The sequence below is a fragment of the Melospiza georgiana genome, chromosome 4 (genome assembly GCF_028018845.1).
Source record: "Melospiza georgiana isolate bMelGeo1 chromosome 4, bMelGeo1.pri, whole genome shotgun sequence".
NCBI classification, from domain to species: Eukaryota; Metazoa; Chordata; class Aves; order Passeriformes; family Passerellidae; genus Melospiza; species Melospiza georgiana.
Genome location: NC_080433.1, coordinates 19,802,402 through 19,874,490, shown reverse-complemented (window position 1 = coordinate 19,874,490; position 72,089 = coordinate 19,802,402). Strand labels below are relative to the sequence as shown.

Sequence of the window (72,089 nt, the reverse complement as noted above, 5' to 3'; positions counted from 1 at the left end):
TTTAGCTGTGAGTTCTGCCATTGCTCATGGATGAAAAAAAAGACTACACAAAGCCAGCCTGTCTTCATCTATCTTCTCAACAAAGCAAAAAGAAACATGGCTCCATTTTTAACAGAGCACTTCCACTGATGTGTTTCCTTTGTCTGTTCTTTGTGTTAATAAAATAGACACCTTTTTCTTATGATAGCTGAAGTAATTTTCTAATTACTCTATTATCAGATGATATTAAAAAATACTCTGTAGGTCTAAGAGGGGCACACAATAATTACAATACAACAAATGTCAAATAATTGTAAGCCCTCCGTTTGCAGACAACAACATGATACTAATGTCAGAGACAAAAAATGCACTTCCACTTCTAATCCTACCTCAAGATGAAAAATTGCCAGCAATAGCATTGGCAGGGTTCCACTTTTGTGTTTTTCAAAGGTTTGGTAGCAAATTCACACACAGATTTTGTTCCTCTTTATTTTATTACTTTTCAGCAGGGATCTGAGGATCAAGCTGGGTTTTCCATCTCCAACATCACCATTAGTAATAAAGGCTATGTTGGCCAAATTATGATCACAATAATCTGTGTGTAGTCCCTCTGTTATCAAGAGATTTGCCCAGACATTACTGGTGAAGAAGCCCCTGATTGGTAAGTGGCACACATGGATACCTTGGTGCATGAGGAGGATGAGCTCAACCAGCTCCCAGGGGTTTAAATGAAATAGAAAGCAGCAAATGTTTCATTTCTGTCATTCAGGCAGGCAGACATGACTCTGAATACTCAACAGCTTGGTCCGTGCAGCCACGAACGGCAGCAGCACACCCTGAGAAATGGGCGACAGTCAGTCAGGTATTCCATACCTTGGAGCAAAGTCCATGGCACTGTCTGGGCAGGTAAAGCCCTGCATCTGCTCTCAGGGCAGTTTAGGGCATCCCTCCCCACTGCTCACACAGCCATGGTGTGTGCAGAGGGCACAGGGTGCTGCAGGAGCTGCCCATGGCAGCGCAGAGCAGCCTTCACAAGGGCACAGGCATGCAGAGCGGCACAGATGCCCACGCAGAGGTGCCAGCCATGGGAGGTAGGGACATATGGAAACACAGCTTCCACTGTGCAGAAAACATGGCCACCTGCCTAGGGCACAGGGAGGAATTAACTCTTAAGGAACTGCTATGAGGTAGGCACTTTCCTGTTGTTGGAGGCCACTCTTCAAACCCAGCTGTCAAACTGGTGTGGAGAGGCACAGGCACCACTGGCAAGGCAGGACCAGCACAGCTGGCTGGAGGGACAAACACGAGCCATGCGTCTGGGCAGTGTGAGTTCCACATGGCTCTGCGTGTGCTGAGTGACACAGGGGCTGGGAAGTGTGAGAAGAGGTTTTAGAGGGGCCAGGTGTAAGCAGGTTTGGGCTGGGAGGTTTCCCTGTGACCCCTTTAGACACTCCTGCCCTTCACTCTGCATGACTGCACCAGTCCACCTCCTCAGCAGCTGCTTCCTTTTCCACCAGCCTTTCCCCCCTCTGCAGGGGCACACTGAGCCTTTGGCTGTATGGCTGCACCAGTGAGGTGGAAGGGCTGAGTTCTTCACAGAAGTGACCTCTTTTACCTTCCTTTTGCAACATCAGCATGCCTAAAATGGCAGAGTCTGTGGGGGTTCCAGGACAAGGGAAGAGATGAGAATCTCGACTCCATGTTTCAGAAGGCTGATTTATCATTTTATGATATATATTATATTAAAAGTAAATGATATATTAAAACTATACTAAAAGAATAGAAGAAAGGATTTCATCAGAAGGCTAGCAAGCAATAGAAGGAATGATGATAAAATCTTGTGACTGACCAGACAGTGTGAGACAGCTGACTGTGATTGGCCATTAATTAGAAACAACCACATGAGACCAATTACAGATGCACCTGTTGCATTACACAGCAGCAGATAATCATTGTTTACATTTTGTTCCTGAGGCCTCTCAGATTCTCAGGAGAAAAAATCCTGCCAAAGTAAATTTTCAGAAAATATCATGGCTACAAGAGTCACTCAGAAGACAGGAAGGAAATCCCACAGGTCTCTTCCCCCCAACCAGCTCATCTGGTGCAGACTGCCAGGCCTCCACCTTGCACCAGGGACAAGCCTGTGTCAGCAGGGAGGGGTTAGCTGAAACCACAGTGTTAGGTCACCAAACCAGCACTTTCTAGCATGACTTCTCCAGGAAATATTGAACTGTCATGTAAATACCTCCTCAAAACAAAATCTTCCCTATCTTCCAATAAAAATGAAAGTTGCTAAGGAAGTAACTTTCTTCTTGCTATTCATGACAGGCTGATACAAGACTTATTTTTTAAATACAGACTGAACTTTTCTCCATATTTAACACTTAAAGAGCAGGCTTCTTTATAACACTACACCGCACATGCTTGAAGTGCAGACATGGGGACGAGCTGCCTGCCTCACTCGGGTGACAAGGGACATCTAGCGGCATCTTGGCTCCCAGCACCACTGTCCCTGCTCGGCCTGTAGGGACAGCAGACACCTCACCTGTCCCCCACGATATCCCACCCCAGTGCAGGGAAAACCCATGGCTGGTACAGGGAGTGACAGCCCTCTGCCTTCCCCAGCCTCACATCCCACCTCTGTGTGTAGGGCTACACTCCGGTGCATCCTCCTCTCTCCATCAGCTCTGCCCAGCTTTTGCAGCCCTGCTCCCATTAATTTTCCCTAATAACATAATCATAATCATATATTATACATTTAACAATTTATTTTCAGTAAGAGGCTGGTTATCTCAGTGGCAAAGGCCTGCTGTGGATAAGAAAGCGTGGAGCCTGCTCCCTTTATTCTGCTTCAGAAGAATATCTCTCTGTGACTCTTGAAAATTGCAACCACATCTCCTGGAAAAAATTATTTTGTTGAATTAAAGAAAATAGTAAATAATGGCATTACATCCAGCTTAAGTATTTACATCAGTAATAAAAAGTCAAGACATTGTCGTTGGAACAGATCAGTACATACTGATAGATGTGGGTTTAGATTAGGTAAGAAGAAGAAATTGTTTACTGAAGTTTCAGTTGCACAGGAGGAGTTTTGATGGTCCTGTCTATCAAGGCTGCATCAAAATGCTGCTTTTATTTATTTATTTATTCTTTTTGCTTGGTTTAGATTTCTCTATCCAAATCCCAAAACACTACATGATTGAAAGAGTAAGAGAGGGCTGGAAGCAGCGCTAAACCTGCTGGCAATCCAAAGTTCTGTGACTTTGATTTAAGAGACCTCCTGCGGTTGTGGTCCACCTGTGCCTCAGCCTGGACTTGTCACATATGTTTAAGAATAGCTGATTTATTAGTTTTCCTTTCGTGTTCTGTTCCAAAAATAATGAAGAACATTTGTGGCTGAGAGGAAGTAAAAAACTGGCCTTTTGGGAGATGCAAGAAACCCACAGAAACCCTGACTCATCAAACTCACTTTCAGTTTGTTTGGCTGCCTCCTATCCCTCCTTTTTTTTTTCCCTCTGCAAAATTCCCCTGATTATCTCTGCCAGGTTTATTGCTTTACCCATTCACTGTCTTTTTCCTTCTTCTGAAAAGGTCTTTTAATTGTTTCTTTTAATTGTTTCCTTTTATACTTTTTTTCTTCCCCAGTTTCCTGCTCCCCATATAGGTGTCCCGTCTACCATCACCTCCTGCAAACATTGAAACCCCCTTCTCACAGGAACATTTAAAGAAACGAATTTGTCTTTTCCATTTCCTATTCCTCTTGGGAAAAGAAAAACAAAAACACAAATTATTTTTTCTATTAAAATATTTCACTGAAATTCAAATAAAACAATGCTTATATGTACAGCAGTAGATTATCTCCTTTTTATTACCCCCCTCCTTTTTTTTTTTTTACTGAGTAAAAGTGCTGTGTGTACTCTGTGCAGAAATATGTAAATCACCATCTTGTTTTGCCCAGAGCCCATTGTGGCTATAACAATAAGAGTGTCCCAAATACATAGCTGGCAAATTGCTGCCACAAGTGAATGAATAAAGAACTTTCAGGCAGCACTTCATGGCACTCCACTGCTCAGAGCAGAAACCTCCTCCCCTCTTCAAGCAGCCAGCCCAGGAGAGACACACAGCTTTAAACCAACATGAAACAATTAGAAATGTCGGAGCAAAGGTAACCTGAGGCTTACCTGAGCTCAACAGAATATTATTTCGGTATGGAAAAAAGGACTAACAAACGGAGATATTATTGCTAAGTAGCCAGACGGTCAGCAGAGGGGACGCTGGTGTGTTTTAGGCAGGGCTCAGAATGAAGCTTAGGGGATGGCAGCCAGCAGTTGGCACTGTTGCTCCACTGCAGAAGGGATGGGCAGCAGCCCAGGAGCGCAGCCCGGGGACAGATGTCCCGAAGAGCATCACCTGCAGACACAGCCATGGCACACGCTGCCTGCACACGAGCACACCCACATGAAACACACGCTCTGTGCGGACATGTCACAAGAAAGGAGGAAAGATTTCCATCGTGCATACAAACACCACCCTCGCTCGCTCAGACACTGCAAGTGCAAATCTCAATCTAATCTGTTGGTCAGGGCAGCTGGGAAAGCAGCACTGCTATTCAAAAGAGTTGGGAAATCCAGACTGATGTGTCACAAAACAGCCAATGACAAAGTCCTTTACAAAAGCAACAACATACTTCCAAACTCACTGCAAGACCAGAAAATAGAAGCCTTCTTCTATTCCCTCTCCTCCGGGGATTTGCAGTTTGCAGCACTGCCCACAGTGGTGACAGGTGGTGTGGATGAGTGAGGCAAGGCCAGAAGAGGGGATGTCACAATGGAAAGACAGCCCTTGCAGAACATGCTGATATGAATATAAAGGCTTTTGGTAGTTGTCCCCATCACACAGCCCTTCAGTACCTCACAAGCCTTGGAAAAGTCACAGAGCAGCAAAATGTAAAATTAAATCTTGTGGCTTTACAACTACCTTACCGGCTCCCCCTGCCTCTTTCCAAAAACATAAAAAACAAGCAAAAAATCTCCAAATGAGCAACTAAACAAAAAAGGCAATTAAACTACTTACACCTGTATGGCAGAGATGGGAGAACCTTACTGGGGAAAAATACTACCTCCATCCACAGAACTGCTCCTCTTGGATTTCAGTACATGTAGTACATGTCTTAGCAAAAACGTTAAATAACAAAGAATATATGAACAATTAAATAGGAACAAGTCAAATTTAAAAATATGAGAAGATAATCAGTTGGAAACATCTGGGAGGTGAGAAGAAAGGGACTTAAAAAACCAAACTAAAACAAACCCAACCACATTTCATTGTGAATCTACGGAAAAGGAAACCACTTCAGTACTTCACACTGGGCATTTTATCCATCTCCAAGTGCAGGAGCATGAAAGCTTGTCTGAAGAAAGCTCCCTGCTCAGCACCAGAACTATTTCATCACTGAGGGTTGCTCTGAAATCAAGGTTATGATTGGCCTTGAACACACAAGATAGGCAGGCAGACAAAAGTCTGGTCTAAATGGATTAGATGGTTAAGGGCAAGAGGTTCTTAGTCTTTCTACTGGTCACTGGTTTGAGGAGGGAAAAAAGACTTCATGATAGGAAAGAGAGAAAGATACAAAGAAGACAAAGAATTGTTGAGAAATAGCAAAGAAACATTCAAATAAATTAATCTGGATTTCCAAAAAGAAAATTGGCAAAGGTGCCAGAGCAGAAGTTTCCCAGTGCATTAAAGAAACCATCCAAGAAGAAGAAACAGCTTTGTCTAATACTGCGCCACAAGAAAAACTTGACAACAGGAGCAGCAAAATCCCTCCCTGCTGTGATTGCAGCAGCAGCAATTCCAGAGCACATTCCAGGGGGACATGTATACACTGCATTTGGTTAAAAAGTCTGAAAAATAAGTATTTAGTTCCCTTATATTGAGAAAACTATACATTTCCTAGAGAGGAAAATAAAAGGAGGCAGTTTAGCAATACATTACCATGTGTGCCTGTTGCAGTGATCCTCATCAGGGAGGAGCAGCCCTTTGGGAGCTGCACCTGAGTTTCTCTACCTGCTGTTGGCACAGCCTCCAAGATAATTTTGCCAGAGAGTTGGCTTTGTGTGACTACATTCCCTCACAGAGCAAGCTTACCACCAACCATATAATTTTTGCTATTTTGTAAATTCTAAAAGAAAATAGGATTATATTAATGATCCTCCTTTAATCTCCCTTCAGTACTTATTTACTGAGTTGTCTCACACTGCTACCTATAGTTATATACATTCTCCTTAGTCACAGCAGCACATGAGCATCTAGATAAAGGTGGTAGTTTTGTCTCTTTTAGTTTTACCTGACACCAAGGCCCCAGTTATTGTCTGAGGGGAGGTGATATATTATTGAAAAAATAAATGCCCTGCATTGAGAAACCAGCAGCTGACTTCTGCATGTCTGTGTCACCCTGCATTGTCTAAGCTATGAATGCTTCACATATTCTTGGCATTCACATAAAAAAATTCAAACAACAAGGCCTAAATTCCTTGTGGTTATTTTCTGGGGTCTCCACTTGCAGAGAGAGAGGCAGAATGAAACCCATCAGGCCTGTCAGGAAGACTGCATCAATTTCATGCCAGCTTTGTCCATTGAAGCCCCACTACCATCACAGGGTTTGATGTACAAACTGAGATGACTTTGCCTGTATCCAGTAATAAAATTTGGCAGCTTGTTTCACAAGGGAAAAATTACACAAGATGCATTTATCCTCATTTCTGACTCTGCCCATCACTTTCAAGGAAGCTGCATCAGTTTTCTTAGTGGAAAAACTCTAGTTACAGGGAAACCCGGACCCTAAAATACCACCACTGGACGTCCCCTTAGCTTGAGCCAACCAAGCAGAGGTGCTCCTGTAGCCCTGATGGCTTCTTCCAGCCACCCTATGCAACACCAGCAGCCAGGGAAGGAGCAAGGACTCTCCAGGAAATCTACAATTTTATAGTTTCTGGACCACATTAGCTGCACCCATTATTTATGTGCTACAATCATAGCCCATGCTTAGGTGAGACATATCTCAAGTGTTCACAGCTGGCTGAGGAGAATGGGTCCATTCAGGCCTGGCTGCAGACTGTCTTTGCCTTTTTGAGTGCCTGGGGAAAGCCACCAAGATGGATCTGTCCCAATCCTGATTCCATCAGGTCTAGAAATTTCCTCTGATTCCCTAATAAAGGAATAGAGGTTCAATGGGTGTAAGGCAAAGCAGCTGTAAAGGGAGCAATGCCTGTGTATGCTCTCTGTGAATGGCCCTCACCTTTCAGAAGAGAAAATCTTACATTCCCCACATCCTGCCTGTGACATGAGGTTAGATAAAATATGTTTAGGAGGCATGGCCTGGCCTGTAGCCCAGCTGTCTGACCACAGTAACCACACTCTTTCCTTATAAACAGGACACTGTTTCTTCTGGGTATCTGGGATTTGCCAGTTCAGCTTTATTCAGCTCACTAGAATTATTTTTTTTATTGTTGTTGTCATTGTTCTTCTTAATCAATTTTCAAAAATCAAAGCAATGGCTGTGGAACACTGTTCAAAACCACTGATTTTTCTGCAGCTTTGGTGAAACATGGAAAAATCAGCTTGAAGTGGGTTGATTAGCTACCAGCAAAGGTTCTCAAGGAAACTTCCCTGAGAAATGCAGTCATCTTCTGAGACTGACACCCACTTGCAGCTTATGTCATAGCTCACAGAACGAAATCATCACCATCACTTCAGGCATTTCAAGCTGAGATAGAAGGACAGCTGAGAGCTGAGGTAAGTTCTGCTCTAGCAGAGTGTCAGGAGAATACAGTTAATGACCCCAGGGAGGATTTTCTTTCTGGCCCCCAGTTAAAGCAACAACCACTAACCTCCTGCCTGATAGTTTTCACTCTTCTTTCAAAAACCTCTATGTTTACATTACCCATCATGTAAATTGCCTGGACATAGTTACAAATATTTCATTAATAACCTCTACAAGATCTCCTGCTGTCTTGCTCTGCTCAGGTGTTCCATGGTTGACTCTGGCCCACACCCATAATTGCTCACCCTGACCTGAGTGAGGCTGCAGAATCACTGCTGCTCCTGCTCTGGATGGATGGCAGATCACAAGCACCCACTAAGAAAACAAAATTTGTTTGTAATAAACCTTCTAAAATTCCTTCCATTCTCACACAGTGTCCAAGCCTTGCCACCTATTAAATACCATCAGTCAGGACACTCTTAGGTGCTTCTAATCTGTCCTGGTATGGTAAGAGCAGAGTTTTTTGTCTTTGGCCAGAAAGACCTCTGAGTCACCTTCTGGGGCACTGAGAAAGTTGGCTTTCTTCTGTGCTCTCTCAGGAATGCAAACATTCTACATTAGAGCATATATAAAGTATACACAATGGAGTTTTGGGGGGGTTAGAGCAAAAAGTAATAATCTTTAAACCACAGGAAGGGAGGTTCAGGAGGGGTGTAAGGGCCTGCTTTCCAGCAGGTGGGATGATGAAGCAGAGAACCTGGGGTGGTGTGGGACCTTGAACCCTGGATATCCTCGAGGACAGCTCATGAAAACAGTCATGAGAGACATCTGCCTGCAGTTGATTCTCCTTCTGAACACATCCCCCAGCCCCATCACCTGTCTGTGATACCTAAATGTCACAGAGGGAACAGTCATGCTCCTCAAATTTAAAATGAGATATATTCCTCTGGGTACTGTGACAGTAGCACTTCAGGGAGATGCAGAAACTCTTGCTCTTTCAGACCCCAGCTGGGGTTATTTTACAAGGACAGCTTTCCAATCAAAAAGGGTGCAGAGCTAAACTATTTCTCTACCAACTCCACCCTCCATGAGCATATGCCAATCTCTCTTTGGACTTTGTCCCTGAATTGGAAAGGTAACCAGAAAGCATCAGATAAGAAACTGAACACATCAAAATAGGCAAACAAAGCCTGAAGGACTTTGACAATAAACACACATGGAGTGAAGACACTTTCACACAGATTCCTTACTTTGGTGTGTAGGAGGATCTACAGCAGGAATTTCATTTAGGAGAATGAAATACAACATTGAGATTTTTATAGCAATCTCTAGCCACTCTCTCTGGTACTTTTTGTACCACACACAGACTGCAAGCTCACAGAAGTGTCAGCTTTTGGGCACCATACCAACATGGGACGAGTGCAGGAACACACTGAGTTGTAATACAAACAGAGATAAGGGAAGAGGAGCAACAGTGAACAAATGCAAATGCACTCCTGTTGACCAGAAAAATCCTGACTTGCTTCCTAGAGAAGCTGTGGAGGCACCTGAACCAAAGAGGCTGCCTGGAGCAGAGTTCAACATAGTGTGAGCCAAAATGTGCTGGCTAAATAAATTGAGTAAGAACATCATCAACATGACAAAGCAAAAGATATCCAGAGAAGGACAACTAAAATGTTCAGTGTACTCACGCCACTGCACAAGGCCACTTAAACAAATAAACGTAAAACAGTTCAGCTCTTCTATCTTGTCAGAGGATTCATAGAGCAGTGTTGTGCCAGCAGAGCAAGGCCTGCCATGCCTGGGAATCATCCCCTCAACAAAATACCTCTCCTGGCAGAAGCTGGGACAGGGATGCAGTGGTGCTGGTGGAAATGGGCTCAGCTGTCTCAGCCTGTGTCTCTTGGAGGTGATGCAGCTTTGCTGGTTTATTGTGCCCACAGCATAGCATAGCTGGGCCACTGCCACCATTTTGTGAAAAATATCAACCCACAGCCACTTACACCAGGTTCCTTCAATGGACTCAATGAACTCCTAAATCAGTCTGTAACCACGGTCTTCTCTGCATTGCCTCCTAAACTGAATATGGTTTGTGTCAGGTCCATCCTTCCTCTTCCTTCCCCTCTCTCAATCACATCCACGCAAACAGACACACTAGGAATATATGCAATTCATTGTTTGTTCAGTGTGATTGCTTGAGTTCCACTTCCTACTGGCATTCCTCAAGGCTGCTAGCCCTTCTTAAGGTTAAAATACAGACTTCCATGCTGGTCAGCCCAGAAAGGGTGGAGTTACTGCTTTCCCTCCAGCTAAGGAAATTAACTGAATTTGCACACTACAAACCCCAGGTAGGTTTGCAAGTATAGCACTAACACATGGAAAACAGTGGCTCAGCTGGGAAGCCTTCCAGCTTGTTGTGTCAGAGAGTAACTCTTGGATCCATGAAAGGAATTATTTTTTTCTTTCACCACATCTCTCTCCTACCACTTGGATACCAGGCTGCTGTCTCTACTCAAGTATGCAAATCTGAGCAAGCCACCAAAACAAGCATTAAAAATCTCCCTGGGAATAAAAGTACTGTTTGTACAAACTCTCACATTCTTCTCCCACCTTCCAAGCAAAGGCTGCTCTCGCAGCTGGTAAGATGAGGCTCTCCTGGTGAGGTGGGAGCGGAAACACGAGGGTTTATCGTTCCACACTCTCTTCGGTGCTTTGCTGAGTTAGGAAAGGACAGGACACCAAGCACATTCCATGGCACTCTGCCAAGCAGGGCCCCAAAGGGTAAACAGAAAGTAATGTGCAGGATGCAAGAGAGTCTTAAAAAAAATCAGAGGGGCACCAGATGGTCACTGAAACGATCCACAACAGGGGAATGTGAACGAACATTTCAGGTTCTGTTCTAACACCTTATTAAACATATACGGATGTGTGTCTTAGGAACAGGCTGCATTCTGGGAGAGCCATGTCAGGCTGAGATTTTGCAAATAATCCATCTCCTCCACAGTCCCCGGTGAAGTCACCACCTCAGCGTCCGGCTGTCCTGCTCCTTCAGTTGAGCATAATCCCCTCAATCACTTTTTTTTGCTGATTAAACTGACTTCCAGTGCCATTACAGTAAATTACCACAAGCAGGTTTTGTTCGTTTGCTTTTTAACTGCGGACTCATATAACACAGCGTGCAAACCCTAACGAAGGGCATTTGTACGCCAGTGAGGGCTGATACTGCAGTTTAACAGAGAGCAGCTTTGTAAAGGGAGAACAAGGCTACTGCAGTGTGCTCTAGGGCTTTTACTTCCTATGGCCAGCACCGGATCTCTGTTCCCTGTTAATGAACAGCTGCTGTTCATTCAGCCATCGAGGTGGTCCGGTGGGACGGGCGGCTGTGGGACAATTCAGAGGGGACGCACCGCATGCAAAGTCTCCCCTGTTATCTGAACACTCAGCATGAGCAATGCTCAACCATCCATGCATAACACAAAACTCAGGAAGTCATACAGCATCCCTTAGGCTTCATGCTTCTTAGTTCAAAGTGGGCAAGAAAAAGGCTCTGCCTTTCACATAAATGAACTCTCTAAGAGCCAAGATGTGGCCATCACAAAAGCTGTGTCCCTTCATTCGGGGATTCCAGAAGAGCTTTTGGGCTATTATGAAGTCTCCTCATCTGGTAGGACACACAAGAAGTCACTCTGCCATACAACAACCTAATTGATTTTCATTTAGTGTCAACAAACTCTTAATTATTAATAGAAATATATTTCTAAAATTTGAACACTGAAATGAAATTTTAAATGCCGGAAATTTTCATGGTCACATCCTTGAGTTTCTCTCATAGAGAAACTCAAGGAGAAGCATTCATTTGTTCCTTAAGGGGTCACAGGCTAAAGTCTTGGGAACTGCTATAAGGCACCACACACTGATATAATAGGAGGGAGTCTGGGTTCAGTGAGGCACAGCAGAGACTGCCTGGGGCTCACTTTGGAAAACCAGGTCGGGGAAAAATCTTTTCATCTTCACCTTTCTGGAAAGGAGCCAAAGTTTATCAAGCCTTGTCTACCATGATTTTCTACAAATTTAAACACTGTATCACACATTTTTTTTGGAGGAGGCATGAAAATGGTATATTAATTGCAGTCTTCTCTTAATTGCTTTTCTTAAGCTAAGATAACACAGAAGTCAAACAAAAAAAGCAAAACCAAACCAAAACAAATTTTAAAAACGCGCTTCATGCTGAAATAAGAGTCCAGGCACATGCTCTAGTTTACTGGAAACCTGCTTAAACACCGAGCTTCAATTAAAAGGGTGTAGCTCTTTTTTTACACAAGCCTCAAGAGACAGCCTTGTCTAGGAATGGTGATGGGGACAGTGGTTGAAGGCCAGCCCAAGGAAAACCTAGCCATGTGACCACATGACCTTTGGAGCTGTCATTTTCCTCCCAGCTAGTTGTCCATCCTCTCTGGGAACCTGGCTGCCTCCCTAAGCACACGTGAAGAGTGAGCCATGCTCCCAGCTGGTGTGCTGCAGCTTCACTGACCTCACAACAGCCTCAGTCAAACCCTCCTTATCTTTTTTCTCTCTCCCTTGAAAAAGCAAATAAAACCTCCCAAGCCTCTCCAAAGCCATTTGCCAAGCAGAAATGAGGCAGAAACCCCAAACAGAAACATTGCCACCAACTAGATTATTTACAGGCTCAGGAGAGAGAAATGCAAATACATGCATGGCAATTGCTCTATCCTTTTAGTTTCTATTTTCTCACCTTTTTGTTTTGGCACAAGAAACATCCAGCATGTGACAGTAAGGTCAGGGTATCTCTGGTTACAGCAGCGCCTCAGGAGCGTTGTTCTAGTAAAATGACACCATGCACAAGCCACATTATATAAAAAGTGAAGGAGGCACAGGCATGGGATACAAAGCACTTCACACACTACACTGAAATGATGTGACCACTGCCCAAAAAGCAGAATCTTAGCCCATGCTGAACTTGGAACCGCCACAGCAAAATAATTAGGGATAGCTGGAGAGGCAACCCCACTTCTGCTGCTGCTGATTTCATGCAGCCTGGGTCCCTATGCAGAGCTGATCTCCCCAGCTGTATTGCAGGGTGCTCACATGCCTCACAGACCTCTAGTTTGGGCAGATAATGATAACAGAATGAGGCAGCACTGTCAACATCAGCCACAGGGTAGGGGGAGAGTGAGTAGGATGTCCTTACCCAAAAATTTGTGAGGCAACCACTCCTCCTGCTCTGCACAGCACTCCTACCAGTGCAACACAGCAAACAGCTGTTCTGGTTTTTGCAGGTGTCTGTACAAGATTTCACATCCTCAGTGTCCTTGTCTTTTCTGTTTGGTCTGAATGCTCAAACTACTGATTTTCACCTGGTTCCAAAGAATCAGTGAAAAAAAAAAATCAGTGTAGGCTGAACAAATGTAGCAGAGGCTCCCCAGAAGGTCCATAAACTTTTAACTAAGCTGGCCAGAGCTTCAACTCTCTACCACAGTGCCTGAAAACAACTTGTCTGCTTTCCCATTTCATCAGGAGGCTCTTGCACAGTTCTTACACTGATATTGCAGCAAGGACCTTTTGAAGCTACTGATTGGCATGTCTTTTCTGTTTATTTTCTAATAAAAAAGAATCATATGCACTAAGCTTTCTAAAAAGCAACTGTGCCAGCACTCAGCCACAGAGGAAAGCACTGCAAAAGCCCCTGATGCTTTTACTTAACAATAAATTCAGACAGCTTTGTTTACAAATGGGACTGACCTTTCAGTTAACTAACTTCTTAAAGAAAATTTGGGAAAATATATTAGTCCAGAGTCAAATATATTCTCTGCGCTACAAACAGGCCTCTGATCCCTTTTACTTACATCCAGACATTTCAAAAGCAGTTCAGCAGACATGTTCCAGTTTTCATTTAGTGAAGGCTTATCATGGTTTATACACTGATCCTGTTCCCACTAAAATTAACCACATCCCCACCCCACCAATATCACTTGGGGGAAAAGTCAAAAAAGCGCTCAGAACTATGTGTTCCTACCAAAAATCTCAGCTTTTTCCTTCACAACTTAGATTCTCCCTGGACTCACAAATCTAGTTTCTATGGTATCACCACAGTAACAAAGTGCAAGACTTTACCAAAATCCCTCCAAAAATCCCAATTTGCCTTCCCCCCCCCCTCCATTTTTAATAGAAACTTTGAACTATACTTGTGCAAAAGACCAGAAGATGTTGGTTAGAGGCATAATCAAATGAGAACCATCTTCTTCAAATACTATTTGCATTCTTGCAAGTGTTGGGAAGTACTTTACGGGACCTTTTTCCCAGAAGAAGGACTCAAGTGGCTGCAAGGTCCCAGCCCCAAGGAAAGTTGGCTGGTGAGAAACAGGATGAGCTTTGGCAGTCACAGGGATTACAGCACTGGAGGAGAACGTGAAAGAGACAGCTTAATTACTTTTTGTCACAGATTTCAGCAAAGGCTTGAACTTCTGTCTCCTACATCACACTCAGGTGCTCTCCTCCCATGATTAAGTTAATCACCATTTGTTTTCTCATTTTTCTTCTCACTTTATACATCTTTAAACACTGGTCAGGAGGGGAGCAGCCCCAGCCAGCAATCTCACAGAGGCAGGGGCTTCAGGTATACATCCAGGTCCAGCTGAGCTGAGGCTTGAAGTCAGTTGCCCCCTCACCTCCCTCCCCAGCAGACAGGCTTTCATCTCCTGAAATCTCCCCTCCTCGGGTTTCTTCCCACCATCATTTACAAAACTCTGCTTTTGCTTTGATGAAAAATGAAAACCAGACGTGCCAATCCTCACTTTTTCATGAGGAAATCTTCCATCACCATGTCCTGCCAATTCCAATTGTTGCTTTATTAACAAGCAAGCGCTCCAAGGGTACAGTCTGTCTCACCAGCACTGGAAATATATGTAGGAATTGTGGTGCAAGGACACAACATGCAACACAATGAGGATCTAGGTGAGGAGAAAATTTGGGCTTTGAAGATTTATACAAATGGGTTTCTATAGTACAGATGATGATTCCTACAGAAGATTCCTGCAGAGAATATTTCAAAAAATGAAATTGTCCTGAAAAGAACAATAAATGGAAAAGTACAAATAGGAGAAGGAGACAAAATGAAGAGATTGGTAAAGGAAAGGGACCTTTAAAATGCAATGATGGGGCAGGCTACAGTGAATTTAAATACCAGCCTGCAATAAACTCCGTGTAACATGATCCCTGCACACAGCCCAGCTCTTAGGGAGGTTTCAGCTGCACTTTCCAGGCATATCTCTTCGACCTTGTCTCTGTCACATAAACGAACTGAAATGAACATATGTTTTTAAGTTTGTTTCTAAAATAACCAGACCGAAGCAGAAATACTGCACTGCCCACACTAATTCTCCCCCCACCTTCCTCAGGGGAGAGAGCAGAGAAAAACCATGCGTGTTAGTCACATCAGATGAAGTGCTACAGTGACGAAGATTTATACAAAACAGAGACAAAAAAAGCCTGTCAGGTCCCAGCTGCGGGTGAGCAATGAGCTGTGAGACCAGGAAGGTGACATTGTGCCAAGCCCCGCTCACCTCCAGCCCCGATGGGCTCCCCAAGGCTCACACATCAGCCCTGCGAGTGTGCAGGAAATCAGCAGGCACGCTGCAGGGACGTGCCAGCCTTCTGCAACACACAGAGCTCAGCATGTGCACCAAGAGCACCCTGCAAATGGAGCGGGCAGGAGGGGAAGGTGTTGCTGCCCCAGCCTCTGCTGCCCTCTCACAGACAGAGGCAGACCACATCCAAGGCACAAGGGTAACAAAGAGATGCTTTTGTCGCTCAGAGGATGCTACAACAGGGCCAAGAGGTGCCCTGACAGGCTCATCTAAAGATCAAGGATTCTGAAGTTTTAATCATAGTAACAACTGAAAAGGAATTGCCCCTGGTATGAACAAAGGCTGGTGGATGAAGGGATAGGGAGCAGCCCGGAGGAGGACTTTGGCATACTGAAGGATGAAAGGATGGACATGACCCAGCAGTGTGAGCTTGCAGCCCAGAAACCCAAGTGCATCCTGAGCTCCATCAAAAGATTCATATTTCTCACATGAATGCAAGTACAATGCTACCTAGGGAAGCAAACTGTGATTGCATCTACATTCACCCATCTCCTTTCTACCCTGGACACTGTGCCCTGCAGATCCTTTTCCTGTCATGGGCTGCTTGCTCCTTGAAATGTAGGCTGAATGCTCTTCATTGGGAAAAAAAAGGACATTTTACATCTTATCATAAGGGGAACTATATACCTGAAATGGAAGCTTGGTTTTTAATGAAATTCAAGAATTCAGACATATGGATTTTCTAATAATCAGTATAACACTCAGAAAAGGTCTCGCTTCTCTGTTTGGAGACTTGAAGGTTTTAAGAAATGCTTATCTGAAAGACACATCATCAAATTGGTAGGAGAAACCAAACTTTCCTGTCCAAAATGTCACTTAATGAGGCTTCAATTAAGATTTAAAATACTTCTGTAACTGAAGGAAGATAGGAAAAATTAATTTCTGCTTTAGGAGCATTTGATTCCTTGTCTGCCCACAACAGTACTGTGCATAACTAGTTGAATAGGCTCAGCATCTGCAGAGAGTATGTAGCAATTTACTTCTTAAATGGTTAAAAATTTCAGGATCTAGCACTTCAAAGGCACTTTTACTACAACAATGGAAAAATTTACTTTGTAAAATCTTAGAAAGCTCAAATTGGCAGTGTCTCTTTAATTGGCTTTAAAACATTTAATAAAAGTTTTATGATACAATCCTACCCTACAGCCACCATTAATCCCATATGGCAGTGAGAGATACCACGCAGCCTACAAAAGCTGGAAGAGAACATTCTGTTTTGTTTCCCATCTTTTAGTGTTTACTAAACCAATTACAGGAGATTTAACAAATCTTCTCAGAAAAAGAAGCTGCTGCAAGTTCCCTTTCTTGTTATGACAGGCAGTCCCATGACTTATTCTGGGTTCTAGCCCCAGCTCTGCCCCAACAGTTCTTGCAGTTTTATGCAAACAAGGAATAGTTCACCTCTTTCTATTTCCTAATCCCAAACTGGATCACCACCATTTGATTTGCAGAGATGCTACACAATGCCTTGGAGAGAGGAGGTTAACATCATGTAGCCTCATTGCACAAGATGACAAAAGGCATGGAAAAGTGGTAGGGCAGAAGGATGAGGTTCTCATAAAATGTAGATATTTGGGCACAGGCTTGAGTAGACCTTACAATAAAGTTGCAAAAGAAGGTGGCAGGGAAGGTGATATGGAAGTGATAGGCTGGTAGAGCTTGGCAGAATATGATAAGGACATCTCACAACACATGAGGAGATTTCTCAATCTGCCAAAGTACATACAAACATCAAAAATTCAGTGGCAATTTGGGAAAAGAAAAGAAGAAGATGAAAAAAAATATATCTGTCTGCAAAGCAGACAAAAGAAATGGCCACTGCAAAACTGAGAACCTACTGAGAGGAAAAACGTGCCCTGTGGTCTGCATGCAGCACCTTGGTAGGAAATGTGGAATGAAGAGCTGCACACAGCTGTAAATCCCACCAGCCCTGATACAACCTCTGCTCATAAAGCAAGGGTGCTCAAGTGGGGCTTCACATCCTTGGCAGCATGACTCTGCTCCCACCATCACTGCCCTCCTCCTGGGCTGCCAGCTTCAGGACAAGGACTAACCCACACAAAGATGAGCTTATCTGGCCTTTAAAAACACACTGGCACAATTTTAAAAGCATGCAGGCAGGCTAAAACAAATCGGTGTGATGTTTTAAAGTCTACTCTTCTAAATTCCCTGTTCCTTTTGACACAGAGCATTGCCCACTAGCAGGTGGCACCAGCAAACCCCGCAATCCCATCTGTTTTTAAAGCATCCACAGGAAATACCTGCAAGCAAAGAAACCAGCAGGAGGTCAGACTTCACCTGTGGGGTTCTCTTTACAAGCTAATAGCTTCCTCCTCCTGGCATTGGCTCCTGCCCAAGTGAGATGTACTTCAAAGGGAGAGATTCCCCAGTAGGGACTTGAAGCTGGAAGTGCTGTGACCAAAGGGGACTGGCCACTTTGGGACGCTCATCTCCAAGCCTGTGTTGCTTTTGTTCTTTTGACTAGTAAAAGATACAGAAAACAGACTTGCAAGTGCCTGCTCCCTGTTATTTCATCTTGCAGCCAATTGACATGTGGTGTGCTGCATGAAAATGATGTGTGTTTTTCATGCTGTCCTGACTGCAAGAAGGTGTTGGTGCAGCCCTGCTGCAATTAGTCACTTGTGTCTGCTTGTGGCTGGAGGCAAGGAAAGAAACAACGTGCCAGTGAGGCTCCTAAAGCAGGTAACATGGAAAACAGCTGTTTACCCAGTGCAAGGAGGTAAAACGATCATTTATCAGAGCTGAACTAAGAACGCCTGTACAGCCCCGAGATGGACCCAAGGGAGCTGTGTGAGGTTACATGTCAAGTAATCATGGGAGCTGGCAGGAATAGTGCACTGAGGTGAACCCCTGACTAAGTTCTGCGTTAAAAAGAGGCAAGAGAAAGCTCAAATTTTTGGAACATGCTAAGATCTGGTGGTGAGTGTGACTCTGGCCCAAGAGCCTGATTCAAAGTAAGGCACTCTCGGTGACTCCCTTCTCGAGAATCGGGAGTTAAAAAAACCCCAAACCTCAAACTCTCAAAATACCTGAGTTGCATGATACAGGCAGTATCCTCCCACAGTAGCTATCCCTACTCTGGATGAGAAAGGGAGGTTGAACAGAGGTAGCCACCACCACTGCTCCTTTGGGATGCAGGAGGGGCTGTTGAACAGACAATCAGCTCTTCCTGAGCTGCCCCTTATGCCACTGATTACTCAGCCCTGGGTGCAACACACAGGGTATCTCCCACCAGCATCAGGTGAATGGAAATCACCAAGACAGAGCTTAGATCTGCAGGATGCCAAAGAAAATGGGTTTATACTGGGCAGGATCAAATAGCAGGCCAGACTAATTGAGGTGAGATATGAGGACACTTACTCAGGGCCAAAGGTTAATGCCTCCCCACATGACAAGGGTCAGTATCCAAGGATTCCAGAGGCCACCATGCAGCTACTGACCTTTGGCTGGGGGTCTGAGAGGCAGGGCTCACCAGCTCCCAGGTTGGTCACGTGCCAGAGCAGAGAGTCAGCAGCAAAAACTAAGACACTGGTGCTAGAAGAAAGTGATAAATCAGTAAAGAGAGTGTCAGGGAGAGGAAATAAAGCTGGCTTCTGGCTCAGTTTGCCACAAACCCTGCTAACACCAAACTTCTGGGCAGGACAGCACCCAAAAAAGAGGGCAAGCTTGTGAGACAGTGCCTGTATAAATAACACTGGCAAAGAGCATTACCTTTCCAAAGGGTTAAGAGGATTACCTTTTCAAACTGAGCATCTCTTTCCCTTTCCCAGCAGTTTCTGATCCTCCACAGGGATTTTCAGCCCAAAAGTAACACTCCCTGCATGCTAATGGAGCAACTCAAGCTCCTGAAGTGGACACCAAAAGGGGAAAAGGTGCATTTTAGGGGTTGTACTGCTAGTGGTGGCCCCTCTCCTGCTGTGCCATGGGAAACATGATGGTGCTGTATAAACAGCCTAGCCAATTTGGCTCCTCTGTTGTGAGATTTTACATCCTCTACTGTCCATGTGGCTGCTGCTTCTGGTACAGCATCCACCACAGCTTCACCCGGGGACCAAAACCCAAAACAGAGGGAGGTTCAGCTGCTGAGCAGGCTCTGGGTATTTGCACAGCCACCCCCCTTGGAGGAGCACCCCACAGCACCCAGCACAAGGGCTGTGACGGTGGCATTCTGGGTGAGGCCACAGCCCGGTGCCCTGCACCTGTCCCAAGGTGGCACAGGGACAGGGACAGACCTGGATGGCCACGGCAGGCTGGTCCCTGGGGAAGCCCCTGTGCCTTGGTGCAGTGTGAGCACATCCCCACAGCCACAGGAGTGGGGAGAGCATAATCTGGAGCAGCTGCTGGCATTCTTCTTGTACCCCAGGAGCGATCAAAGGCTTGCAGAGGCTTCACTTTTCCAGTGTTACAAGATGCAATGGAACAGCATCAAGGATACATCAGAATTTCCCTTTAATCGCAGCTGTAGCCACAGAGCATTTATAGGAAGCAGAAGGGATAAGTGACCCAGCCATCAAGTATTTTCCTAAATCTCTCCACAGGCACAAGTGGTAGGCACATTTTCTCCCTGTCCTCATGATCTCCTTAGGGATCCAGCAGAAGTGCTGTACCAGTGCTGGAAAAGTCAGGTCAGGTGAGGTCTTTGGAGGACAAATACTGCTTTGCAGAACTTGCAATGAAGAGTTTCACTAAAAGTGTACATATATCATATTCACTGCCAAGCTGTAAGTCTTGAAAATTTGAAAGCAATCTTTGGTCTTTCAAGGAGGAATTTATCAAGAATGTAATTAGTTATTGAAATAAAAAAAGAACACATCACTTAAATGTTTCATTGTTTCCACGAAATTTATATGGACCAGTGGGAGTTAGGGAAAAAAAGGTGTTTGCATAAAAACTGCTAGGAATGCCCATTACATCACACTTCTCAACAAAGCCCAGGCTGTTATCCTGGCAGTGATCAGCCTCATTGTGCAACAAACATCACCAAAGGGAAAAGATCACAAATGCTTCCATATGAGGAATCCCTTCATCACTAAATGAAGGAATCACGAAGGCAGTGTAAAGTACCACTCATCAGCTGCCCTCGAGAAGTATATTGGGATATATGTGATGATTATTGTGATAATTTGTGAAAATAGAATAAAAAGACTCTACAAGAATTTTTTTTTTTAAACCAAAGAAGTGTTCTCCAGGTCAGCTTATATCACTTGTGGCAGAAGTAGCAAGAACTAAAAAAGCAATCTCACTTCATGTATAGGCCCTCTACTAAGCATACACAGACCTTATTTCTTAGAGTTTGAAATAGAAATTTTCCTTTATATGTGTTAGTTTATTTCAGGTAATGGCAAAATAGAAAATAAATATTAGTCTTGACACATGCAATCAAAATCTCTAAGCTAAATAGTTGAAAATACATCAGTAGATATTCCACATGCAGGATGGACACATGCTATTTTATGTGAGTTATTAAAGGACTAGGCTGAAAATATGCAGACTTTAGACCGTGTTTTAAGAAATTTTAACTAAAAACACATGCAGGGTATGCATTCTAGCAGATAATTACACAGAGTGGAGCACGACTCATAGAGAAAATAGAAACTGTAGCAATATGCATTTTTTATCGAACAAATACAAGTGTTATAAAGGTACTTTCAATTTTCCTTTTTAAAAAAAGTTCATTTTTAGGCAGTACAGGTCACCCACCTCTAGAATCTCACTGATCTAATCTCCAATGTGTAACACACCTAGATCAAGAAGATTCAGGAGAATTTTTTTTAACATGTTCTCTTGTGGAAAACAATTTAAAAAAAAAAGGTGGGGGGGAGAGGGGCAACCCATGAATGTCCAAGGAAACATGAAATCTGAATGATGACAAGGCCAGTCCTTCTCAATCAATGACTCTTTCTCCTTCCTTCCAAGAACTGGGGATTCTATATTTAAAGGCTTCACACATTTTCTCCTGTTCCCAGGATACTTAGCAATTTGAGATAAAATGAGTAAAAAGGTGACCTCTTTACTTCTTTAAAAGATCCTTTACCAGTTTTGCCCAGGTAAGGAGGCCGTTAAGTACTTTCTTTACCTGAGATTTCAGCAAGTTTTTAACAGCAAAAATAGCAAGAATCCTCAAATGTCTGACCTACTTTTCCTGCAAAAACTTAGATCTAATTTTTCTTTTTATTTTTTTAATCTACCTTATTTGTGTGGAGATTCAGGGGGTGGGGAACAGAACACATATAAGATGTTGCTTTTGAAATCCCTGCTCTTTACTTAGGTCTGAGATGACTAATGCAATTCTAAAATCCTGCACCACCAAGACATGAATCACAAACCTACCTTAGTTGGTTTCTGAAGGTGTTTATGTGTGATTTAAGAGCTTCACTAGAGAAGGCAAACTTGGGTTGATAGGATGGCAGCACTCATTTCTTGCTAGTCAGGCCAGGCTGAAACTTATTGTTTTTGTTTCCTAGAGAAAGAACTGAGATCACATCTGCATTTTATAAAAGCTCCTGAATTGTTACTGATCAACAACAACCAGCAGACAATGCTTTGCCTCTAGAAACTTACATTGTTTTGCAGTCAGAGTTGCTAGATACCGTGTCCTCGTAAAAGGCCTGGTTAAGTCATTTATGGTCTGAAATCGAGAACTGTGCTTCCCTGAGCAGCTAACAGAAATTATTACTAACAAGAATTACATGTGACAGGCTCCAGGCTCTATTATTCAGCTTCCTTTGTTCTTTAAAGGATATTCATTATCAACTGAAAACCTGCTAATATTTCTAGCTTCTATGTAATAAGCGTTTTTTTGAGTTAGTAGCTTGGATGTAAAGGGGGGAAAATGTATTGTCTTATCTGTTTTCTGAGGTTTCATATAAAATCTGCAAAGGCCCTAGAACAATAGGGTAGGGAGCTAGAGCAGCTATGGGGCTTTAAAAGTCTCATGTGTAAGATTTGTTCACACTATTTGCTGTCAGCTATGGTGTAGGAGTGGAGGGAAGGACTTGTAAAACCATCTGACTCTCTCCAATTTCTGGGGCAAGCACATTGGCTAGTCTTGTAAGGACCAGTCTAGCAGTGAAGCTGGAAGTGAGGTGACTTTTGCCTGTTACCCTGATGAGTGCTGGGGGCTCATGCATGTGGCAGGGCAGGAGTGCCTGGTGTGGCTGGCTTGCCTCGCCAGTGATGGACCACTTTGCCTGCCTGCTCCTAGAAGCTCCTTCTCCTGCCCAAGCTCCCCCATTCTGTGAATTATGGCAAACCCATCAATCTTTCTTTCACAGTTGCTGTTGAAGGCTATCACATATCAGGCTCCTGTACTCCTGCCAGAGAGGCTCCTTGCACTTGCTCCTCTCCCCAGGACAGGCTCCGCAGACACAGCCGTGCTTTGCTTAGCTCGGGATCACGCGCAGCTCCAGGCACACGTTGCTCTCTTGCCAGAGCACAGGAGTAAACTGATGGGGTCTGAGCCCAAAGCAAACGAACCAAAACTGTGCCTTAAAACTCCCCAAAAGATACTGGAATAAGAGCAATGACGGAAAAGCAGATTGTGGAGTGGATTTGGAGCATAGAAGTTAAGGCATAGGAATCGGACACTGGGCAGCAGAGCCTCTTCATGGAATGCTAGTATGGGACTGGAAATAAGTAGGTCTCAATGTCCTCTGCCACATCAGACTCTTCTATACTCACCCCACTTCCATCTCTCCATGTGTTTCCTCCTCTGTTGGAAATACAGCAGAATGATGGCTATAGCTTAGACATGCAGCTGGCATCGACTTCTCCTCCTACAGAGTGTGCTTGGCACAGAGAGAGGAGATGGGAGCTGCTCCTGTAGCAAGGAAGGGGTAATCAGTTACATGGGAACAACAGGGGAGCATGGAGGTGGTCTCTGGTTTTCCTTCCTCCTACAGGTACCCACAGCTCCCTGCAGCACACAGACAGGGTCTAGCAGGATGAGCCTCCCACAGTAACTACAGCCAGGCTGCAGTCTGCCTCAGCTTCCCCCCTTGAGATGGAACTCAGCCACCTTAGAGGCAGCTCTTTGCACTGCGCTGTCCATGTAAAGCACAGGCTCTCAGAAAACCACAGTCACACTCTGTCCACTTCCCAAGGAGTGTTTTACACACACCACCCTTGTCCTGCAGGACATCCTAACTAGAAATTTTTGGGTTGGGATCTAGTTAGCTTGCACTTAGTTCTGAAGTTCTTGGAACATTCCTAAATGTGGAAGTGGCACTTTTCCCATCTTCTCAGGAGACCCTTGGAGGTATCTAACCAGTAACACTGAAAGGGTCTCATGGTAGGAAATTGCCCAGGTAGTTGCCCAGCCCTAGCAGCAACTAACCCTTTCCCTGAATGCAAACTAGTACACACCTGTTGATTTCAAAAACTGCAGAGATAACTTATCATGATGGATCCATTAACCCCTCTTGGAATTGCATAACCTGATGAACTATTACCATGCACAGAAAGCCAAGTAGGGTATTAGAGGAGATAAAATAAACTGCCAGGCAAAGACCATTGTTACGGCTCAGGAATAATGTTCCCTGAAGGCTTAATTACAGGTTGATCTAGGAAGGCATAAAAGACCATGCACTTCCAGATCAAATGGGGAGAACTTAGCTCAGATGTCACAAAGCAGGTGGCTCAGAGTGGTGTAAAAGCATGGCCCCAAGTGTTTTACGAGGACCAGAAAAGACAAGTAAGAGCTATGTGATGAATTTTATAAAGGATATTGTCTCCTTCTGGGCTATCAGCGTTAGGAAATACATACAAGACCGTGAGGAACTTGAGTCCATTCACTGTAATCCGGGACTCACACTGAGGCAGAGAAACTGCTCACCAGTCAGGGATTTCCCTCCTTCCCTGCTTGCCTCTACAGTAGTGGGTTTCAACCACTGGAGTGGAGAGGTGGAAACTGTTCTACACCTCGGTGGGGAAACTTCCAAGACCTACCACCCCAAACCACGGGAAGCCGGTGCCCTGCTGCCGGCAGCTCCGGGTAGGGCAGCCAGCGAGGGCTCTCTGGCCCCTGGGCAGCAACGCCCCACGCCGCTCAAGGCGCTGGTGGCCCCGGGCCCGCCCTGAGGCGCGCTCGGAGCAGCCCCGGCCGGAGCCCCCCGGGGGTCGCGGCGGGGCCGGCGCGGCGCGGGGCGGTGCGCGGGGAGCCGGTGGCCGCGGGGCCGGGGCGGGGCCGGGGCGGTGCGGCGGGGCGCGGTGCAGGGCAGCCGCGGGCACACGTGGCTCAGCCCCCCAAAAAGGCGCTCTCCGGCGGCGGGAGAGGGCAGTTCGTCCCTCGGTCCCCCCAGAGCCACCGCCGGTCCGCTCCGTCCAGCCGTCGGTGGGCGCCGGTGCCAGGGACCGCTGTGTTGGCTGCGAAGCGGCGGCTCCCGCCCCCTGCGGAATCAGCCCCAGGTCCGGGGCGGCCCTACCTGCCGGCACGATGAACCTCACCGCCGAGAGCCACCGCATTCCGCTGAGCGACGGCAACAGCATCCCGCTCTTGGGGCTGGGCACCTACGCCGACCCGCAGAAAGTAAGTCCGGGGGCGCCGGGACGCCCCGCGCCGCGGGCGGGGGCAGGCGCCGGCTACCCTCGCTGCAGCCCCCCGAGCCGGGCCACCCTCCTCCTCTCCCCCCGTCCCGGCTACTTCTCTCTTTGCCCCCTTCCCCGTGCGACGTTAGACCCAGCTCTACCACGAGCAGCGCGGGCAGTGCGCGGCCCGCAGATGAGGAAAAGGTGGGAAGAAATAAGAAAAAAATCGCGCCCAGCTTGCGGTGCGCGGCGGCTGCCACTGTCGCCCACCGCCCCGCGCCGCTGGGCGCACGGGCAGGGGCGCGGGGGACCAGGAGTCGGGACGGTGCCGTGCAACGCCCGGGTCGGGAAGGGATGGGACCCCCGGAGTCAGGAGTGACGGTGCCGTCATCTCCCCTGCCTAGCCCCCTGCGACAAGCGTAGATAAGATGAGGGATTTCGGACCGCCTTGCGGCTGCCCCCAATACTTTCCAAGTAATGTTCCTGAAACAAAGACCCAAATTCCTGCATCCTGATTCCTGCGGTTCCCACAGCTGACTGCCAGTGGCCAAACCACTCTCAGATATACTGCATCCTTCGGTTTTGCGCCGGGCAGGCATCCCGTCTGACCGTGCCGATCGGCTGCACCCGTGGAGGATGGGGAAGCACACCTGATGCTTCTTCCCTCTGCGGACCTGGGAGCGCAAAGGGCATTCAGTAGCCACTGCCTTTTAAAGCTTTCCTAAACTGCCTGATCTTTCATCAGTTCTCTTTTTTTGTTTGTTTGAAGAGTTGGAAAAGAGATATCGTGGCCAGAACCCCTCTTGTGTAATAGCTGCCATGCAATGTGTGTGTATGACTCCACATATAACAAGGTATTTAAAGGTACCTTTGTAAAGAAAACTCTTGATTAAAGCCGTTTACCAAGCACTAAATGTACACGGTGCATCAATAACGGTGTCGAATTTTCAACAAACACTTCTGCAGGCAATGCATGAGTGATGCAGAAAGGGTGTAAGACTTCCCCAGGAGTGCAGTTCTCACTGATTAACAATGCTGGTTTACATGGGGAGAATCAATAGGAATTCATGACTTCAGAGCCCGGGCATCGTCCCCCACATCTCTAAACTTTCAGGAGACATTTTCAGCTAGTGCATTCTTTGAATAATGGCTAGTGAAACAAAATTAAGGTCTCTAACAGGAGTTTTGATATAGCAAAGCAGAATGTTGCATAATTCAGTGACAAAAGAGCTCAGAGTGAACTTGAAGCATCTTTTTCCAGACGTCTACATCATGCCCCCAACCCTCAAGTTGCAATTTTTGCCCTAGTTTTGAGAAAAATGCAGCTGCCAGCACAAGAGCTCTTACCTTGCTGCACTTCCTGCCTGCAGCTTGGACAATCAGTGGCCCATTACGGTGGAATCAGGCAGGGACTCCAGAGTAGCAAGTAACCTGACAGAGCTGAGAGGGGAGCTGGATGGGATTCCCCTTGCCAGAGGCAGCTTCTCGGCACTGCTGTTACCCTGCTAAGAATTCATTCCGCAGGAATTCAGCTGTCCCAAAATCAACAGAGCAACAGATCTGCTTTTTCTCCCCCCGTCCTGCAAAATCCTGACTGTTCCTTCCTTTGCCCTCCCGTGGTTTGAGGTGTACAGCGAGCCTTTGCATGGAGCTCAATGAGCCAAAATGAATCATTTTTAGGGAGGGCTGGTTTTCAGCAGAATCAGCCCCAGGCAGTGGCTTTTTGCTCTTTGCATATACGTCCCTTGTTTTCTGCTAACAGAAGGTAGGGAGGACAGGATAATGCAGGCAGGGCAGGCATTGCTACGGCAACTCCAATTTAGAGCGATCGAAGCCGCTGTGTAACTGTACCCTCAGTGGGGATGGGTGCATATATCCAACCACCCTTTCTCCTTCCCCCTGCGTTTGTAGGAGTTTGATTTTCTGAGCTTTCTCCTTCTGCACGATAAACACGTTAGAAAGTTACGGGTGGGAGGAGGAGCTGAGGAGAGGTAGAGAAAATAGTAGTGACAAGGCACTTGCCACAGTCTCATTTTCACAGAAGACCAGGTGAAACAATGTGTGTTTATCTGGCGGAGCTGGGCTGGGGCTTTACGCTAGGATTAGGAGCGCTATTGGAGTCGAAGAACTTGTCACAGAGAGCAGCTGGGGAAGCGCAGCGGCAGCAGCGTGCTCTGGGATTTGTTGCAGAATTGTGCTGCCGGTCGGTGATGGGGCAGGATGTTTAAATAGGTCACGGCTTAAAATTTGCCCGTTTCAAAAAGGCTGCTTTGCTGATAAGGGGGGGTGAGGAGTGGGGGCTCCTGTCAACTCCTTGCTGTGGCAGCAGAGTGCTGCTTGGCTGGGACAAGCTGCTTTGCCGAGCGCTGAGCCGTGCCTGTTGCAACTTCCAACGGGATGCCTGGCGAGGTGTCTGTCCTGCTCCTCCTGCCTCAACAGCTGAAAGGCTTTGTGGCAACCCAGGACCGTTTCAAGGTTTATCTTGAGGAGTGAGGCTATAAACTAGCGCTGACACGTTTCCCTTAAAATGCTTAGCTGTAGCCTTTTGTGGCTGAATTGCTTAAGAAGCAGCATCTGAGCCACCCATTCTCCAGCGGTGGGGGCAGGCAGCTGGTGGTAGCGACAGCTCAAGCCAGCCCCAGCACTCTATTTCTGCTCATGAGTCAGATCCCTGCAACTTCTAGCTATTTTGTGCTTTGATATAAAATACAGAGCCATTCATTTGTCAGATTATTCATCTTGCTCTTGGAGGCAGGTTTTTGATTTAAGCTGGTTTGTTTTGATTTTTTTTTTCCCCAAAGGTTATTCACCCTGGCACCTCCATGTCAGAGCAACTTGTCCAAAACAAATCTGTTTTCTTAGTGTCAGGCTGTAGCCCAGTAGCTCGTAATGAGCCCGGAGTGTTCTTCCTGAAGTGCAGGAATGTGCTCGCTGGTTAAGCCAACCAGGCAGATCTAGCTAGCCATGGAACAGGGAAATCTGCTTCTCCAGCAGTCGGTTAGAAGAAAACAAAGGCAGGAGGCAGCTTTCACATTTCAGGCTTTGTCTGCATAAACTGATCAGCAGTGCCTTCAAAACTGAAATGTGTCAGCAGATTGCCTTGCTCATCTTAAATAACTTAATTGTTCTCCCAAAGACAACTTTGGGAGATAAGTCATGCTTCTCTGGTTGTGAAATACTCAACAAAAAAATACATCTATTGACAGAAAGCCCCCCTATACAAGTTTACTGACTCAAAGTAGTACATCACTCAACAGGAGCAGAGCTGGACCACTGTGGAAAAGGTCTGTTTGATAATCAGAATAATTTTAATTGAATGCTCTTTCCCTCTAGATGTAAGAGAGCCTTTTTTCTGACTGGGTAGAGGTTGGGATGACAATTCAGCTAATTCTTTGAGACTGAAAAGTGCAACATTGGGGGTTTCTTTTCACCTTACTCTCCTACCACAGCAAGAAAGTACAAGGAATCCATTGGCTATCAGTTCATCTGCTAACAGGAAGGAATCTTCACTAGGTCACAGAATAGAATTAGTCATAAACTTGGGTTATTTATCAAGAGAAGCACATAAAATATTTACAGGTTTAATTCATGTTTCCTGTGCTTCTTTGAAAATAAAGGAATGCAATAATTGCATAACTATTAAGCTTAATTTTCTTTGGCAGGCAGATTTCAGTGTGTTGAAGTTGGTTTTGCATTCTCCTTCATGCAGGGAAGGAAATGTATGATTTGTATTAGATTCTTGCCTACATAAAAAAATTAGGCTGTTTATCCTACCAAAGGATGGACACAAGTGAAAAAGTGGAAATCTCAGTCACTGACTCCTTCCACTGCTCTTTCTTCCCTTCCCCAAATATTCCTTCTCCTCATGAGTTTGGGTGGGAACCACAGTGGGAACTGTGAATCAGGACTACCAGTGCATTCCAGACAGCTTTAAAATTTGAGGCCAATTCTACCTCTGTTTGGCTGTGTGGATCCTTCTGGCACAGCCCTGCGAGTGCAGGAGTGGCTCTGCCAAGGCTCCAGCGATGCACCGTGTCCAGCTCCCCCTCCCTGAGGGCCCCCAAGCCGTTGACCCAATTCTCCAGGGTATTAAATAGATAGGTGGGAGGAGGGAGAGGGCAGTCCCACACGGGAGGGTGGTAGACAGGACAGGCCCCTGGATGAGCCCCTGTCATTGCCCTGTGCTACAGCAGAACCAGACCAGTCCATGGCAGGCTCCCACCGCCTCCCACTGATTCTTAGCTTCCAGCACAGCCCATTGAGTGGTACTGGTACCCATCTGGAAGCAGATGAGGTGTGGGGACGAGCAGTCTTAGAGGGGAAAGGTGCTAAAAACACTCCTAAATCCTGGAAATCCTATGCCTCGTTAAAACTGCACTTATGCCTGCTTCACTTTATAACTCATCCCTGTCAACACAGCTAAGATCATCAGTCCAGTGTCTCCACATAAATACTTGCTGTTTCCCTGGAAGGTCAAGGGGCCTTGGCCACAGCTCCTCTCCTGCCTTCCTGTTTTGACTGAGGGAGGACAGGGCTTGGAGAGAAGGTTGTAGCAACCGCACTGTACACAGGCGCTGCTTCTGAAACATAAGATTGGGCAAAGTGCTCAAGAATAGCACTGGGTGAGGGCTGTTGGCAAGTTGCAACTTAGCTAAAAATGAGGTTCTGAGGTAGCCAAATCCATTCATAAATTGGAAGCAGTTTTGTGGAATAGTTTCAGGCAAAACAAATGGCAAAGCATTTCATTTTGGGCACTGGCAGTACAAGCTGAGGAATCAAAGAATTATTAAAGCACTTGGAGGTAGCAGTTGCCTTTTCCTGAATAGCCCGCTGGTAAGGCAATCCACATGGGCGGTGGGAAACCAGATTCAATCCTCCTCTCAGCCTCTGGGGATTAAACTCATATCAGACAGCTCAGGGAAATAACGTGATTGTGGGGTAGGTGATAGCTAGAGAGAGGCAAGAAGAAACAAGCACAGGCTGGAGCAGGAGGAGCACCCTGCCCATGGGAAAACGCACTGCCCACCAGCCCCATAGCGCTGGATGCTGAAGAACTTGGTATGGCATCCAGCCAGGAGGAAGAGAAACCCATTTCCCCAAATCTTTAACTACCACAAAGTAACCCTTGTGAGTGCCCAGACAGTCTGGGTTTTGTTTAAGAAGAAATTGCTGGTTTGAATCAGGGAGAGGAAAAGTTCATCCAGGGCTCCCAGATCCAGTCTGAGTGACCAAGTTTAAAAAAATCTGGTTTGGATAAGTAAAAACACTGTTTTGGCACTCTGAATTACTTTTTACACCCAAGCTAGAAGCTGAACAGAGTAATTTTTCATTGTACAGGTCTAACAGCTTCTAATGCTCTCATAGGATCATTTATGCCAAGTTCCTTGCGTGAGGATGTGCAGGCACAAACTTTTTCAATCACTCTGAACAGTGCTGGCTGCACCCCTGCTGCAGGCTGCCTGTCTTTGGAGCTGTCATAGGCTGCTATTAAGTCAAAAGAGGTAATAAGTGATTTGTCCCCATGATGGGATCTGGATCTCTGAGCTGCAGTAAGGGAGGAATTACACACAACTTAATCCCCCTGTTTTCCTCCTAGAAAGCCAACACTGGCTCCTGAAACAGGATTGTCTGGAGACAGTAATGATTTCAGGTGACTCGTAAAGAAAGTCACCTGGCCTGACCCAAAGCAACAAAATGAATCATGTATTGAACGTTCCTGGGTGAAGTAACGCTGCAGACACTGTTGAGCTTAAAGGCTTCAGCTTCTTGACTTCTTACCTGTAAATTTACTCTGACTCAGACAACTGTCTTCCTCTTGAGGTAAACTTGGCTTCTGGATTTTTTTTCTTGAAAGAGATGAGAGAGGCAGCGACAAGAGCAGGAACTGTTCTAACATCCAAGTGTTCTTACAGCCTTATCTTATTTCCCATGACATGCTATTAAATACGTAAAGAAAATACCTCAGTCCTTTTAAAGTATATTACACATGATTATGTTTTTGAACTCAGCAAGTATTGAGTATGAAGTTAGCCCTCTAATGAAGTGCTCTTTATGAACCTACATGAAATTACTAGGGAATTATTTTTTTCAGATGTAAAATATTGGGAACCCGACTTGAACAGAGCAGGGGGAATCAGCTGGGATATTTGGTTATAAAACCTCTTATTTATGCCTTGAATTTAAGAAGTAAATAAAATTCCTGAAACAAAATAAATTTTTTAAAGGTTATTGGGTTATATCTCCTAACCAGCATTTCCAAAAGACATTGTGTCCCTTCATATTCCCTTTTGGTACCACCAAGAGCTTTCTCAAGCTCTTTGCTTTTTAAGCAGCAGCATTACTTCATGCAGTACTAGTTCTTCTTCTCTTCAGGGAGTTGTTTGGAGTGGCACAGCCACAGCTGGTTGACACATAGCAACATGAGGTCTCTCAGGGTTGGGATTTCTGAGGTGTTTCAGAGGGCAGCCCCATGCTCCCTCAGTCTCTGAGGATATCCTAAAATCATAGTCCAAGTGGAGATTTGGATGCTTGAGTAGGGGTTAAAGGAAGGAGACACACATGACTGCAGCCCAGAAAGACAACTGTGCCTGATCTGCTACATGTGCTGGAGGGCTCCTTGCCTGCCTGTTAGTAAACTCTTAGCCTAGCCTTCCCACTGAACAATATTTATCCTGAAACCCAATATCTGCAGCCGGATCGCTCACGGAGTCGTGACTCAGTCTCGTGCTTGAAGGACTAAGCTATACTGAGGCAATTCTGCTTGCACAGACTGCAGATGGCATGCCTTTCCTTCAGTGGCTGGTATCCTGGTGTTGAGTGATGCCCCCATTGATTAATTGCTCAGATTTTATTCCTTAACTAAGCCAGTTACTGGCAAGACCCAGTTGCCAAGAGCAGATAAAGGCAGGATTTCTTGATATTTGCTGCCCAGATGCCTTAAGGAGGTGCAGCAACGGGCATCAGCTTTTAGCAGGCAACAGAACAACTTGACTCTTGGGCAAGAGCTTGTGTGAGGAGTTAAGAAGCTGCAGTGATTGGGCTCTAGTATTGCCTTAATTCAACCTTGCTGTTTGCTACAGAGGTGGTAAATATTCCAGGTAATAAGTGGTTTCACACATGAAAGAGTGCTTTCACAGATCAAGCTCCTTACAACAAAGAGGTGAGGGTACACACCAGAAGGTTAAACTAAATCAAAAGGGTCTCAGAACAAGTTCTGATTTCATTGGTGACTTTTGCTAAAAGCTTACTGTTGTGTGACACATTTTAAAATTCCCTTTTTATATGCTCAAGTGGCAGGTTTACTACCTGTGATTTATCTTGCGTTCTCCTTTTTTCCTCAACTGTACAACATTTCTGTTCTGCCACTGGAGCAGTCTTCCTCCATTTCTTTGTCTTTAACACTTCCTTCTTCATGTTTAGCCTTGATCTCTCCTCCTCTGCCTGCTTCTGCCTCTAGATGCCTCAGTTCCTGCTAGCTCCCTGTAATCTTGTGTTATACAATGGAACATTTTTGGCTTTCATAAATGCAAGATTGCCTCTTTACCTCATTAAGAAATGAAACCTAAGTCATTTAATTAGAAAAATCACGTAATTAGAAGAGGTAGATGCTTTTTTTCCTGAAATGTGGCAGACTCAGAAAGTCCTAGCTTTTGTGTAAGAACTGTATTTAAACCAGATTTAAATTTTGGATTTGATAAAATGACTTACCACACTCTGTCAATCTGGAGGAAAGATTCTTACATGCAACTTTTTTGGAGACACGAGCTTTGCTCCTAATACTTTGATTTGCACCAAACCCATGGTTCTAAGACATTGTTGAATTTGCAAAATGCTCTTTTACCTCCATGTATCTTTGCTGATGAAATCTCTCTGGCTCTTCATTTCCATGAAACCTGAAGTTCAATAGAAAACAAATCGATAGAATTACTAATCTCTACTTTGTGCTAATGGCTTCTGTTTCCAGTTGTGAACACAATTAGTGTCTAATCATGTGTAGCAGATTAAAAGCTGTGTTTACTGAAGTGGTCAACATGTAAAATTCCTAATGAGAAAGAGCCCAGCCTTGTAGATGAGTGTGAATGAAAGACTAACTTTCTAGCTACAAAGCTCATTAACCAAGGGAGGACTTCTGAGTAAAATGGACACAAAAATGCTGGTCCTAGAAAACGCTGAATTTTTTAGTTTGCTATAAGGAGCAGATTGTCGTCAGAAAAACTTCTTCCCCTCTCCCTGGCCACTTCAGCAAGCCTAAAACAAAAACCCTTCCTCTTAAAATGAGAGGCGAGGACTTGCACTAATGAATCCATCGATAGCCAGATAATTGCCTGGCATTGTGCAGTGATGCCTGCCTCATCCAAGCAGCGGGGCTGGCTCTTGCAGCTGCCCTGGCACCGTGTCACTTGGCTCTCAAACACAGTACCAACACGTGCAGACTTGGACACGGCAGGAGCGCTCCACAGGAAAATGCTCCTGGAACAAGGACGCCTTTAGAGGGTGACAACTTTGTCTGGGAGTCAGGACAACTTTTGAATGGCGGGTATCAGGTACCAGCATGACCCACCAAACTACATGTCTGTCTATAACACAGGGTAGAATCATGTTTAATCAGTCCAGATCCAAAACTAATAGAGGGTTAATCCAGATAAGCTTTTAGGACAGTAGCACTACTCAGAACCAGTCACCAGGGATTCTTCTTTGAAAAGTAACCAAACAGAAAACAGACCTTTTCCATAGCTGCGTGCTGCAGTGACAAGCACTAGCTGTTTCAATATACCCCTCTTCCAAAAACTACAAAATTAGCTGTTACCAGTGCAATAATACTAAGCCAAATACTGACACCCAAAAAATAGTACTTTTATTCTTCTCTTTTCCTATGGCTTTCTAAATATGCTGGGGTTTTTTAAAGCCTGCTCAAAAGCCACAGGGAAAGCCTATCTATCTAAATAAAAGTTAAGAAGATTGTTTTACAGAAGATGAGACAGGAAATCACTGGCATTGTTGAAGAGGGGAAAAACTGAACCCCTATGAGTGAGTAATAGGGATTACCACAACTGAAAGATACGCTTTTTGGCAAGAACATTTAGAGCCCAATTTTCCAGGCAAAGCTCCATTTTTAAAATGTCCCTGACCGACTCCATACGTTAGACATGGCTGTGCACTCCTATGTGCCCCTGATTCCTCACAGTTCTCCAAAAAACAGTGTAAGCATGTTCTTGCAGCTCATGTGGGAGGCTAACATCTGGATTGTCTCTTTGGTTGACCTAGGAGGCCAGATTTGTCAAAACTTGAAAGCACTGTGAAGAAAATGCCTCTCTAGGCTTGGAAGCCAACTCATGTTGGTTCAGCTAACTAGGTGGTGGAATTCCCCAAGTTTTACATTTGCTTTTGCAAACACTTCTTCGAACTGGCGCCAGAAACCTCTCCCCTTTAACTCTAGGGAATGAAGCAGAAGAGCTACTGGCAACCTTTTCTTCTCCTTTATTGCACAAGCTGCTGCTTTATCTTCCACTTGTACCTCACGCATCCCTTTGATTGCATTGCTTGTCTGAAGGGTATTTTGATAGCACCCACCCTCCCAGATAGATCCATGCTTTCCAGGGCAGCCAGCTGGCTGCTGTGTTCTCCAGGTCTTCAGGAAACTTTCCCAGTCCACCCCCCTAGCACTGTGAGCACAGGGACCCAGGTGTGCACATCATGTTCTTGGTTTGCTTTAATCCTCTAGCTGGCAGCAGAAAGGTATGGCAGCTCTTCAGCTTCACCTTGCATTAACTGACTTTGTGTCGAGTGAAAAGTTGCAGAGTTCCTAAAACTGAGGATTCTGCCATCAAGTGTTAAAAATAACTCCAGCATCCTCTGCCAGCTACAATAATAAGGTTTTCCTGAAGACAGCTTTGGCTAAATCCTAGAATAACAATGTCACAGTAATTCTAGAAATGCTAAATCTGCAGTTATGCAATCTAATGTCTGTTGTATGGACAAACCCCACACTTCAGGCCACTGATAGCGCATCAAGTTAGAGGAGAAAGGCGCCCCTTTTCCACCTTCATTCATGGTGTGACACAAGGACACCATTCTCCTCATCTTCTCTGAGCTTATTTGCTGTCCTCCACCTCTCGAGGCAACAAACTAAATGACATAAAGCAAAGTTCTGGGCTGGCACAGCAGCCTGTGGTTCTTATCTGTGTTCTCTGCCTCCATTCCCAGCTCTACCTGTTTTTGCAGAGAACCCTTTGCTGGGTTTTGCTTCCTGGATGGTGGCTGCCAGTGCTTCCGGGGGATGAAAGCCAGATTTTCCTGTGTACAAGAGAGAGGGATGTGCTGGCGGTTGCATTTTCCAAGAAAGAGGTGTACAGTACAGCTTCTCTTTTACAAGATTAAACAATTCTAAGAATGTACCCTTGTGTGGCTCATATCCTCTGGCTTTGTAAACTCAACCTGTGCTTTCCTGCAGGGCCTTCAGTACACATGCTTTCTATGCTCTGTTCCTAACATCTTAAGCCAATCCTTTTTGCCAGTTTGTCCAGAAAACAGGCAAATGGAAATAAGCAACTGGGCTTCTAGAAACTTGCATAAGAATCTGTGTGTGAGTGCCGAGCTCTGATGAAGGAGGCTCTGAGCCCAGGAATGTACCTACTTTCTCCTTCCTGTATTTAGCTGACTAAGATTCCTAAACAGCGGCTCCACATCCTAAATTACAGGTTTGGACTGGAGCACTTGGCCCATGGCTTGGATATCTTGTGTAATTCTGCTGCAGCTAAACTCAGATTTTTCCAGAAGATGGCCCTGTGTCTCCTAACACTTCAGGCTTTTTCCCCCAGGATCATTATTCCCAGCTAAGAGACTGCAAAGCAATGCACTAAACAGGTGAGATGCTCAGAACTAAGGTAAGGGGCTTCTTCCCTCAAGTGCTGCTCCCTCTGCTCTCATGTGCTGCTGATACTGGTGCAACTCTGTAGAGCTGCTCCTGTAAAACAGGGCAGAGCAGAATCTGAGAGCCTGAGTCAGAATGTTTTCCTTTACCGTACGCACTAATAAAGAATAAATGGCGATACTGGTGTTAAGACATAAAAGCAACGACTAGAGTAGCAGTTCACATGGCTTTGCAAGATTACAATCTACTGGCAGTGTGTCCTGTTAGCTTTGTCTTTGGAGATAACCCTCTTAATCAGCTGGAAAACCAATGGAAATTGCTGACTAGAGAAAGATGCTATAGAAAAAGCAAAGGAATTGGAGGGCAGCTGAACTGTGACACTAAATAACAGTAATAAGTCAGACAACCACTAACACTGCTGAGCAAATACTGTACTTGAGTGGGAAGAGAAAAACTCATGGGTATGCCTGCAAAAAAATATTCTCCTGTGGCTTGGTCATGTGCACTCACAAAAGAAATTGAAGCTGAACCATTTGCTATGGTAGGGAGAATAGTTTTTGACAAAATGGGATGTGACAGAAGATGTCTGGAATAAACATTAAAAATTAGGGAAGTTTATGGCCTCAGAGGAAAAAGAGAGCAGACCCTTTCAGACAGACGGAATTGACGAAGCACATTGCTTTTTCAGACTCACAGAAAGTGGTAACTGGCCAGTTGGCTACTTCATCTGTGGAGAAGGGGCCAAATTGCTGCTTCCTTTCTTTCAGTGAAGGTGCATATCTGAGTCTGCTCTCCCAGCCCTTCTGCTGGATTTATTTATCATGGAGCCTGAAGGAAACAGATACCAGTTAAATCTGTCAGGCATGATGGTAAATCAGCTGGTTTACAAGCTACAGATTGATAGAGGGAATAATTGTGTCTCTTGTTTCTTTAAAGTTTATGATCTTAACAATAACACAGATGCGATTGAAGAAATTTATTAGTGATTGAGCAAGTCCTCCTAGTCAAGCAGTTATTCTTTTATCATAAAATGTGCAATAAATTTAATATGGTTCTTTGGCACAAATTAGTGACTGTCTGCAAAAGCACTGAAGATAAATGTCTGACTTATAGTGCACAAGTGGTTATAAAACTTCCATTCTAAAACAAGTCTTTGATCAAAGTAGCATAGTTGCAAGGCACACTGATTAGAAACTGAAACATTAATTATGGTGAAGGATCAAGAAACCTCTCATCTATGCTTAAATAAGAAGTAATAAAGAAGCAGAGATTTGTCCTAAGGCCAAAGCTAGAGAGTCCTGAATTATTACTAACAAAGCACAAAGGTTTATGACATTTCAGTACCTCATTTAATAGTTGTACTACTCTAAAAGTGAACCCTGCTCATTCAGGAATGGTGCAAGAATAAAGCCCTGTCTTGAGTGAGCAGGCAGCACAGGCAGTAAGTAATGTACTAAAGTGAGTACAACCTGCAGGAAGGAGGGGCAAGAGGTCTGAGGGTCTGAGTAGAATAAGGCCCATGGCCAAACATCCTGGGAAGTGCTGTTCCATCAGCTGCTGTGATTAGTGGTGCCAACCCTTATACAACATAGACGTATCACAAATTTCTATCTGCACTTGAATAAAAGCCGGTTTTCAGTTGGTAGCCTTTGATCTGGTCACTACTGAAAACCTATGAAAGACAGAAGAGATTAAAACACCTCAAGCTGAGCAGCGAAGTAGAGGGGAAAGATCCAGGTTTGTGCCTTCTCTGATGGAAAGATGGATGAGCAGTGGTGGTTTGAGTCACCCAACTTTGGTATGGTCTGTCAGGAAACAATGGAATAAGATACGATACCTAAAGCAACACTTCTAAAAAGTGGCAAGACCACAACATGACTAGCCTGTGCAACTCATCAGCACAGTTTACCACAGCCCATTACTGCAGCATTTGGAAGGATTAAATATGTGCAATGCCAGAAATGATAGTTTCTCCATTAGAATGAAAATAAACATATGGTATAAAGTTTCCAGACTCACAGATGTCTCAGACCTTCAGCTGGGATGGTTCAATAGAGGCAATATTTTCCAAAAACTATTCCCTAGATTGCTTTGCATTTTTATATGAAGCACCTTAGACCAGAATCTGTCAGAACTAATATACCACATCAGATGAAATGGACTAGTGCAATAAAAACATACATATATAATGTAAACCCATCTCCGGCCATTGGTAATCAAGACCTGATCAAAAAAAAAGCCACCCCGAGCCCCTAAAGAATAAGGTTATTCCTTGAGATGGAGGAGTCTTTCAAAAGATTATTTGTACAGATGTAAGTCCCATATAAAAAAAATTAAGAAATACACAGAAGTTCAGCTCTAACAGAAGTCAACTGATTCAGCCAAAAGCAGATGCAGTGACTGCAAGCATTTTCCTCTATCCTACCCTCCCTTCCATGTCTGAAATTCTGCTGGTCCCTTACCTGTGAGACTCTACCTTTCCTCATCTATTCCTTCTGCTTTTCTTACTGACCAAACTGGCCCTGGTGACTGAGAAAAGACACAACCTAATAATCAACATTTCCTTGCCTGGTTGAGTTTAGTTTACAGCATCAGGAAACAATAGGGAGCCATGTTTGTACAATCTCTCAAGAGTGTAAAGAGGGGAAATTTTAGTACTGGGTTCACATCCCATTTTCAGTCTCTTCAACAAATGGAAAAAGTAAAAAAAAAAAAGATTTTTTTTTTCTCAAAATGTATATTGTGGTAATACATCACTGTCCTCTAAAAGCTCCGGTTTCATACACTTGAATGGCAAAAGTCAAACAGGCTGAAGAAATCTAGAATACACATTGTTTACAAAATCCCATTTCAGAGAGAAAAAACACTGATAACACTTTTGGAAATATACTTGTCTTTCAGATAACTAATAATCACTTAGGCTTGAGCTCCCCAGACCTTTCAGCTAAGCCCTGCTGCTCTGTGCCAGTCAGCCTGAGCTTCGCAACAGCGGCTCCAACCTCGTGCGGCGGCTCACTGCTGGGGCAGAGGTCTGAGGCTACTGTCATCAGTCACCACAGGCTTGTAATACTCGTGTCAGAGCTTTCATCCTGATGCCTCTCTCAAATCCTCTCCTGCAGGTTCAGGCAGGGACAAAGCAGAGAACATGTTGGAGGTTGTCATTGCTCCATGCCTCGCGCTTCTGTAACACTGCCCGGCATGCCCCAAGTGAAAAGCAGCCATTGAGTGTGCCTGAAAAGCTGGTAGCTGCCGTGGTCTTTGTTACAGCCCACTAACAACCAGGAAAGGGCCCTGCCAGGGGCCGAGCCTGCTTTTGGGAGGCTTCCACAATGAAAGCAGCAAAGCACTGAAACAAGTGCTACATTGTCTTCCTCAATTAAGCACAGAGTATTGCACCATCACTGCTGTAAATACTCTAGAGTGCCAAATTGTGCCGTTTTGCTTCTAGGCCCTCATTCAGGTCTGTAATAAATCAGGGCAGATGTGAGCACCTTTGTATTTTAAGTAACCTTTAGGCACTGCATGCTGGAGCAGAAAGTTCCTCCCAAGCCCAAACAGAAGTTGGTCCTTCTGAATTTTGTGTCCCTCAGAGTGAGCCAAGATGGGGCACTGAGCAAGCAGGCTGGAATATGGTCCCATTACCCCAGAATGATCTGCCACCAGCCCACAGCTCTGAGACTGAAAGGCAGGGATGAAGACATCCCCAGGTGTCTTCAGCAGTCCTTCAAAGACTTTTTTTTCATATGCATGGAAGGGAAGAGCAATGTCCCTAATCATTGAAGCATCCTATAGCAGCTATGAGTTTCACACCTTCTAGTTAAGCAGGTGGTGGAAGAGAAGCTGTTTCTTTCATGACAAACTCATGAACAGCCAATGGCAGCTGTAAATATACAGCAAGGAGAGATAGGAAGGAGAGCTATTGCTATGGTGTAAAATGGTCCTTCCCAACAACACTTACTGCCAGTCCTGCTTCTCTTCTTTCTTTGGCATTGTCAAAACCAACAAATTTGACATCCTCTCTTCATACTACCTCATTTCCAGATGCCTCTGGCATCTGTTTTCTTCACAGGAGAAGCAGTGTGGTCTTGGCCCTGCACTTGCAGATAGCAGAATCCAACTCTTGCCATTTTTGTTAAAAGACAGCAGCACAGCAGAGCAGTTTGACTTGCCCTACTTCAGTTTTTCTTAAAGTGAATCGGATATCCCTGTTGCACCAGAACAAAGCTCATGAAAAGGAAGGGAGAATAGCATTGCTGCACGCCCTTGGCCACCACGACTTAGGGCTGGTCTCTCATTATAAAAAGTGTAGGAACCATAAGTTGTTTTCAGTACAATTTTAGTGACCAGACAAATAATTTCAGTAACTAGTTTTGTGCTTTTTTTGCTTAGTTTGGCCTATGTGTAATTTTGCTTGCCATATTGGCTTATGGAAAATATGGAAAATATGACTGTTCTGAAAAAACAAGCTTACTCTGAATTTTGGCAATGATGAGTAAACAGTACAAAAATGTCACTTATTAGGAGGTTTCTTGGGATCATCTTAAACTGAGGCAGTAAAATATACATTAATATACACTAAAGCAACTACGGTTTTTTAACCACACATTAAAGCAGCTATTCAGAACTGGGAATACCAGTAGATAGTCCTGACCTTCAGATTATGATACTAACAACTGTAAGTTGATTTGAGGGGAAAGAAGTCAAATCCAAATTCCTGCACTGCTGAAAGGTCTAAGCTACTCAAAGAGCCTCTGGTCAGCAGGTGGTTGACCAGTTCTGCTCAACCAAAAAGTCATCTTCCCCTTGAGTAAGACATTTAATCAAATGGGTGTTGTAGGTAAGCCCTTGCTCGCTAGATAAGAAATTCTGAAATTATTTTCATATCGAATGCATTAGATTCTACATCCTGAGGACACTAGTATTTTCTCTCTCATAGAGATAGACAATTTTTCACTTTGCTGCCTTTTCCAGTCTAATCCCACATGCTCAACAGTTTTGAGAAAAAGCGCACAGCCCTCTCTTATTTAGAAGTTGGAATGTGATTGCCTGGGAGGAAAGGGATGGTCACTCAGGATGAATTACACCACGAATCTCACACATATCTCAGGGACCCTCCATCACTGAAGGAGAGGTAAGCACTAGGCTGACACGATGTTCATTCTTTTCCTTCTCCCACCAGACTCCCAAAGGTTCCTGTCTGGAGGCAGTGAAGATTGCCATTGATGCTGGCTACCGCCACATTGACGGAGCCTTTGTCTACTTCAATGAGCATGAAGTGGGACAAGCCATCCGCGAGAAGATTGCTGAAGGGAAGATCAAGCGAGAGGACATATTTTACTGTGGCAAGGTGAGAACCTGCACTCAGATTATTTACACTAAATTCAGGATTTCTGTGAATGGTCTTTCTTAAGAGCGCCGGCAGTCAACATCTGGAATGTTTCCTTCCAGATGCAACATCCTTTATTTTTCTTTCCTAGCATTACCAGAATGCTGCAGATCTTTATGAACACTAGGTTTGCTGTGAGGCACAGGAATCACTGTTCTGTGTAAATCTCTGATAACAGTGGGAGCCATGCAACATCCCTTTTGCTTAGTATTCTAGGCACCTGCAAGTGAAGACCATGGCTAAGTTCGGCCTAAAGTGCTGCCTAACCTGTTACTGTGCCACACGTTGTGTTGTCACACACAGAGCCCCAGCTGGACAATGATCCTGCAACTGAGCTATTTTCTGTTAGAGCAATTCCCTGCACAGGTTTGCCATGAGGTTGCACAATGAAAGGGGTGGGAGCAAGCACGTGCATGCCAGTGTCTGCGTATGGGAGAACAGCAAGTGCCTAGATTGGTACTACTGCCAGAAAATTACTCATCAAGCTACACCCTTAGTTACTGTATCACTTGTAATTAAAAAGTTCTAGGATGATGAATCAACTTACTTGGACAGAAGATGTCATTATACTTCTGTTCTAGAGCAATGAGGCTGCAGTAATGCATGAGCTATTTTATACATTCAAGTCTTAACTCTATGACTTGACTCTCTCCTAAAATAATGAAATCCCTTGTCGAATGAAGTGTCTGACAGAAGCTGTTACAACAACGATGAATTACCCAGGTATAAGAGAGGTCATTGCACATTGTAGTGCAATGGTGCCTGTCCAGTTTCTAAGGGAGTTTATGGCCTCAAATAGTCCTTTCTGCAGTGCTTCTTTGAACACATCAGCCTAATATTTTCCCTTTCTCCTTTCCCAAATAACACGTAATCCACAATTACTCAACAGACTTGCAAATAAACACCACTGTTCCTAGAGTGAAAGATCCCATGGGATGAGAGGTCTGGCTTACTGTGAGCAATTTAGTAAGTTCTATGATCTGGGGAAATTAAACTTCATATTGGATAGTTTGCAGACCAAGTGGATTTTCAGCAGCTATAGACCAATTTCCAAGCACAGCAATTTCCAATCTGTAAAATATGCACCTCTTTTCCAAGTTTCCTGCTTGGTTCTACTGATAACAACCTTGCCATTCTGAGAAAAGCCTCACGTTCTCAAATTCTCTGGCTTTATCAGGGGAATTTCTCAGTCTCTTATATGCCAAATATGTTGATTTGGATCAGTGAAAATATTTGGTTTCAACAGTTTTATAGTTTCATTACTGCAAATTATCAGTAATATTACAAATCAAAACCACCAAGTTGTGCCAAAAGGTTAGAACCAGATGTCCTAATAATTTTGAGTATTTTAACTTTCTCAACTGCTTCCCCTGCAGTTTATTTGCCCATATCAACTTTTAGGCTCTATGAAAGCAGATCTCCTGGTAAAATTTCCAAACTTCCTTTATTTATTAAGCCTTTCTGTATTCAGTTGTCTGATCTCATCACCAGATGATTTTCCTAGTCGATAATCGCTACTTAAACACTGAGTCATTTGGAAAACTGCAGTTCCTGCAAGCCACAGGGCTGCAACACACGGTACCACAACAGCCAATGCCTGTGCTCCCGGCCTGCAGACACAGGTGTGTCTATGACATGACACACACATGGATTTCTCCTACTGTCGTGTCCTCTTTGTGCTTGACAAAACGTCAGCTGCTCAGGGTGGTGGTCCATCATAACATTCCTACGACCTTTAAAAGAGTTCAAAGGCAGAAACAGAAAATACTCTGCAACTAATTCAATCCATCACAATCAAGGATTTTCACAGGTTTCACTCAAAGCTCTCACAGCAGCTCTGAACTTCCCAGAAGGAGTGGGAGGGGATCTCCCTCACCTTATGTATCTTTAGTTTAATGCACCTCACAAACTTAGGTAGCTTACAAAGTACAGGCAAATCTCAACCCAGTAGATACTTGGGGCATTGATCAATAACTGATTGATATGAACCGTTGCATCTTCTAGGAAACATGGTAGATACACAGACCATTCTTGGAAGCACCAGGCACTACGGAAGTTAGTTATGTTTTCTTCCTTACTGACATCAGAAGTACTGGGAATTCCCAAGAGCCTTCAGACTCAAGCCCCTCGTGCAGATCTTTCCTGAAGCAAAGATGCTGCAGATGGAGGGCTGATCCATCAGCAGGGACTGACGAGAGCAGCCCTGCTGAGTGGCAGCATTGCTGGAACAGTGACCTGGTGTGATCGCGCTGCATCTGCCAGTTGAAATCATCAGCACTTGCACTTGGCTCTCGCTGCTGGCTGCCTGATCAGGCAGAGCAGCTCAGCATCCAGAAATTTTAGAGGTTTTATATCAACTGCCAACATCTCACTTGGCTTATACAGCAAGACCTTTTTGGTCTCCTCTTTCATCCCAGGATATTTCTTTCATTAAACTAGAAGTAACATTTCCAGGAAATGTGGTGTCCTAAAATGCCAAAGCCAGTTGGCAGCTTCGACTGCTCAAACACGGGTTCTACTTAGGTAGATAATACAATAACTTGTACAAATCATGAGAACAGTTATAAAACTCTCAAGTTTCCATGGCATCGATGTATTGACATAGTACAAATGTTTTTAAACATAGTACAGCTGTTTTTAAAGGCTGGTTCTTCAGAACCTCTGCAGTTTTTAGAGGGAAGTATATTCACTGGCAAATGCTGAGCTCAATAGAACTGGGCTCGAAAGGGCACTCAGAAAAACTACTTCTAGGCAATATATCTCAGGTCACCAAATTTCTAAAACACAGTAACAACCTGGACATGAAGGGTCTAGAAAGTAATTTCCTTACTTAAACACAACTTAAGCTCATTTTGCAGGTAAAATGCTTAAAAAACAGATAGACAAAAGCTTTTCAGTAAATCCAGTGGAACAACTTAAACTCTTGAGAACAGGACCTTGGTCCCTTACTGCAGCACACCTCAGCCTCTTACCACTGTCTGTTGATCATAAACTCTTCACATCTTGCAGCATACAGCTGAGAAAGGCCTAGGATGAATTTCCAGGTGTTTTGGTTTGTCACCTTAGGGCAGGGTCAGATGTCCTGCTCTCAGTACAGCTTAACATGTCCTTGCTTCTGAGGGCAGAACAGAGCAGATTGTTTTCCCAGGGAATAACTATAACATAGTTAAAAGAAAAAAACCAAGCATCTAAAATAACTTAAAACTTACACAGGCTATGCCCTTTAACACCTATAATCAACCTCTTCTCCCATAAGTCACAATTCAAGTTTTGTGTCTGTAGAACAAATTTATTCTATACCTCTGCATGTAGTGGCTGTCAGCTTTGGTGGCAGAACTGACTAGACAATGACCATACGAGCAAACAGCAGGTTTTTCCAACCAGCAAAAGTGGCAAAAACCTAAATGTGACTCTTCACGTTAGTTTTGTGAGTTAAAAAAAAAAAAAGAAAAGAGCCCAACTTATTGTGTGCATTCAAATGGTACTCAAAACCTTCTATTGTGTGTTAATTCTGCTGTAGTTAAAATCACAAAACTCAATCAGTTTACAAAGAGCTCGTGGTTACTAATTACCATGCTATGGTTTTATCCTTGCAAGAGACTTGTATCAGCACAGTTCAGTTAGAGATAGTGCTGAACACTCACCAGCTGAGCACACTCCATAGCAACCTCAGGCATGAAAGGAAGCAGTTTGCATTAAAGAGGTACAGAAGACTCTACTTTAACTACTCACACCTGCACTGCAGTGACTAATCACATACACATTTTTCTGTGAGGACTGGCGAATAAGAGAAAACTTTCCTAGGCCAGGCAGTCTCTCAGGCTCCCTGACCACAGGACAAAAACCAGAAGATTCTCTTAGTGCTGGGTGCTTGGCTGCTCAATAGCTAACTCACATGATCCAGGCTTCTGCCTTCAAGCATAAAACTGACCACAGATTCCTTGTGGGAACAAAGTTTTTCAGTGAAAGCATATGCTTGGAAAACAAAAGGAATCTAAGTTCATTGAGCAAGAGTTTGCAATATACTCAGCTCAGAATAACCTGTTTTGTAATAAAAAAATACGTAATGGCTTTACTGGGTCAACACTTCATCAGTCCTGGGCAAGAACTGCTGTCTTAACCTCTGCACCTGGCTCTGCCAGAAGGCAAGGTAAGGCACTCACCTCTTTGCTCTCTGCATAGTGGGCTCTGTCACAAGGACAAGAGGGAGGGAGAGTGTGCTGGGGGTCTTCAGCTGGCTCTCTGTTCCTCCTGGCACCCAAAGAAAGCCTGTGCTTGCCTCCCCAGCTGTGGAATACCTGCCACCCCCCGGAGCTGGTGCGTCCCACACTGGAGAAAACCCTGAAGATCCTGCAGCTGGACTATGTTGACCTCTACATTATTGAGCTGCCAATGGCTTTCAAGGTAAAAAGAAAAATTGCTTGGAAAAAGTGCATTAACTTAACTTGAACCAAGACCTCCATCAAGTATATTCCTTGCAGCTTCCAGTCTAGGCTGTCAATAGCATTTTGAGCAGATAACATATATATTTTGATATATACTGCATACATGTATTTCTGTGCACTGCCCACCCAAAGAGAGCCATTTATCAGGTGGTGTGAGAACAGGCCAGGAGAGATGTTGCTTGGAGTGTTTCTGCTGGAAGGACAGGTCTCCCAACTGTGGTTGAGCAGTTCCTACTCTGAAAAATTGCACAGCTGGGCAGTACCTGTGTCTGAATTCCCTCTGAGCCATGAGGAGAGAGCCACTGGAGGAAAGAGCTCATACAAAGCAGCAACAGGCCAGGGGCAAAGTTCAGAGAGGGAGAGAAAAAGGTAGAAAGTCACCAAGTTTGGTTTCCTTATTCTGTCCTAAATTAAAGCTGCTGGGAAAATTGTGTTTATGATCTTAATCACTGTAACTGCAGCACTCAGCTTCACTAGATCACAAGTGGTGCCAAACATGGGTTGTCCATCTGTCATTCTTAAATGCCAGTGTAGAGTCTGATATTCCCTCATACTGCTGGCTCTGGGCAACTTGTATGCAAAACCTTTGAATGCAGGGAGCTCACATCATAGTTGCATGCCTCCCTCTTGCAAGTCCACAAACTTTCTGTTTTCACAGCTGTTTCTACCTTGCTTTACAATTTTCCTCTACAAGTACATGATACCAAGGCAAATGAAATGAAGAGAATTATATTCAAAACATTTAAGTGGTTTTGAACTAATTAAATCTTTCTTCTAAGAGAGAATAGGGTCAGGCAATTAGTTGGTTAATTGCTTCTGAACAAGGTTTGAGCTCTAAACTGGCCTCTTTTTGCAAGAAAGGTAGATCTCTGATTATTAAAATAATATTTTGCTGCAGACTCCAAATTATGAGAACTATCAGATAGGAAGTAATTTACCAATGAGGCTATCACATTACACTTGCAGCCCTTTTCTTCCCCCTGAGGAGGCCATATCCTATTAAGACCTGTATAGGAGTAACCAGACTCTGATATTAAAATTTTATTTATACAGTCACACGTATGGAATCCTTTTGGGTACATTTCTGAAAATTTCCCACCACTAGCAATTTCCTGTTTCCCTTTTCTTGTGTTTGTATTCTTTAGTAGTTCATTCTCCCACATAGTGAAGGTCATTGTCTCACAATATAAAGATATAGACAGCTGGCTTTAAAGTAATATACATCTGACTCCCTGAGGCTTGTATCAACAATCTTGAGTAGTTAAAGAGTAGCAGACCTAGAGATTCATTCATGTTTCTCATGAGAGGAGAGAAAAAAATAAGTCACTTTCTTCCTGAAAAATATACACTTTTCTATGTCAAATACAAAATGAAAAAAACCCATCCTTTTGCAGTGGTGACAGGTTTCCTTTCTTTGCTCTCTCTCTCTCACAAATACACCCATCCTGCCTGTGATGCTTGCCTTTGATGAGGAGCATGCAGGTGTAACTCTAAGAAACTACTGCTCCCCTCTAGTCTGCAAGCATGGGTGCTTTCCTCCCCAAAAGTCCAGCAAAAGCAGTCTCTGGTGGGAAGCAGTGATGTACCTAAGACAGAACTTACAGCACCACCCTGAAAACAGTAAGAAACATACCCCTGCAGAGCCCAGGCAGCAATTCGTCACAGGGCTTTCAGGCAGAGCAAGAGCACTATGGTTTCAGAGAGCACCACTCAGCAAAGCCCCTCTGCTTTTCAAGAGCTCATGAATAGCCACCACGTGAGGTGCAATTATTCACTGACCTACCAACATTAGCCTACACCTCCCTGTATTTTTTCCCCACATAGATTCCCCATTCAGGACTTCTGTCCTTCCTGCCTTTAGCCCCCTGCAGTGTTGCTCAGCCCCTCCACCCTAGCAAGGGAGTAACCAGCAGAAACAGGTCTCTTCAGACCCCCACATGCCCTCCCTCTGCCTGGGAAGCTCATACCCCACAGGTATTTTGGGGGTAAAAAACCAGCAGGTTTTTGGGGGACTCTTCTCAGATGACTGATTTATCAGTAAGCATCAACTTGTGCACTAAATGATCTGCAAATCTCTCCCAAACTAATGATTCTGTCATCTGATAGGAAAGCAGATATTTTAGTGTTACACTGAACAAGTCTCATTTAAGTATCTTGTAAATTTAAAAGAATAACTCAAAACAGACCATTGGCATCACTATTTGACTTCCTGTTGCCCTTCTCTTTATAGGACAGGCATTCACAGGTTGTTAAAATTGCTTTCTTAAGAAAGTCTGCTTGTCAAAGACCATTTTATGAAAGCAAGGGGATGTGCAGAATTGTCTTCCTGCCTGCATGTTGGTGATAAAATTATAATGGGAGCAGGACTTTTCCTCTCAGTGGTTAAGAGTTACTGGGTTTTAAACCAGCAAGTACGATATCTTTTGGAGTGCCTCCAGACTTGGGACATGACATGATAAGGTGTGATCCCACACAATGGCAGTGACTGTACAGTGTTGCCACACTAATTTCAGTGCTCATGCAGCAGCATGAAGCATGCCTTTTATCCAGTGTAAAACACAAAACTATCTCCAAGAGAACTGCAAGAGAAGACATCAGCATTTCTAGGATCACTGGTGCGGTGTAGTTCATGAGAACCCAGAGCTAAAACACGTGACCAGCCTCCGAAAGACCTTGTCACCTCTCTGTCACCATCAAAACACTGCCTTTCTCTCAGCACTTTATCCATCTGCAGGCAGTTCTTCCATTCAGAAATTCCCTTTCATAAAAAGATAGCTTGGTAGAGAAAGTTTTGCCTGGAAACTCTTGAGCAGAAACAACTGCACTTCAACACCTTGCAGAATTCTCTGCATGTAGGAGGAGGAATTGATTACTGTAGAAATCCACAGTAGCTCACACCACATCTCAGTCAAGAGAAGTTAATCTTCAAGCACCATTCCTCCTGACTTGGTTCATTTTTAAAACACAAAAGATAGAGGAAAATAGGAGGATGGTAAATTAGCTGATATAATTGGTGCCTATTGACTACTATAAAAAAAACTCAAACAGAAGTGAGTAAATTAAAAGTGGGGCAGAGTAAAAAGGTCCTGAATTCAGACTCATTTACTAAAATTAAACAGGTCCAACTGTTTAATATGTTGAACTTGCAGTCTTTGGAAAGTGTGCTGGGGTATCATGGGATGAATGGTTTGTTCCAAAATACCACAGGATGGTTTTGCAAGTTAAGTTTTTCCACCTCACGCTATGATGGCAAACACTTTGCCTTCTAATAGAAAAAGAATGTACCCAACAGCCATCTACCTCCTTCTAGTCAAGGTATTCTCTTTTTCCAGCAAGACAGAGCAACAAAAGCAACAAGTTGTCTTTGTGGAATTCTCTGAGGAAAATCAGCACATTTGGAGGAGAGAGGCTTATGCCTGTAACTGAGACCTTGGCCCTCTGAAACCTGACTCTGTGTTTTCCTTAGGCTCACTTTTCCCATTAAATGCCTTGGATTTGAACTCAACTGAATTGGGAGGTGATAGTTACTGATCATATTAGTCACAGCTGCATGTTCCCAAGGAGTTACCACATCAACATCTTGTACCCAGGCCTATGAAATGTAGCAGTTTGAAGTCAGATCAAATGTCAAACATCAGTGAAGGGTTTTGCTCAAAAAAAAAAAGAAAAACCAAACTCCAGCAAAACACAAAAGTGAAATTGTGATCAGACACAAGGGAGGGAGGTGTTAATGCATTGCCTGCAACAGCAGTGAAACAACCAGCAAATAAGAGAAAGCTGTGCTTGTGAGATATCAGCTCATAAATCATCTCTGAAGCCTACAGACTACAGAGACTGGAGGAAAGAGTTTCTAGTGCCCGAAGAAAGGTGGATAATGTACTTAAGAGGTTAGCTATGCCAATAGCCCATTACTGCCAGCAGCTCCTGGACCCTCCAGCTGTTGGGGACAGTACCAGCTCAGTCCAGTTCCCAGGTGACACAAGCAGGAAGCAAGGGAAGGGCCAAAGCGAAGAGGAAAGAAGTAGAAGAGAACACAAGCTGGTACTCTAACCCAGCCCTTGGGAAGGAGTTGAGTCTTCTGGATGCCATAACATAAAGGTCAAAAGTTTGCTGCAAAACAAGGCCATCCAGGAACTCCTGAGTGCACTCTCATGTGACAGTTCAGGAGTGTGTCCAAGGACGATCTAGCAGACGAGGATGTGGTAAGCCCAGCATAAGTGACCTGCTGAACTTAGGGTGTTTCAGAAAGCTACTCAATTTTTTTTTGTTGTTTACTAGTAGAAACAGAGTCTATGAAAAAAATTTTGCTCTAAGGACTGAAAAATTTTTCTTTAAAGCACAGCAGTATGGTTTTACTTTTCAGCCTGGAGATGCACTCTACCCAAAAGATGAAAATGGAAAATTTATCTACCATGAGACAGATTTATGTGCCACTTGGGAGGTAAGCAAACACAACATCCATCCATATATGCTTTAAACCCACAGATATTCATTCTCATTTTTACTTGTGGTTTTCATAAACATAACTGAAGCAAATTGCCAGGGCAAATGGATCGAATTCTACTAGCTCCATGCATAAATTTCACTTCTGTCCTTAAGCATTCTTTAAGCATGTTTCTTTTTGCTGTCATTTAATTATTTTTATAACAAAACACTGTTGAAACATCAGACATCCACATTCCCTCTTTAAGAGAGTGCACTCTACATTCACTACTTGAAGCTTTTATCATTAGGTTTTTACCAATTCTTCCTCTTTATCAGATCTTCACAGAAAGTTGGAGCCCTCAGGAGAGACTAAGTCATCTTGAAAAAAATAAAATCTTTTTTCACTTGCAGGAAAAAAACAGATTTTGCCCTAAAGCTTACCATAAAAAACAAAAGCAAAAACAAACAAAAAAACCCCAACAAAAAACACCCCACAAAACCCCACCAAACAATCAACCCAAAAATCCTATTAAAAAAAAAAGAACCAACATCTCCCAACTCAAACCCCAACACCCCCCCCCAAAAAAACCAAAACCCAAGACCTTGCCATCACTTGCCATGAGAACAAGTTCACTCACTTCTAAATTTACTTATCAGATGGGAACAGAAGATTTTTGTGGTAAGAAAACTTGGAGGGAAGTAGCATTTGCCTGAAAGATTGCACCTTAGATTTGTTTGTGATGTGCTCTACCCCTTTAGGCAGATGTCTCACTAAGCCTAGTGTCACTTGGCTTCAGGATCTCGGGTGAGAGAGAAAATGAGACTAGCAATCTCCTCACATTTCTGCCTCTCAAAGCCATGGACACCTCTTTAGTTCTCAGCTCTCCCTCTGCACCAGGCCTGATGAAATAGCATCACCAGTTCACACCAAGAGAGATAAGAGGTGCTACTACGTGCTCCACTTCAGCTTGCACTGTCCAGATCTGGACAGTCATGTCCCAGTTTAGCTCTACTTGAGGTACAGCAGATAAAGATGAAGAATGGTGAAATTCTGAGTGAAATTTTGAAGGGGGAGAGAGCCCAGAGGGGGCCTGAACTTTCCCTTGGCAGCTGAGCCATCCAGGCTGGGTCTCAGAGGGAAGGGGGACTTCCATGTTGGCTGTTTATGTTACATTTGAATTTGGCTGATGCAGTTCATTCCCCTCTTTTCACAGAATGGTTGCTTGGATATTAAAAGCAATAGCTCACCCAGCACTGCTATATTTTTATCTTTGAGTGGTGTTTAATATAAAGGTTATTCTATAGCAGGCCACTCTCTTCAGCTAATAAGCCAAGAGAAAAATAGGTGCAGGGGAACGCCTGCAAATAGCAGCATTAATCTGAATTAAAATGGCTCAACTAAATCCAGATAATTTCACTCTCTCAGTGAAATAAAGCTAGCTGGCAAAAATTAATTCAGATGACTGTATTTGCTGACTTGTCACTGAGTGATAGAAGGCATATGAGGCCAACTAGAGGTCATCAAACAGAGTGCCTCTTACCTCCCTGCTTTCAGCTCCTGTAAGACAGAAAGAATAACAAAACTCAGAAGGGCATCCAGCTCCATGGTGGGGTCTGCTCTGCCTCAAACAGTCACTGAATTGTTTGTGTGCAGAGTTTCAGGCAGAGAAGGGGAAGACTATAGGAAAGGACCCCCTTTCCCCTTAACAACCCAGCAGATGAAGCAAATGAAGCAAATGAAGCAAATATATTAATGTCCAGTATTCATAAGAGTTTCTCAGGTACTAGGGTTTGTCTAAAGCACAAAATATCCAGAATGCCTCTCTCCCATCCACAATTTTTTTTCCTGCTTGATATTGTACTGACGTTTTCTGTGCAGGTTTTGTGATGTGCTTTGCCAGATATTTAGGGGATTTCACTGGATAAAGACTTCATATGAAAAACTGTCTTAAAATCAAAAGGAGTGAATTGACTTATCAGGAAAGGAATCTGTTTTGTTCACTTTGCCCTCTCCAGCTTTGAGGTACTGCTAAAGCAGCATAAAGTAAGCAAAACTCTCTAAAAGCAGTTCCCTGGCACTTAAGTATCTATATCTCAGGTTAAATCTTCCTGCTCTCCAGACAATTTCTACCCTCACAGGAGGTAAAAATATTAGGGCTTGGTCTGGAAAGCAGGTCGACACAGGAATAGAGTTTGGTTTGTCTGGACAACACCAGCCCTCATGCTAATAGAGCTGTTAGCTCTGCTGCAGCAAAGGTTCTCAATAATGGTCTATCTTCCACCTCTCTCTAAAATGCATGCTCCAAGAAATCAAGCCAACCTGTGGGATTCCTCTTGTCTTTGCTTTCTTTACAGGCTCTGGAGGCATGCAAAGATGCTGGCTTGGCAAAGTCTATTGGAGTATCCAATTTCAACCGCAGGCAACTGGAGATGATCATGAACAAGCCAGGACTTAAGTACAAACCTGTCAGCAACCAGGTATGACTGCAAGCCAAGGGCAGTGCCTGCCACGGTGCCACTGCCCTTTGGGGAATGCAAACACACAGCCTAAGCCTCCATGTACACAAAGGTGATGTGTACTTTGCCACAGATGCTGCTCTCCATGCTTCCATTTCTAGCTTGAAAATATTACTCTTCCTATCTAGGCTAAAGATCAATATTTGAAGGCTCTGGAGCAATCGCTTTCCTCAGTTTCTGCTCCAGGACTATAAAACTGGTGCCTCTGTGCCAAAGCTCCATAACAAGATTGAATGCTGAGTCAAAGCAGATCTTAGATTTCTGCCATGTACCTTACTTCAAGTCCAAAAATTCCCAAGAAAGCCATTCAGAGCTAACCAGTGCTCAGTGAAGCCATGTCTACCTTAGTTAACACCAGCACAACCCTACAGACCCTGAGTCACTCCAGGCTTCTCAAGGGTAAAAGCCATTAGAAGCAACTCCTGAATTGCCTGTACTTGCCTCTCTTGTACTTTTCCTATAAGACATTTGTAAGAAATAGAGAAAATGTTCAATTAAAGGAGACTGTTACGTGACTGACCCTAGTGGAACAATCCCGTGAAGATGACAGGCACATCCAAGTTAAATTACAGCAGCGGGGCTCTGAGAAGGTGACAAGTGGCAGCGACCCATCTGAGTGCCCAGTACCTTTGGCTCTCGCATTTGGCAGGTCTCTGCATTTCCTAGAAATCTCTGGGAAGCCCTTCTGACTAGTCTGGCACAAATATCCACATTAGCAGTAATCGAGATGAGGCCAGGGACCAACCAGGACCAACTTCCCACTCCCAGCACGTGGCCTGGAGGGCTGGAATGGCCATGAGGCAGGGCAAAGAGGCAGGCCACAGCTTTCATTTCTGTACTTGGCCTGGAGGGAAAGGCTGCCTGCGAGAATAGGAAATTCCAGCACCCTTCCCTGGTATTAACATGCCCAGCGGGTGCAAAATGCAATTGCTGTTTCTGGCGTGCCCCTAAGACTGCACTGAGCATTGCTGATGCTTCCTGGGGTCGAGGAAAACCAGGCAAAAGATTAAGCTCAGCTTAGGGCAGCTGGCCAGCAAGCAGAGAAGTGCCAGATAGCTTCAGACTTGCCAGATAGCAACCACTGCAAACAGTGGCTGCTCTGTCACCTTTGAGACAACCATTTCCCAGAGTCTGAGATCACAGCCAGAATATCCATGCCTGTGAGGGAACAGTGTTTGCAACGTGGGAGGGCACAACTCGCAACAAGGTCATAATCTCACCTTTTGAATACTCCCCCCACCTTTCTAACTGGAACACTTTATGCCAACACTTCCCTAAAAACAACATCAGATTAGTCATCCTGAATGCAAGAGGCAGAGAAAGGGAGAGCTGACCCACATGAGATGGGTTTTCTTCTCGGTCTACTTGTCTAGTGAGCTTGCCTCACCTCCATAATCCCCACTTATTGCCACCTTTCCACTGCAGGCCAATAAAAGTTCCCTGCAGCCAAATTATGGTTCTAGATGTTAATCTGCTGTCCACCAAAAAAAAAAAAAATAATAAAAAAAATCAATCACCCAGCAATGTACAATTAGAATAGTAGCCGCAGATGGTGTTTCTCCCTATTCCTTAATTTACATCTATCCCCTCCTGAAAGCATCACCTGGTCTGTAGCTCTCACAAATATTGGAATATCTGCCTCTGTGTCTGGTCCTGTTGATTAGTCATCCTTTCTGTGCTACTCTTGCAGGTAGAATGCCATCCCTACTTCACCCAACCCAAACTCCTAGAATTTTGCAGACAACATGACATCGTTATTGTTGGGTACAGCCCATTGGGAACCTCAAGGGATGAATCATGGTAAGTCCCCATATTACTTTCAAATAGAGGGGTAATATTCAGGGAAACATAGTTCTCCACTGCTGGGTCTCTGTGCAAAATACCTCTGCCCCCATTTTTTGAAGTGGTTTTGAACCTCAGTGTCTAAATATTACTGTTGTGAGTGTAAACTTTCAACACTCCTGCTGCATGCTGTCATAAACAGAACGCTAGGTGTCTGCATAGGAGGTTGCCTAAGGTCTCCCCTAACAGCAGGCAAGTGTTTGGAATGGGGAAGGTGTGGGGCTTAGGTGAGGAAGGAGAAACGAAGTCAAGGTTAGGACATCACACAGGAAGTTGCCTTTGACAATACGCCAACCTAAGAGCCAAAGATTTTCTCCTGTCTTTCACCCTATTTGTCAAAAGGTGCAGTGTTCTGTCCACAAACAAGTAGATGCCCCTATGTTTTGACATTAAAGATGAGGAGGTTTTCTTTTTTTTCCCACTTTTTTTCCAGGGTAAATGTGTCCTCCCCTCCTTTACTGAAGGATCCTGTGCTGAATGCCATTGGCAAGAAGTACAACAAGACTGCGGCACAGATCGCTTTGCGTTTCAATGTCCAGCGAGGGGTGGTGGTGATTCCAAAAAGTTTCAATCCACAACGCATCAGAGAGAATTTCCAGGTACATTCATACCCCAGTAGTACATGGGCAAATCCACTTACATTGGCTTAGCCCCTGTAGAAGGTAATATTCCCATTTTTTCTGTAGACATATGTAAGGCTTGATCAGTGGCAAACTTTGCCACATTTGATGCTTCTTGTCCCCACCACTAAATGGTAACAAGGTATGACAATAACAGGGCATAGAGGAAATTTTGGTGCCTCTTTACTCTCTGGAGCAGCTAAAACTCCAGCTGGTGGTGTGTCCCAGAGCAGCTGCTGCTGCAGTGAGCAGGACAAGCGAGATGAGGTAACTCAGTAGCTGAGCAGCCCAAGGCTGCAAGAACTCAGGAAGGACTGATTGTTCTGCCCAGTCTTCAGGTATGGGACAGCTCTGCTAGGGAAGGGTAGCTGCACACAAGTGTGACAGAAAGGTTCACAGCCATGCCACCAGAAAACATTTGGTTTGACTACCACCCAAAAATAAGATTACTTGGTTCTTGCATCCCTTGCAGCACTCAGTATTCACACTGCTCCCTGCTTCCCCTGGAAATACATTGCTTTCAAAGCTGGTGTCTCAGTATTGCCAGACTACCTTCCACTTTTTGCAAAAAAGGTGTAGGCAAATGTGACTGGGCTTATTCATGTCCTCGAGACTCCTGAAAATGCAAGCAAGCATGGGTTTGTGGGAGAGATACAGGGAGAAGGAGGGATTGTATTTCTGGAATCTGTAACATATGAAGGTTGATCATGAGAAGAAATGCTAACTAACACATTCCTAACATCTCTTCCATTAGATCTTTGACTTCTCCCTCACTGAGCAAGAGATGAAAGAAATTGAAGCCCTGAACAAAAATGTTCGTTATGTGGAACTGTTAATGTAAGTACAGGAGAAATCCTAGATCCTCATAGGGCATTCCTGTTTTTTCAGAGAATCATAAAGGAAAAAAAAATCACTTCCTTTTAATATTAACTTTTGCATAAACAACCCTATTCTAAGATAAGGCTTGAACATGAGAGACTTTTAATGCAGCCTAAATATGCTCCTGGACCCATTGCAAAAATAAGTGTACAATATTTGCCTGCAGCTCAGGTTCTCAAAGCCCACCCAGTAGAAAGTGAGTGTATGTTAATTTTCCATCTCTCCTCCATTTCTTTAACTCCTTCTGCTATGTGGTGAATGGCGGTCTCAGACACTGATAAGGCATAGCATCATCCCTGTCTAGAGGCGTGGATATTGGAGCTGAAATTCAAATAAAATTGAATTTTATCTTCTTCTAAGAAAAACAGAAGAACAGAAAGCTTATTTGACTGCTAGACCACTTCCTAACTATCTCTTCTGAGAAGACCACTTCCTAACTATCTCTTCTGAGACCTATCCCGGCTTCATCTCTTTCTGCTTGTCACCTAAAGCTTGTCACCACCCAGTATAGTCTTGCTTCACCCGAAAGCTCTGACCTAGCCAAAAACACCTCTCTTCCAGAGGATGAGGCTGTTTGTTTATCCTTCACCTCAAAAGCATCTACAGCTTATGGCCAAACTTTGTTTTCCCCTTTTCAGGGCACTCAGTAAGTAGCCAAATGCTAGAGATTAATTTCCATGCATTTCTCCTTTTACCTTAGATTATCTGTGTCCTGCTAAATTGTAGCGTGAAATGAAAAGCATTGATAACAGCATCAATAGCACTCTAAAATATTGACCATTGCTCAAAAGATACAGGGAAATGTTGCAAAGAAACAAACAAACCACTTACTGTGCTGCATAAATATGATCAAAAATATGCACTAAGTTAAAAGCATCATAATGGAGTTCATTTTTCACATTTAAGCTCAGCCAGGTGCTCTTGTTTCTTAAAACTTAAAATAGCCTTCCATCAATTAGCAGTACTTAGATCCAGAAGGCTTCTCGCAAATGGCCTCGGAGATTCTTAAGTGTGTTTTGGTATCTGACACAGTTTGGTTTTATATAGCAAAATTGAGTTATAGCATCATTTAAATCTTGAAGATTATATACACCAAATGTAACCTTAGTGCAAAGTCAAGAGCCTTTCCCAGAATCAAAGTCAAAGGCTGCAAATGCCCACAGGGGAAGAACTTTCTAAGCTACCAATCTAAAAAACTAATAAGTTAAATGCTTTGCTTTATTAGACGGAATTTGGTCATAGGAGGCCACCAAGGATATAAGGAAAACAGGATGCATAGGAGGGGCATTGCAGCTCTAGTTTTCACAAGAGCTCTGTGTTTGGGGAAAAATGTTTAAGTACAATCTGATCTCAGCTATGAAAAAAGCCTTATTGGAAAAGTGATATTGCCACGTAAGGAGCAGATATATAGATTGATATATATAGATATATATGCCTACTCTGCGTTACCACACTGAAGTGTCTGGAATTGACACTGCATCAGACAAATTACCAGCCTAAATGCATTTCTTATTTCATCCAGCAATCTGTAGCTGAAAAAGTCAAACCACGCTACAGAAAGACTTTTGGTTAGTCAACTTCATGCAAAACCTTTGACTGCTGTGATACACATGCCAGCCGGAATGGAAAAATCCAGCTTTTCTCTGGTTTTTCCCCTTATCAGCTACCATAAAGAGTACTGTGTGCAAACCTGTTGTTCCAATGGTATGAGTAAGCCCATGCAAACAGGATAACGCAATCAGCGGAATGAATTAGCAAGTTGAGCATCTGAGAAGAAAATGGAGGTTTTATAAAAACATGAGTACTTCAGGAAATCTTAATCTGAAGTTGTTTCTTCTCCTCTTGGAGAAATCTGGAAGCATTGTGCAGGGCAAGTTTTACATTAATGTATCTGCTTGATTTATCTTATGCTCCCATTCTCTGCTATGGATGTTTTTCCCTACCAGCTATGCCAAGCTGCACTGACTTCTCCAAGTGAATAATTTTCACTCAAAGGACTCAGACTTTTGAATATGTGAGATCTGATTAGCAAGCATGCTCAATAGATGAAAAGTAGAGATAATGACACTGGCAACTCAGACATCATTAAATTATACTGAAGTCAAACAAGCCAAAGTGTTGTGGCTTGTTTTGTTTTTTGGGATTTTTTTTCAACCAACTCAATCTGTTAATGTGTAAACACTTGATCTTGGCTGAATATCGGAATGAAATGTTTTGACACAACCAATTCAAAATGTTTGATGCCTTCCAGTTAGTTACCTTCAATATTGTGAAATATGTCCTTCCCAGACTGGAACGGTTCACAGCTGGGTAAATGCCAGTATTTATTGTGCTGTGCTGTAAGGCAAGGCAGCCAGCTGTCATGGTGCACCTGAGAATGCTCTTCAGAAATTTTTCATTTAGCTAATGGAAAGTGTTTGTCAAGCCAGGGCTTGTGATTTAGCATCAGCTTCTCAAACAAACAAGAAAACCCACAACAGAAAACAGCTACCTCTCTCTCAAGTCTGCCAATAATGGGCAAACACAGCGTTATTTTTTTCACCTGAAGTTGACCCTGGGAATTTTCTTCTTGCCTTTTACAATGATCCTGAATTGTGCATCTTCCCTGAGCATGCAGTTTCTAAAACAAAGCCTGAAATGTCTCTTTGTTAGGGTGCACCCATGACCATCCCTTTCTCCCCTGAACAGGGTCATTCCCAAAGCTTATTTGTAAATTCTCTGCCACAGTAGATACTGGCAGAATATCTATGTGTAGGCAGAGCTACAGGACAGCCAGATCTAGTTTAGGTATGGCAGCTGCTTGGGGAAAGCACCACCCTAGACCCAGACCTGTTCTAAGAGCATGCAAGCTCTAAGGGCATAAAGCAAAGCAGAACAGTCTGGTGTCTCTACCTCTTCTTCACACATAGCCCTTATTTCTAGGTGTCTTTCTAGACATCTGAACAAAGATTTCCCCTTCCACAGCACAGCACACATGGTGAAACCAGCCCCCTTTCCTAAAACACTTCTACTCACCTGAGTTAAATAGCGGGAATAGTTGACATCTAGAGTCCTGTTGATTTCCCTCATCTCTCCTTAAGATATGCAGTCTGTAGGCCTGCAAAATGGTCCTTCACTGTCCTCTCCTTAAATACACAGGCTTGCTTCCAACTCTGCAGGGTCAGTCATTCAGAGCACAACAGCTTGTGGATAAGCAGGAGAGCCTTCCATGAAGGCCACACATATATTGCAAGGAAGAGGTTTGCTGGGCACAGGTCGATTGCAGTGATTTGATGTCTTGCTTCACCCAAGGAGCTCACTTGTCCAATCTGACCTTTCCACAGGTGGCGTGACCATCCAGAGTACCCCTTCAATGATGAGTACTGAAAAAGAGGTGGCTCTGGACAGCCAACCAATGCTGTCAGGCTTTGCTGAGAGACACTCAACGTCTGGTGCTTTGTCTTCATGTAAGGCTGTTCAAACCAGCATTAAAAACATGACATTTATTTCTTTTTGTCTTGTCAGTCTCTTCTTGTTATTGGTGACCAAATCTATTTAATTAATTGAATTTCTGGTTTTGGCATATCAGGCTTTAATGCTGAACACAGAACATTCAAGACTGACTGCTGATGAAACTGAAGATTTCTCCTAAAAACAACCTCACTAGTTCAAGCCAAATCAGTTTCACTTAATAGAATATTCTCCACTTAATCTGAAATAAAACCTTCCACTTCAGTAGGTGTGAGGCAGAATCAGAATTACAGAATGGGCAAAGTTTGAAGAGGCCACAGAGGGGTCATGTAGTCCAAACCAGTACCATTTTCTCTTGCAGCTTGAGTAAGAGAAAGTCAGGAGTGGTGATCTAACTGAATCTGATATATATGCACATATTTTTGCTGATATGACCTAGATATGTGCACTGCTTCACATTTAACTCTGACCAGAGTGTTCTGCAGCTGCACATTAAAGCTCACAATGCAGCTCACAAAGTGAGCTTTATTCCATAGGTACATCCCAGCTGGTTCCACATGGAACTAGTTCAAGCCCTAGAGCATTACAAGCACGTTTGCATTCCCACACACACACCCCCCTCAGCTGAGGACCTCAGTAAAACACAAGTCAGTGTATGACACTTGTATTGCACTGTACTCGTTATTCAAGGGTGGCATTAGCTAGCATTGCATACATAACCTGCAGCTGCAACTAGGGAGGTCCTCATCTCATGAGATTAAAAATCCCTTAAACTCCTTTCATGCTCCCCTAACTGATACTAAACCAAGAAAATTTCTGTTCACTTAAAAATTCTGACAAGCATGTACACCGGGGTAAGGAAGACCAACTCCTTCAGCATGAACTTCTTCTTCAGACCACTTGTTTGCAGCCTATAGGTGCACCTGCCCTTACCCACACCTGCAGAGGGCTGCTTTGCCTCCCTCCTGAGCCCAAGAACCCCAGTTTCCTGCCACTGAAGGAGTACACTGGGGAGGTATCAGAGAAGAAATGAAACCATACACTCATAGAGAGAGAGTACTTCATGTACCAGAATGTATGTACATTGGAAAATGTGTCATACATTTATTACCATTGCTATTTATTATCCCTGGAGTGACTGGAGCAGGAAAATGCCAGAGCGTACATTTCACGGAAACTCTTCTGTATGGTCATGGTGGGCTCCTCAGAGCTGAGACAAACAGGGACAGGGATGAGCACTTCACAGGAGCAGCAGGGAAGGCTCCCAACAGGGTCAAGTGCAAATGCATCCCTGGATGAACTCAGTGGGCACCACTGGAAAAGTCAGGCCCCTTCAGCAGGGGTGGCCTTCACGTAGCATTTATAAATCCATTCATAAATCTATGCCAACAAAGAAGAATTCTGCTTCCTGGCAGTTACCCAAGGGCAATTCCCATTTTATTCGATTACCCACTGAGACCAGAGGGGAATATAAAAACCAGAAGTGGGGCAGATGTCTCTTCTTTCTCCTCAGATACATTAGAAATCTCCTGGTGTAGATCTAAGGACAATCCCAAGGTCAGGTGGAACTCTGCACCCAGGGATGTTCAGAACCACTGTCACAAGTCCTGCTTTGCCCCTTTGCAAACAGCTGAGGTCCTGGTCAAAAAACTGAATAAAATCCAAGTCTAAATTCAAGTGCCAGAGAGGAGGAGTTACCACCATACCCAACATGTTATTCCAGTTGCTTCATAAGTACAAGCCCTAAATAGAGCTCACAAGGCTCAACTGCTTAACAGTAGCACTGTGCAAATTTTTGCACTGTAACTTGACCAGGTGCCATTCTCCAATCACAGCCAACATTCAGGCCAGGTTTGGCAAAGCTCTTGTTGTCTACAACTGCAAATGTCAACTAGTGCTTAGCTTAAATGCTCACACCAGTCCCTTTTACAGCTCACTGCTCTTTCCAGGCATCCTCCTCCCTGAGGTCAGGCAGCACTGGCGATTCTAGTCAAGCAGGTGACCTTGTACTTTGTGAGTAAGGAAGACAATACAGTGAAACCTCTCTAACAGGGAATACCATATAATCAAATACTCAACCTATACTGATTAAATAATGCAGGACAGATTGTGAGAGTTCATCCTGCCCAAGTCATGCCATCAAATTCCTCCCCCCTCTCATTTTAATAGAATCCTCCTCCTCCTCCTTTGCATTGCCTCATTTCTATCTGATGAAAAAAGATTCAGTCTCTTCCCAGGGGCAAAAGCTCCCATACTAGTTTCCATCAGTTATGAAACTGCTACTGACATATAGCCTACTTTTCCCCCCAACTCTTCTCACTTTCAGACCATTGCTTTCAGACCATTGCTCCCCAACTTGCCCAATAAAGGTTTAGATGAGGAATATAAATGGGCCTGCAGGTGGGAGCTTGGGAAACCCATTCTACCAGCAGCTGGACAAGGAGAGAGGAAAGCCCAAACTGCAGCTCCAAGTATGATTTGCTTCCATCTAGCACATTCTAGAGTCTTACTGGCCCCACTGCCTGGTATGAAACACATCACTTGGAATGGTCACATACATGCTCCAACGGAATGCTCCAACTGGAAGGGTCCAGCGTGGACAGAGGGGCCTTCAGCACCTCCTGCTCTGACAGGACTGACACATGACAAGAATAGACCAAATCATGTACTGGAAAATTTACTCACTTTTATGGTAAATAATCTGAATTGCTTGTGACTTCTTGTATAGCTGTAAAGCAAACTGAAATCCAAAAAATATTTGCATCAGCTATGCACAAGTTACTTTACAGCAAAGAGAACAAACTATGCAGCACTTCAGATACTTTCAACAGGCTAAGAGCTGGTGGGGTCAGCAGGAACCCAGGTGATGTGCTAACATCCCTAGCAGCATAGCAGCTGCCACAGCAGTTGATTAGAGCCCGGGCTTACCTGGCATTCTCTGCTGTTACACAAGCTCAGGGCTTTGGATGCAGCATGTGCACGCTCACGTTCAGCAGGTGAAGCAACAGGAAAGCACTGGCATAGCCATCGTGCAGCCACCCCACCCTGCACCGCACAGGGACAGGAATTTGTTCCCCCACGGGCAGGCAGAGCTTCCTCTCCCCGAAGACTAAGCATGTGGAATAGGAGTCTGTTTCAGAAAGGACATGCATCCAATTTTCCCTAAAGTTGTGCGAGAGAAATAGGGAAAATAGTAAGAGGCAAAGTGGGATGGGCGCCGTACATTTTGACAGTCTTACATTGAAGAATGCCCCTTGGATTTATATCATATTTTCATACCACAAAGCTGCCAAGAGACTTACAAGAGTGTGGAGGAAAATGCAAATGGCCATATCAAGCCATGAGCCACAATTAGGATGCAATTTTGGGTAGACAGAAATGGACACAGGGAAAGGAAGGAAGTACCTGTAGTACTGTATTTTTTCACCTGTTGCCTGCCAGTAAGGCCTGGGTGCAAAAATGAGATCTCTTCTCCTGGTCAAAGTGTAATGATAACTGAGGGCAGATAGTGAGTTTGGCAAACAGTCAGAGAGGATAGGTGACCACAAAAGGTCATGCCTTTGGCTGCATGCAGGAGGGTCCTCATTTAATAACACTTCATTTCATTCTTTTCTGGTATCAAACAAAGCCCAAAAGCTGCTCACCACCAGACTGGCAGAATATTTAACCATTACCACTTTCTTGGGAAGTGCAAAGGTATTCAACAGCAGAGAGGCTGGTACATTCCTTAACTAATTAAGATCATCTTGGAACTAGAATCAGAGTTGATGTGTCAATTTGGTGTGTGAATTGTTTAAGTGTGGAAGCAAAGCCAGTGTTACAGGGAGTCTTGAAGGAAAAGAAATCACATGCCTGGGATGTGCAAGACATATCTCAAATCCCCACAGCAAGCAGTGAGGACAAACTCAGATCCCTTGTGTAGAGCAAGTCAAATTTGAAGGTTTAAGATGAGATGACAACCTTTCTACTCTGACTAAAACAAGTGTCTCTTTGTTGCTATCTGCCAGACCAAAACACTTTGAAATAAATCAGTTTCGTATTTGCAAGATGATTTCCTTATTTTCTGGGGGGAGAAGAAGGAAGGGATCTGCTGTTCCAGAACATTTTTCCCAGCCCTCAACAAGAAAATTCACATGTTTAGAGGTAAGCACTGGGGTGGAAAAGAAAGTCCATAAGAGAGTGACATGTTAGAATGAGATTCAGCAGGCTTATTTCACTTGTGACCTAAACTGCAAACACATTTGCCTTTGGGGGCAGAGTAATCAGCACGTAGTTGGGTACTAGAGCAGTTTTTACACTAATTGATTCTCAGCAGTGCCATATTTCAGCTCTTCCCAACATCCTACTACCCCAGAGCAAAACCCCCAGCTTATAATAAAGGGCTTTGAGAGTGCAAAAGCCAAAAAGCCTTAATTTTCCAATGCCAGACAGACTCCTTGGGGAACCCTAACTCAACATGCATGAGCAATACTCACAACAGGACAACACATTGCAAATAAAATGCAAAGCAGAACCAAATGGAAAAAGAGGACAGAAAGAAGGAGCTGGAAAGGAAGACAACACATGTGTATAAACACTTACACATGGACACCAGGGGCACCACTGGAGGAAGCTGCTCAATTCCTGCTCTGTAGACTGCAAAGCTACCTGGGTGGAGGCCTCAGATCAGTCCAAGATCACTGAACGCAGCAAAGACAAAATTTTGCATCAGGACAAATGTACACTCAATTAAAGATAAATGAGAGCTCATGCTGACCCAGAATATGTCTCAGAGAACCCCTGCACATAACAAAAGTCCGTGCTAGGGCAGGGTGCCGAGGACTTTGGGTAGGATCCTGCTGACATTGGAGCACATAAAGATCAGGAGTGACTCTGCTGACACAAGGTACAGATGCACAAACCAGAGGCCCCATGTCTGCACTGCAAGGAAACTCATCCCAAGTTTTCTCTTCCCCCAATTAACCAGACCAGGGTTGTTCTGCCAAGCCAGGACAGCCCCTTGGGAAAGCTAGCCAAGGGTATTTTGCTTTGTGACCTCTTCAGAAAACTATTTTGCTCCTCATGCCACTACCTCAGCTTCCATCTATAGGGTGACACCCTGCCCTGCGTGTGAAACAGGGAGGTTTCCCAGAAAAGTGATCCCACCATCCCACACGTTCAGCAGTGATGGATTCAGACAGTCCAGAACAGCCCAAACCAGCTGTTTGGCAGCATCCCTTGCAGTCAATCCCTGCCTTTCTACTGTGGGGAGACTGCAGTCCTGCTTTCTTCTTTCTACAGGATTATGAGAAGATTGCCTTTACCAGGTGTTAGCCATATTGATTTCTGCTTGAGGCACTTCAAAGAGGAACCTCCAACATTGAGAAAGGTTCTTCTCTGTGGATCAGAAATCCAACACACTATCTCTCTGGTCCCCTGTGAAGCACAATCCTTCCAGAACAAAGCAGGAGAGAAAAGCAGAAAAGTTAAGCACTGATTTAGGATTTCTACTAGTATTTTTCTAATCATGGCATTTAGAGCACACCACGAGTCATGAATTTCCTCAGCAGTCTACACCTCTCTAGGCCCAAGCCCACCAAGTTTCTTGGCTCACAGCCCTGTGCTTCCACAATTGGTCTTTGAGTGTGCAAGAGTTTGAGGCTGTAAGAGCAATTTCAGAGTGCATGGTAGGAGAAAGGGGGGCACTGCAGTTCCCTTTCCTCAGCACTCAGAACACTGAGAAGTGCCACAGGAAGTCAGCTTCAAATCCTTATGGGGGTTTTAACCAACATACCTCACCTTATCCAGTTACCAAGCCCTACAGTCTCATGGAAGGCATCTGGCTCCACCTACACTGAACTTTTCAACTTTGCATGAGCCACTCATCAGGGTAAAAGGGGGAAATAGCTGAGAAACATAATGTACTTTCTTGGGAAGGAGGGCACTCAGTCCAGACCTCACCCTGGTCATTGGTGATGGGAAAACACAAAACAGGGACCAAACCTTTCCTCCTTTGTACTATGGCTCATCCCAGTACTATGCAAGTTGCTCTCTTTGCTGTTTCTTTTGGACTCAACACCAGTTAGGTCATCAGAGAGGATCCTCTGAGCTGGAACGGATGATATGAGTACCAATTCCATCACAATATGAGTAAATGTGAATTTCACTGCAAATTTTCTGGCATTTATTACCACAGTGACAGCAAGCCCTGCAGCATCCCTCAAGCAAATACATGCCCTAGCAGGCTGCAGAGATACTACAGAAACAACTGAATTGATTTGCACCTCTTTCTCACCCAATAGCTCCAGCACTCCACAGGCATTAGTGATTGACCTTCTGTGACTTTCTTTGCTGCCTCCAAATCTTATTCCTTGACCTTCTTTGCAGCTAAACACATCCATTCTTGTTCTCTCCCCTTTCACAAGTTTCTTTTTGCCACATGAATGAACAACTAAATCAAACTTGGCTGCTGAGTGAGGGTTCCCTTCACACACTCTCACTCCCTGCAAAGATTACTCGGATGCTTGCCTTCATTTTTCTGGATTCCTCCTTTCATTGAGGAAAAGAGGCCTTGACATGGCCCACCTCCAGGGAAAGGTTACTTACCTAAGGTATTTCCCAGGTCTAGCAAAACCCAGCATTTAAAAACAGCATTGAGTGTGAAGTACATCTTTCCAGTAGCATTTATGATGGAAGTGTGGACATGCTGTGCTAACCATGAGAAATTACAAACCAAAAGTAATCACGAGAGAAAAAGCACAAGGAAACACATGGAAAAGACTACTTTTTAGTAATTTTGACCCTGTGAAGGTTTATGAACTGTGTGTGGAATGAAAGTCTAACATGCCCAACAGAACTCATTCTCTGGCAGAATCAAGACAGGAAAAGGGTTAAAATGGTGGTGAGGAAGCCAGCTGATGGATTGTGGAGACTGACCTGTTTAGTGTGGTATGGAGAGCAACAAATATTCTCCTTTTGCAAAGGGAGCTGCACTAGTCTCTACATTTATAGACGATATCATGGTATAGGAATGAGAAAGTATTCATATATTTGACAAAATATTCAAAAAAATTGAAGAAATCAAAGGTAACAGTATTTTCATATTTTCATAAATATTCATCTTTTGAATTAATTTTTAACCATGCAGGGCCACTTTCTGGAAATCATGGCTGCACTTATTAAAGAGTATTAGGGTTTGAAGGTAGTGGCTCCTGTAATGGCCAGTGCACAACACCTCCATGTCAGACTCTGCCTAGTCACCTGGACAGAGGAACGTGATGACAAGAGAATAACTTTCCCATCTTGCCCTGCATGCTGCACACAGGATTACATGACTGAGGACTCTAAAGGGATTTCTGCAGTGCTAGGGTCATGTGCTGCTTGGGGCTTAATACTTTCAAGTTGTATTTTATTAAAGTACCTTTAAAAAAAAAGCCAGCGTTCCAAAAGGAAGACCAGAAAACAGATATATTTGGAGATTTTCAGCCAAGAGTTTCAATGTATTTATGATTGCAGGCTCCTACAGTTATGCACACACACAGGTTGGGAATCCTGCCCTCTACAGAGTCCTGCCACATGTTCCCACAAGCAGGTGCTGGGATGAGGCACATCAGGTTCCATAGGCACCCAGAGCACCCCAAGAAGTACAACGCTTCTCTGGCACTAAGGAATCACAGGTTGAGAGCAACCCAACAGCCCAGACCCAGCAGTGGCACCAGAGACAACCTCCCAGGGAATATCACTGCCGTCAAAAGAAATATAAAAATTCAAACAAAATACTTAAGCCCTTTGCATTATCTCAGCACGACGTTGATATTAGGCATGGTTTAACCAGTTTGTCTGCAGTAGACTGTTTCACACCCACTTTGCAGAGTAGCTTGATGCTTTCTGTTTGCAGAAAGGTCTTTCACAAACAGACATCTGAAGCAAAAACAGGAACACTTTTCCCCCTAAATTTATCCTGTCTATCTTCAATTCCTCAGAAATCTCACAGACCCATGCTTTGATAAGGCAGAGACAGGTTCCTGCCTCCCCAGCAGGAGCTCAGCAGCCCAAGCTACCAGAACAGATTTATTACACTTGACACTCTTCCTTCTCCTTTCCAGCTGCCCTGCAAGGAAAAATGTCTTACCTAAGGGAAAGAAAAGGTGCAGTAAACCCAGCAGCCCCTATCCCAGCAGCTTGAACTTCAACAAAAAAGGAAATAGGCCACCCCGACCCTCCCATCTGAGAGACCCAACAGCTGTGGTGAGCTTATGTGCTGCTAATTCAAAAATCACAGGTGTAGGTAACCTCAGATAGCCCAGATTCCTGAGATGAGGAAGAGGTAGAAAAAAAGAGAAAAGCCCCTGAGCAAATTTCTGTGTTATATCTTTGGTGTAGGCCAGGGCTTGTACTGGGAGGTAAACCACTGAAAGTAGGAAGATAACAGTCTGTATATGGCTTTTAACTCACTTTGCCTTTCCACCACATGTGAAATTTAGCTCGACTGTTTCTGGGTCAGCAGATCTGCCTTAGTCATCTGGCTAAGGTGTTCGTAGAAGAACAAATAACTGAATCACAGTCTTGCAGGAATCGCTGTGAACTCCCTCCCTCCCCCCTTGCCTTTCCTGTATTTCCCAAGCAGAGGAAGCTGAAGCCCATAGCTGTGAGTGTGCCGGGGTCAGGGACTGGGTCATCAAGGCAGCTTTGCAGGAAAGCAAACTGTGCACAGCTCTGCTGCCCCTGCCTTCGGGAGCAGCTCGTGCTCATGGGCAGTGGCACCCCCAACACCTGGGCAGGGGCCTGGATATGCCCACACTGAAACAGGAGACAGTGGGAGAATTCATCCTGTAAGGGCTGCACACTACAGGAGCACCTCACACAGATCCCCTGCCTCTGGGCTGGGATGTCTACATATACAGTTTCCTCATACCTTGAAAATTAAAGCAGGCAGGCAAGGAAAAGCAAAAAGAGAAGCTTGAGATAAATGACATTTAACACTCCAAATTCCTCCTACATGTGGGTCCCAGGGGGCTCAAATCCATGCTCTGCACTGGGCTGTTCACACACAGTTTTGTGAGTTATCCTCCCCAATGCAGGAGAGCAGTAGGTTCAAGGAGATCTGTTACAATCTCTATTTGCAGGGTGAGGGCCTTGGATGTTGTAGAACCAACCATTGCAGGGCTGACATTTGATCCCACAGGTTTGTGACTGTCTAAGATTGCATCTGGGACTGTGGTGGGCAGCAGGACCTCAAAGAGTCCTCAAAGGGCACAGCTGTCAGAAGAAAGTTCAGAGAGCTGTAAGGCTCAGCCGACTTTCAGAGTGAATTAAACATTCATGTTTTGGTTGTAGGAAGGCTCCTATTTCCAATTTACTTTGCTTCTTGAGAAAAACATTAAGGTTTTCCCTCTAAAAATCCACAGGCTAAGTATTTGGCCTTTCAGAACCTCAGTGAGAAGAACAAAAAGAAATTCCACCGCCTTTTAACCAAATCACTTCTCTAGTCAATAAGCAGAGCAGAGCATTAAGCAAGACTCTAGAACGTCTCAGTTTCCACCCTTTTTTAAACTTAAAATATCTGCTCTCCTTGACATTTTTGGAGGAGGTGTCCTAGCACAAGGTTTCAGGAGCTCTGTTCAACCAGTGCTTTCACAGCTTTTTCACTTTATATAGTTCAGACAAATGACAACAGCCTCTGCCAGAGAACTCTTGCAGCCTTCAGTTTATGAGGAAAGTTAAACTTTGCTTGTCTTTATTGCCTACTGTTTATAGCAGAAGACCCCAAGAACACTCCCAGGATCCCACAAGCATGGCTCTCACCTATTTGGAGCTACTATTACGCATTAAGATGGAACTTTCCACCCATCTGGGAAACACTCCACTTTGCTGTAATTTCCAGAAGATTGCTTTCCTGCTGGGATCAGTCTACCCACAAAGGTTTTGACAGAAGGAGCTACACAAAACAGATTTTGCAAAGCAACATTTTTTTTTACTGGTTTCTTTTTCTATGCCATAACTGATCACCATTAAACAATGTATTTTGCTGGTTACTGAGGGTGATGTTCAATGTGAACTGTCTGTGAATAAATTTCTCTAAACAAGTTCAGAGACAAGTAATTCCTTAGGATTTGCCCACAGTTAATTGTTTTCTGGATTTCTAGTAGTTCACAAAATAAAATTACTTGGCCTTTCATGTTTTAATAAAATTTTCCTCTTCCAAACAATATGTAGAAGTTGTCACTATGTTCCTACAGTTTCACAGAATTTTCTCCTCCAGTGGAAAACTACTCCTCTGGAAATATTTTGGCTTTGGTAATAAATCATCATAAAAATTTCATCATATGAAATTTTATTTATGTATGTGTCTATGCATAAATTTACCACTGATTAACACATTATTTACCCACATTTCTCCTCTGTGAATTTGTGCTGTCTTTTAAGATAAGGAAACATTTTACTAGCACAATGTAGAGAGCAGTGCATTTACCCAGTGCCTTGATACTTACTGCTATCTTCATTCAGAACAGTCACAGAAATTTAATTAATACTCACTGTAATTCTAGCAAGTTTTTTTTTAAAAAAAGCATAACTGAAAGTTCATGAATCCTTATGTATAACAAACATGCCTAATAGCCTAAAGTAAGCAGTCATCTGTCTTTTCAAATGATCAAACAGAACGAAAGACAGCTAGCCATAACACATCCAGTCTTATTTACTTGCTCCTCTTCCTGTTCCCAGCAATAGGCACAAATGGATCTCAAACTTTACCACAATGATTCATTTTGCTGGTGTCAGAAGAGCAAAATACTCTAATGTCCCTCTCAGAGCTGCAGCCAATGTTGTGGCCCTGCCTGCACTGACCTCCACCGCCATGTGGATGTCCAAATCCTCTTGGAGTCACTTCTGTGTCACTGGCACTCATGAGTCCCTGTGCATTGACCTGATGCCCACCAGCAAACTCCTGGATCAAGCATCACAGGGAGTTTCCACCTTCGTGAGAATTACTAATCAATGGAAGGTTCGGGAGACTCTGTGTGTGGATAGTGGGATCGGTTTGAGCATGGCTGGAACAGATGTGCTCCCAGAAATGGAAAAGGTGGCGCACAGGCTAATTTGGGATGGTTACAAAGAGGTGTGAAGACATGGTTCTGCTAAACTCTTTGAAAGCCATAGTTTCAGGAGATCCCCAAGGTGCTTATTACTTCTGAGGATTTCCTCTGCCTGTGGATATGACCTTAGATAGGTAATTTTCCAGCTGTTATTTTTTCCTCTGATTAGGGGCTTAGAGTGCTAACAGGCAGGGAATGCTGTTTCCAAAGAAATAGTGGAAAATTGCTTCAGAAGTGAATCTGAATTTTACCACTGTAGATAAGTCATGGCAGAAGAGAACAAAACAGCCAACAAATATTTTATGAATCATAGAAAAAATACAGAGAACAATCTGGACAGGACCAGAGAAAGACATCCAACCCCAGGATGAAGCAGCCATACCATTTTGACAGATATTCATAAAGACTTTTCTGAATGGGATCCTCACTCCCCAGCAATCTGTAGCAAGGCTGAATTGTCCTTATTAGCACAAAACATTTCACCCAAGTGTAAAGCAAGTCTTCTTTTACTGCCCATCACAGTCTCTGCCTCCTGCTCTGACCAACAGGGACACAACTCTCCAAGTCAGGATGCACTCACTCTCTCCTCTTCCCATCAAATAACACACAAAGGTAACAAGTGTTTTACCACAGACCTCCAGGTTTTCTTGGGGCCATTGGGAAGCTTTCTGAGCTGTTGGAGTGCAGATTCTTGAACTGGACATTTACACCTTACTAGCACAGGGGGGTTAGGTCTCAAGGGGATGCCCATTCTCCGTCCAGCATCATGTTTTGGCACTGAGCAGCTTAAGTTTGGCATCATTTCCACTTGATGCCACCTGAGTACTTGAGAAAGTTGTAATTCTAAAGCATACAAACTGCCACATCAGGTTATTTAGCAAAAATAGTAAGAGAACTATTATGGAAAATCTACTTTTTTCTAAGTAACCAGCAAGTACTGGGCTGAAATGGTGAGGGAGTCATACTGAAAGGTGGGTGATGAACATCAGGGGGGAAAATTATGTTTTGGATTAGCCAAAAAAAATTAATTCTTTCCAGCAAAAGGAAAAAAAATCATAGGATGAGTTGTCAGCCTTCTCCAACTTAAAATGAAAGGACATTCCTTAAGGGAAAATTGTTTCAAAATAAAATAAAAATTGTTGTACTTAGGAAATCTAAGCCATTATAACTTTCCCCAGCTTGCTTTGTTTGCTTTAGCTTAAGGCAGTCTGGGTTTGTAGAACATATGCTTCATCACCTACCCAGGCTGTCTGTTCTTTCTCTGCACTTTTAGCTTGGTTTAGGCCATCTGCACATGGTTTCCAAGGATCTCCCTTCTTTTACATATAGCAAGCACTCTGGACAGGGTTTGTGGAAGATGTCCTAGAGAAAAAGCCTCCAAAGACATAGGAGAAAATGGAGCTAAAACCTCTTCCCCAACTCAGGACCTTCACAGTGCATCCTACCTTTGCTGCCAACATAGGGACCCTGGGCAAACCTCATACAGACTGAAGGTGAAAAGTTGTGTTAGGTCATTTGCCTTATTCTTAACAATGCTATTAAAATTCAATGTCTGGGCAATATTCCCTATTTTCTGATCAAGTCCTGGAGTCCAGCAACAATATCAACACCGAGTTACATGACACAGTAACT

The 72,089-nt window shown here is 44.0% G+C and overlaps 1 protein-coding gene across 1 annotated transcript; it reads left to right on the top strand.

Annotated features, from left to right (window-relative positions):
- The first annotated feature begins 24,634 nt into the window (after positions 1–24,634).
- On the top strand, positions 24,635–59,420 carry AKR1D1 (aldo-keto reductase family 1 member D1). Its single transcript, XM_058022397.1, has 9 exons — positions 24,635–24,952; positions 41,001–41,168; positions 45,495–45,611; positions 50,016–50,093; positions 52,433–52,555; positions 54,285–54,394; positions 54,870–55,035; positions 55,811–55,893; positions 59,259–59,420. Exons 1-9 carry the CDS (start codon positions 24,860–24,862, stop codon positions 59,299–59,301), a joined length of 981 nt encoding a protein of 326 aa, XP_057878380.1. The 5' UTR covers positions 24,635–24,859; the 3' UTR covers positions 59,302–59,420.
- Positions 59,421–72,089: the final 12,669 nt, after the last annotated feature.

Excerpts from the sequence above, each read along its gene's own strand:
- AKR1D1 (XM_058022397.1), top strand. The coding sequence starts at position 24,860 with ATGAACCTCACCGCCGAGAGCCACCGCATTCCGCTGAGCGACGGCAAC. Across the intron at positions 50,094-52,432 it reads ATTTATGTGCCACTTGGGAG|GCTCTGGAGGCATGCAAAGA; the intron begins GTAAGCAAACAC and ends CTTTCTTTACAG. Across the intron at positions 54,395-54,869 it reads ACCTCAAGGGATGAATCATG|GGTAAATGTGTCCTCCCCTC; the intron begins GTAAGTCCCCAT and ends CTTTTTTTCCAG.